Here is a 71,771-nt window from a genome sequence, read left to right on the forward strand (position 1 = left end):
CAATATGCCATGTACATGAACAACACCATACCAACAACCAACATTTCACAATACCAACCAAACACACAACTCCATCCACAATCAATCCGACCCCCGAACTCAATCCGGCATGTCCAACCAGATCACAATAATATGAGTTAGTGTAAAAATATATTTAAATCATAATAGTTCTTTGGAAAAATACTTACAGTGCTATATAGTAATTTCCGAAGGATCATGGAGCTGCAAGAAGTGGCGGCACAGCAACGTAACAGTGCAAAATGCACTGTGGCTGTGGGTCTCAAAAACTCACTTTCGAATGGGGACAAAATAAGACCCGAAATTGATAGGGTAGGGCTTAGGGATGTCGGTGAAGTTAGTGGTGGTGGTGATTGGCCGTGGGTGGCGGCGCAAAGGGTGGTTGAAGACCAAAAATACCCAAATCGGAAATGAGGTTGGTTGTGCTTCACCGGTGACGGATCGAAGCTGGGGTTGGGTGCATTGGGTAGCTGGGAGGTCGAGGATGAAGTGGTGAAGAAATGGTGGCCAGAGGCGGCTCACGGCGGCGCGCGGGCTCAAGGAATGCCACGGCTTCAAGCCATGCGTGGAGGAGAACGCCAATGAGATAGGGGCCGAGCTTGGTGGGGGATGATGGCCGGCAAGAGGGGAACTTGTGCCGGTGGGCAATGTCGGTCACAGGCGGCTCACGGCGGCGGGCTGGGTGGAGGAGAAAAACGCATGGGAAGAGAGAGGGAGAGGGATGTCTGCGCGCGGGAAGCAGGGGAAGAAAGAAAAAAGAAAGAAAGGAAAAGAAAAAAAGAAAAAAGAGAGGAAAGAGAAAATGGAGGAAAAGAAATGTGGTCCAGTCCTCACATCTTGGGTCACAAAAATGATCCAACGGAAACGATTTCAAAACAACAAGTACAATAAAATAATTTAAACATAATGATACAATTAAAATAAAATAATTAAATCCAACAATCAATTAATTTAAAATAAAGAACAATTTACATGCATCACAATAATAAATATTAAGAAAACACAACAAATTAATTTTCACAATTTAAAGATCATAAAATAAACCATTTAAAAATATCCGATAATTTTAAAACAAGAGAATAAATTTTTGAATTAATAAAAATAATCCTTCAATAAAAATACACGAAAATATGGGGTGTTACAATTAAGGATAAGCTGGGGAGTCAAGTCGTAGTGGTTCTTATAGACTTGGGCAGCACCCATAATTTTCTAGACCCTTCAATGGTTAGGAGGGAAAATATTTCAATAATTGAATAGGAAAGGGTGAAGGTTAGGGTGGCCATGGAGAAGAAATTTCAAGTGCAACTGAAGTGCAAGTGCTAGTTCTAGCAGGCTATGATATGGTGTTAGGGGTGCAATGGTTGAGAGAATTGAGACCATTGTAGAATTTTGGTGACTTAACAATGTGCTTCAAACAAGGGGACAAAGAAGTTATGCTAAAAGGGTTATGTCCCTCCATCAGTATTGAAGAGGGGGCCTCTATAAAGATAAGCTGGAAAAAAAAAAAAGGTGTATGGTTACAGTTCATGGAAGCAAAAAATCCTAGGAATCAAAGAAAATTCCATAACATGTTAGAAGATTATTAGGGGAGTTTTCAGATGTGTTTGGAGAGCCTCAAGGTCTAGCACCTGGCAAATACCATGATCACTCTATAACCTTATTACCTAACACTTTACCAGTGTTAGTGAGACCCAATAGATCCCTTTACTTTTAGAAATCCAAGCTGCATCCTGACCTTCTGGTGCCTTTGGAAATCCCGACACAAAATCCATACCAATTTCATCCCACATCCAAACATGTATAGGGAGTGGGTGTACTAACTCGGAATGCCTCTGATGCTCTGCCTTGACCTATTGGCAAGTTAAATACTAAGCCACGTAACTAGCTATCTCGCGCTTCATACCATTACACCATAACTATTGCTTCAAATCTCTATACATCTTAGTGCTACCTGGGTGAACCATATCGATGAGAGATGAGCTTCTCTCAAGATCACATCTCTAATCTCCTTAACATTCAGAACGCATATTCTTCCCTTGAATCTCAGAGTGCCATCCTCCAATACTGTAAATTCGGGCCTTTTGTCTTCATGTACCTCTCCCTTGATCTTCACTTAATTTGAATCACTAGTTTGGGCAGCCTTTATCCGGTTTATTAATGATGAACCCAAAGTCAAGCTACTCAATTGATCCTGTGTATCCATAATCATCTCTATCCCTACACGCTCCATATCCAGTAATATATACCTTTGTGAGGTGTACATAGTAGTAAGGGCACCGAAGGACGATTTCCGACTTGGGGTATCTGCTACTACATTAGCTTTACCCGAATGGTAGGTGATGTTACAGTCATAATCCCTCATAAGTTCTAACCATCTACGCTATCTCATATTCAACTCCTTCTGCGTGAATAAATACTTTAGGCTCTTATGGTCTGTATAGATGTCGCACTTCTCCCTATAGAGATAGTGTCTCCATAATTTCAATGCAAAAACAACTGCAACAAACTCTAAATCATGTGTTTGATAATTCTACTCGTAACTCTTGAGTTATTGAGAAATATAAGCAATAATCCTTCCATGTAGCATTAAAACACAATCCAATCCCTTGAGAGAAGCATTAATCAATTTCAACCATGTTCTTATCATAAGCTTTTTTAATTAACAAACCAAACACAGAAATTTTTTTTTTTTAAAACATAAACTCCCATCCCGTAAGCTTAAATAACACATTGTCCTCAATAGGAAAGAGAAAGAAAAACCAAGGAAGAGAATGAGAAAATGTAAGATTACTCTTTTATTTATGAGAAGTGTCGGTTTTCCTTCCATTCTATTGATTTTAATTTATTTCTATATATTTTTCTTTTTTTTCTTGGATTTGAAGGAATAAGAAGATTTAGTGCGAAATGAGAGTATTTTGGTATAAAAGAAAAGACTACAGATCTAGACCAATGAGAGACAACGAGATCTAAAGAGAGCCGATGAAATTTAGGCGAGAAGACCCGATGGAGACCAGACGTGACAACAAAGCTCCAGGCTATTAGATTTGGTGACCAGTCTAAACGACCAACTTAAAAGACCAACTTGAATGGTATCATGGGCAATAACTAGCAAAGAGTTTGAAAGTAATTTTGATCAAGAAAAAGAGAAAGAAATCACAAAGGGAATCCACAAGAAGTCCAAGTTCGAAATGCTCTAGGAGACAGTCTGGACATATTTTAGTGTTTTAATCATAATTTTCTACTCACATATCCGATTGATGCAATTTTGAAAGCGTTGGAAGCTATCTTAAAGGGTTACAACTTTGTCTCATATAAGGATTTCTAAATTCTGAATCCTGAAGTCTGTACCAAGTTGCCAATTTAAGTCCTAAAAGTTAGGCAAATTCTTTGGTGGGAATCATGAAAACGTTAGGGTTTTTTTTCTACCCTATATAAGCTTAGCATGAAATTAAAGGGCAATCTGAGTTTTAGAGGCCAATAGTTCAGCTGACTCCAACGAAGAACACTAGTTCTATTCTTTTTCTTTATAGTTTCATTATGAACTAATTTTGTTTTCTAGACCTTTGATGTAGTCTAGCCTTGAACACAATTTATATTCTAAGTTATTTTATTTTTAATATTTTCATGATTAAGTATTTATTCCTTGTTCGTAATGCTTGTAATTTTCTAGCTAATTATTGTTCGATCTAATGAATCCCAGTCAAACCGAAAGTTGATTTGTGATTATGAGCTCTAGGATTAAGCAGAAATGAAGTATGCCACTTATGTGCTGGCAGATGAGGCGAGTGAGTGGTTGCAGCTCGAACATGGCGAGCGGGTACCCATCACTTGGGATTGCTTCAAGTGGGCATTTTTGGACTGATTTGTTTTCCCCAACACTCTATAAAACAAAAGCTAGGCAGTTTATTGACATAGCACAAGGAAGCATGACAGTGCAATGCTGCGCCGCGACGTTTGTGGCATTATCGTGGTTTGCAAGTTATCTAGTTCTGGATAAGGAAAAGAAATGCAAAAAGTTTGAACGGGGCTTACATCCAAGAATTCAAAGTCGCCTGATACCCTTGAGGATCCGTAGCTTCACCTATTACGATACACGAACCACTTTGATAGAAGAAGACATGAGGGCGAATGCGGAACTATTCAATCAAAGGAAACGCCAACACCCACTACCTAAGCCTAATAGAAACAAGAAGCCTACCCCTGCTATCGGCTGCAACCGCCTCAGAATATTCCAACGAATCCAGTTTGCAAGAATTGCGGAAAAGACATCCAGGAAACTGCTTAGTGGCCAGAATGCTTGCTTCAGCTACGGGCAACCAAACCATATGGCTAGAAGCTTCCCAAGAAGGAACGCGCCGGCTTCAGCTATACGTAGTGGCTAGAGGGCTACCACACCAGCCAAAGTTTTTGCCCTTACCCCAGGAGACACTGAGACATCTAATGATGTGGTTACAAGTACCCTTTTATTATTTTCTCATTATGCTACCATTTTGCTTGATCTGGGTGCCACACACTCTTTTATAGCTCGTGCCTATGCTTGTTTGGATGTAAGAGTACTAGAGAGTCTTGATTGTTCACTATATGTTGCGACACCTACCGGTGAACACATAATCTACGATACCATACTAAGGAATTGCCACATAGAAATTAGTGGGAGACACCTCCCAACATACCTGGTGATATTTGAGATGTTGGGATTTGATATAATCTTGGGAATGGACTAGTAGTCTCAAAACCATGCATGTGTGTACTGTTTTAAAAAGGAAGTGGTTTTCAAACTCCCCGACAAAGAGGAATTTAGTTTTTGTGTAGAAAGAGGAAATGCTCCACCTCGATTGATCTCGGCCTTGCAAGCGACCAGATTACTAAGACAAGGATGTTCGGGGTTCCTAGCTAGTCTAGTAGTGCCACCTGCAGAGGGACCTAGAATTGAAGATATTCCCATTGTCAGGGAATTTCAGGATGTGTTTCCAGAGGATCTTCTAGGATTGCCTCCAGATCGAGAGATTGACTTCTCGATCGACCTTCTGATAAGGACAGCACCTATTTTGAAGGCACCATATCGTATGGCCCCAATAGAGCTAAAGGAGCATAAGGAGCAATTGCAGGAGCTTTTGAATAAGGGTTTTATTTGCCCTAGTGTGTCGCCATGGGGTGAACCAGTTCTATTTGTGAAAAAGAATGATGGTTTGATGCGACTCTGCATTGATTATTGAGAACTGAATCATGTGACAATTAAAAACAAGTACCCACAACCCAAAGTTGATAATTTATTTGACCAGTTATAGGGGGCCCAAATTTTCTCCAAGATTGATTAACGTTTAAGTTACCATCAGCTTAAGATCAAGTCTGAAGATATATCGAAGACGGCATTTAGAACACTACACGGACATTATGAGTTTCTTGTCATGCCATTCGGGCTAACAAACACGCCAGTAGTTTTCATGGACATGATGAATAGAGCTTTTAGGGAGTATGTCGATCAGTTTGTTGTTATCTTCATCGACAATATCCTTATCTATTCTATAAGCCAAGCTAATCATGAAGGATACTTAAGGATTGTGTTGCTATTATTGACAAAACAACAGTTGTTCACAAAATTTAAGAAGTGTGAGTTTTTGTTACACTTTTTTGGTGCATGTTGTCTCGAAGGAAAGAATTTCAGTAGACGCAACTAAAATTGAGGCAATGGTGAAATGGGCCAAGCCAACCAATGTAAAAGAAGTAAGAAGCTTCTTAGGTCTTGCAGGATACTACAGGAAGTTTGTTGAGAGATTCTCTAGCATAGCAGCCCCGATGACTAAGCTGACGAGGAAGAACGAGAAATTCTTGTGGACTGAAGACTGTGAAAGGAGCTTTCAAGAGCTGAAAAAGAGATTAGTGACAGCACCCATGCTCACCGTTCCATCAGGCAAAACAAGATTTTTTATTTACAGTGATACTTGATAAGTGTAATTTTTATTACTCTCTTATTTATGAAAAGTGTCGGTTTTCCTTTAATTCTATTGATTTTATTTTATTTTTATATATTTTTCTTTATTCTCTTGAATTTGAAGGAATGAGAAGATTTAGTGAAAAATGAGGGCATTTTGGTACAAAAGAAAAAATTACTGATCCAGACAGACGAGAGGCGACGAGATCTGAAGAGAGCCGAGGAGATTTAGGCAAGGAGACCCAATGGCAACCAGACTTGGCGACAAGGCTCTAAGCAGTTAGATTGGACGATCAATCTAAACGACCAACTTAAATGGAATTGTGGGCAACAACTAGCAAAGAGTTTGAGAGTAATTTTGATCAAGAAAAGGAGAAAGAAATCACAGAAGGAATCTAACAAGAAGTCCAAGTTTGAAATGTGTTAGGAGATAGCCTGGACATATTTTATTGTTTGATCATAACTTTCTACTCACATATCAGTTGGAAAGCTATCTTAAAGGGCTATAACTTTGTCTCATATAAGGATTTCTAAATTCTGACTCCTAAAGTGCATACCAGGCTGCCAATATAAGTCTTAAAAGTTAGGAGAATTTTTAGGCAGGAATCATGAAAACATTAGAGTTTCTTTGTTACCCTATATAAGCATATCATTAGCACGAAATTAAAAGAAAGTCTGAGTTTTAGAGGCTAATAGTTCAGAATTTATTCTTTAAGTTTCTTTGAAGGTGACGGATCTGGAAAGCAGAGCCAAGATCATCATGCTTCATCAACCGACTCCAACGAGGAACACTAGTTCTATTCTTTTTCTTTTCAGTTTCATTATGAACTAATTTTATTTTCTAAAGCTTTAATGTAGTCTAACTTTGAACACACAATTTATACTCTAAGTTATTTTATTTTCAATATTTTTCATAATTGAGTGTTTATTCCTTACTCGTAATGCTTCCAATTTTCTAACTAATTATTGTTCAATCTATTGAATCCCGATGAGACCGATAGGTGATTTGTGATTATAAGCTCTAGGATTAAGTACCATTAGTTAAGCAAAAGTAGAGATACTTATTGCAATTAATGTGATTTTCAAAAGAATGGAGAAGATTTTCAGAGATCTTTTTTGTACTAATGAATAGAAAGTGTAGTATGCGACTTATGTGCTTGCATATGAGGCGGATGAGTGGTGGACCTCTACATGGGAACTCTCTGCAGTAGTTCGACCTAGAAAAGTGATACAGTAGTTCCCATGTAGAGCTCCACCACTCCTCCGCCTCATCTACCAGCACATAAGTGTCTTACTCCACTTTCTGCTCATCAGTACAGAAAAGAGTACTAAAAATCTTCTCCAATCTTTTGAAAATCACATTAATTGTAATAAAGTATCTCTACTTTCACTCAACTAATGGTGCTTAATCCTAGAGTTCATAATCACAAATCACCTCTCGGTCTCATTAGGATTCAATAGATCGAATAATAATTTGTTAGAAAATTGCAAGCATTAAGAATAAGGAATAAACACTCAATCATGGAAATATTAAAAATAAAATAACTTAGAATATAAATTGTGTATTCAAATCTAGATTACATCAAAAATCTAGAAAAGGAAATTCGCTCATAATGAAACTAAAAGGAAAAAAAAAAGAATAGAACTAGTGTTCTTCATTGTAGTTGGTTGATGAAGCATGCGGCTCTTGCCTCTACTCTCCAGATTCGCCTCCTTGAAAGAAACTAAAAGAATAAACTCTGCACTATTGCCCTTTAAAACTCAAACTCCCCTTTAATTTCATGCTAATAATATGTTTATATAGGATAGAAAAGAAACCCTAACGTTTTCATGATTCCTGCCTAAAACATCGCTTAACTTTTAGGACTTATATTGGTAGCCTCGTAAGTACTTCAGGAATCAGAACTTGGAAATCCCTATATTAGACAAAGTTGTAGTCCTTTAAGATAGCTTTCCAACCCATGTAGAATCGTGTCAATCGGATATGTGAGTAGAAAGTTATGATCAAAACACTAAAATTTGTCCAAACTGTCTCCTTATGCATTTTGAACTTGGACTTCTTGTGGATTCCTTTTGTGATTTCTTTCTATTTTTCTTGATCAAAATTACTCTCAAACTCTTTGCCAGTTGTTGCCCACTATGTCGTTTAGGTTGGTCTTTTACGTTGGTCGTTTAGACTGGTCGCCCAATCTAACTACCCGAAGCCTTGTCACCAAGTCTGGTTGCCATCATATCTCCTCACCTAAATCTTCTCGACTCTCTTCATATCTCGTCCCTCATTTATGTCTTGATCTGTAGTCTTTTCTTTTGTACTAAAATGCTCTCATTTCGCACTAAATCTTCTCATTCTTTCAAACTAAGAAAATACAGAAAAATATATAGAAATAAAATAAAATCAATAGAATTAAAGGAAAACTGACACTTTTCATAAATAAAAAAGTAATAAAAATCACACTTATCAAACATCACTGTAAATAACAAATCTTGTTTTTCCTGATGGAACGGTGAGCACGGGTGTTGCCACTAATCTCTTTTTCAACTCTTGAAAGCTCCTTTCACAGTCTTTAGTCAACAGGAATTTCTCATTCTTCCTCCTCAGCTTAGTCATAGGGACACCTATGCTAGAGAATCCCTCAACAAACCTCATGTAGTATGCTGCAAGACCTAAGAAACTTCTTACATTATTTACATTGGTTGGCTTGGCCCATTTCACCACTGCTTCAATTTTAGGCGAGTCTTCTAAAATTCTTTCCTTCGACACAACATGCCCCAAAAAGGTGCAACCAAAACTCACACTTCTTGAATTTTGCGAACAACTATTGTTCTCTCAATAACTGCAACAAAGTCCTCAAGTGTCCTTCATGATCAACTTGGCTTCTGGAATAGATAAGGATATCGTCGATGAAGCCAACAACAAACTAATCAATATACTCCCTGAAAACTTTGTTCATCATGTCCATAAAAACTGTTGGGGTGTTTGCCAGCCCGAATGGCATGATAAGAAACTCATAATGTTCGTATCGTGTTCTAAATATCGTCTTCGAGATATCTTCAGACTTGATCTTAAACTGATGGTAACCTGAACGTAGATCAATCTTGTAGAAAATTTGGGACCCTATGACTGGTAAAAGAAATCATCAATTATGGATAGTGGGTACTTGTTTTTAATTGTCACCCAGTTTAGTTCTCAATAATTAATGCAGAGTCGCATCGAACCATCATTCTTTTTCACAAACAGAACTGGTGCACCCCATGGTGACACACTAGGGCAATAAAACCATTATACAAAAGCTCCTGCAATTGCTTCTTAAGCTCTTTTAGCTCTATTGGGGTCATACAATATGATGCCTTCGATATTGGTGCCATCCCTGGTAGACAGTCAATCTATAAGTCAATCTCTCGATTTGGTGGCAATCCTAGAAGATGCTCTTAAAACACATCCTGAAATTCCCTGACAATGGGAATATCTTCAACTCCAAGTCCCTTTACAGGTGGCACTACTAGACTATCTAGGAATCCCGAACATCCTTGTCTTAGTAATCTGGTCACTTGCAAAGCCGAGATCAATCGAGGTGGGGCATTTCCTCTCTCTACGCAAAAACTAAATTCCTCTTTGCCTGAGGGTTTGAAAACTATTTCTTTTTAAAACAGTCAACACAGGCATGGTTTCAAGACAACCAATCCATTCCCAAGATTATATCAAATCCCAACATCTCAAATATCACCAGGTCTGCTGGGAGGTGTCTCTCACTAATTTCTATGGGGCAATTCCTAGGTATGGTGTCACAAATTATGAGGTTATCGGTAGGTGTTGCAATAGATAGTGAACAATCAAGACTCTCTGGTACTCTTATGTCCAAAAAAGCATAAGCACATGCGATAAAAGAGTGTGTGGCACTCGGATCAAACAAAACGTTAGCATAACAAGAAAATAATAAAAGGGTACCTGTAACCACATCATTAGATGTCACAGCGTCTCCTGGGGTAAGGGCAAATTCTTTAGCTAGTGCGGTAGCCCTCTGGTCACTCTCTGTAGCTGAAGCCAGCGCATTCCTTCTTGGGCAGTCTTGAGCCATATGGTTTGGTTGCCCACAGCTAAAACAAGCATTCTGGCCTACTAAGCAATTTCCTGGATGCCTTTTTCTGCAATTCTGCAAACTGGATTCATTGGAATACTCTGAGGCGGTTGAGGCCGATAGGTGGGGGCAGGCTTCTTGTTTCTATTGGGCTCAGGTAGTGGTTGTTGGCGTTTCCTTTGATTGAATAGTTTCGCATTCGCCCTCATGTCTTCTTCTATCAAAGTGGTTTGTGTAACCAAATTGGTGAAGTTACGCATCCTCAAGGATATCAGATGACTTCGAATTATTGGATGTAAGCCCCATTCAAACTTTTTGTATTTCTTTTCATCATCCGGAACTAAATAACTTGCAAACTGCGATAATGCCACAAACGTAGTAGCGTAGCGCTCCACCATCATGCTTCCTTGTGTTGTATCAATAAACTGCCTAACTTTTGCTTCATGGAGTTCTGGGGAAAAAAAGTGGGTCCAAAAACACCCTCTTGAAGCGATCCCAAGTGATGGGTACCCCCTTGCCAAGTTCAAACTGCAATAGTTCCCATGTAGAGGTCCACCACTCATCCGCCTCATCTGCCAACACATAGGTGGCATACTCCACTTTCTGTTCATCAGTATAGAAAAGAGCTCTAAAAATCTTCTCCATTCTTTTGATTCGCCTTTCCGCATCGAGTGCTTCTACCTTGCCGTCAAAAGTTGGAGGATGTTGCTTTTTAAACCAGTTAAGGGTGCAGCCGGCCGTGGGAGTCCTAGCTCCTATGCTTTGACCGTCGGCAAGATACTGGAGAAGTCTGGTCGTAGCAGTAGCCAAAATCTCAAACTCATTCAGTTCTATTCTACAGACCCATCAGGGTGCGCGTTGCTTCTAGTAGTCAGTGCCATTCTAAATAATATAGTTCGTGCAAATGAGCAAATAGTAGTACAACTATTCCATCAATCATGCAATCAATCAAGAATGTGGCAGTAAGCATCAAACATAATAGTAAATAACTTATCTTGAACTTTGAGCTGGCCAAAGTCATCCTAGGTATTTCCTATCCTAGAATTCTTTCCTTTAAAAGTCTACAAAATCTCTCAACCTGACTCTGATACTAATTTGTAACACTCTTTCCTGTAGGTTAAGAACGTTACGAACATTCATAACATGATGTATAGTGAAGAAATTCGAAATCATAAAAAATACCTCATTTATTGAAAAACGTCAACTAAATTGAATATAACTGTGTTTGAATCATGAAACTGAAAACGTAAAATAAAAACATAAACTAAATTAATTTCTTGTGTAAAAAACACTTATTCCTTTGTAAGTCTTTACACTAGATCTAATTTCTAGCCCTCCATCTCTACGTCCTCACAATCATCATCTGTGACAGTTAAACGTATAAGAAAACAGATAAACAAATAAAAATGAGTCGAAGACTCAATAAATAACACATCATACCATAAACATAACTTGACTTAGCACAGACTTAATTTTTGAAAGACTCTTCATAACATACATATATCATTAAAGATTTACATAGCATATCAATTCATCATCATCATGAGCGGAATTATACATAATCATGACATGTAACGTGAATGCATAAGTGACTGACTATATGTGTTTCCTAACAATATTATACATGACTAGTTCATTTTGTCTTTCATTTGTTACATATGGTGAATCACGCTTGAGTCCGTGACACCACATAACTTGTCATATCATGAAATGAAACACGCTTGAGTCCGTATTTCATTTAACATATGGTGAATCATGCTTGAGTTGTAATGTAACGTAGGTAACCATCACATTTTCATACATAATTTTAATATTTACAGTATACATGTAATTATGATCATCCTACGTACCTCGTAGCTTAATTATTATCCATATGTTTGGAAAATTAATCTAATAAATTATTCAGTTGTATGAATAACTTAATAGATAGTAGTAATACATAATGGTTAAAGTACTAGTATCACATCTTAACTTTAAAATTATAATTTAATAGCGTAAAATATGATTAATATAAATCTATTAGATATGCCGAGTAACTCTTAATTTAATATAGAAAGTTTAATCACGAACACTCGTTTTAAATCTAAAATTTAACCCTTTATAAAATTGCTGCTATAAAATGATTTGTAAAATTTATACTCATTAAGAGCATTCTCATTCGATTCCTTCAAAATTTCCTATAATTTAGCTAAAAATCATATTTTTTAAAATTTTTCTCTAAATTTTACTCATATTTCAAAAACCCCATACATCTCATTTCTTATCATTTTTTCTATTCTATTAAAATAATATTTCTCTATTTTTTCTTTGTTAATTTTTTCTCTCACTTCTATTTACAAATTTACTACTCAATATTTTTCTTATATTTTGAATTATTACTCTAGTGAATATTTTAAACAAAAAGTTAATTTTTGCAGGTATGATAATATTTTTAAAATTAATTTTAAATATTTTTGTAATTATTGAAATTATTTTTAAAATTATTATTTAAAACTATAACAAATATGAGTATGACAGAAATTGTAGATAATTGGAAGAAGAATTTATTTTATTTATTAAAATAAAATATTAATAAAAAATTATTTAAGGAATGAATAGTGATTCTTTATATTTAGAAAATTACTGTTCATCTCCTAAAATTTTTCTCAAATTATAGGAAAAAATGAAAAAATCCCTTTTAAAAAACTGGATGGAAATTCTCTAACGTAGGGACTCTTGAGAAATTACTACGTAGATTTCTATTACTCTTAAGACACGGCCCACAGGCAAGTCTAATATTAAACTCAAGCCCAACTTAGAAATACATTTCTGATTAACCCAAGCCCGACCCACATACGGAAATCAGCCCACATGGTTGAAAACAAAAACTCTGACAATCTGTCCTAGAAAGAAAATTTAATTAACTCAGAAAGTTCTTCCATTAGGCACTTTACGGCTAGGCTATGGGCACTGGGTTGAAGGGAATTTGTGTAATAACCAAAACTTGCATGTGCTTTTCAGTAAAGTAAAAGAAATAAAAGGGCATGAAAGAATCATTTGCTGGAAAAGGACGGGTCATGCGACGGGATCTGAGACTCACCAAGCAACGTGCGACACGAGAGAGAGAGAGAGTGAGAGAGAGAGAGAGAGAAGGGTGGCAGACGGCTGTGGGCTAACCGGATAGTGGGGGGTTCGACGGAGTTGGGCTGACCGGCAGTTTCTGGGCACCGTGGTGGTGCTCCTACGTCCTTGTGGTGGCCGACGGTGGCTGGGATAAAATTACAAAGCCTCTGCGATTGTGAGTTCTTTCCTGATTTTTTTTGTGTGTTTAATTTTGAGGTCTCGTGGGGTTTTTATAGATAAGGGGAAGGGAATAACGTGAATCTTCTGGAGATTGGATAGAGTCTGGAGTTGGGAGTTGGTTTCGATTTAGGGATCTTATTTAAACTGGAACCTAAGGGATAACTACAAGGAAATGCTGATAAGGGAAGCAACCTAATGAGATATAAACTCTGTTTAATCTGTTCTGTTAACCGTTTTGAAGATAAAATAAAATAATAGATTTTGAGTCCTATTTGGGTTCGTATGTTACAGAATTTGAGTTTTGATAATATATATTACAAAGGCTAATTTCTCAATTTGAAAATATCAGTGTCTTGGCTTCCCAATCGAATTGCTAGTTTACTATATGTGAAAACTCTTTTTCTATCTGAAATTGGTATTATGTTAAATTCGATTTGTGATATCAAGACTATTTTAAAGTTGTTGCATAGGTTTTTTCTCTTTTTGAAAATGAAAAAAAAAAAATGAAGAAATGAAACATTGGGCATAGTTTTCAGTCGATAAATGGGTCGATGTTCACATTTAAAGGAACAGGGTTTTCCCAATCTTTTGTGCCCCTAAAATATGACGTTTCAGTGTCACATTACTTGATTTCTTGGGGTACTTCAGTCTGCTGACTTTTTTTTTCCCCTCACTTACAGTCTGTTCTTTAGAAAGATTACTCATTTTAAGATCTTACACATTGATAGTAGATCTGTCTTCAATGATGTCAATTCTCTTCTATAAAAATTGGGTGGGTTGCATTATTGTAATTCATTACTGGGTAGGCTCGCTTCTCCTCTTATATAATTTTTGACTTTACTATTATGTAAGATCTTCTATGTCAATGAAGTTTTCTTCTCCTGTTACCAGGAGATCGTGGTTCCGATGACTCACAGGTGATGGCATATTTGATGGCTTTTTTAATGTTGCTGTTTTTTATGTTATGAACTTATGGAGCATTGCTGAGCCTCAATTTATGAGGAAGAACTTTAAAGACTACTGGCTTAAAAACCAACTCATCCGCAAGTGGCCATGAAGGTTATATCTAGAAGCATGCTCAATTGCCTAACATCAATTTCCAAACGATCACTAATTTTCCCAAGACAAAAAATCCAGTCCTTTTCAACCACCGTTGATCCCTCAAACCCAATTCCTTCCAGATTTTCCCAGCCATCTCACTACAGGAAACAGATTTCCCTCGCCAATCTCCTCCAAAGATATGGCTTCCCAGCATCTCAACTCCACAATTTCCTAAACAAAAACAAATTTGTAGAGAAATCCAACTTGCACGAGCTTGATCAGTCTCTGCGTATTCTAACAAAACTGAAAATTCCTCAGAAGTCTTTGGTTTCATTGATATCCGACTGTCCTGGGGTCTTGGAGTTTGAGTTTCTCAAGAAATGGGAAATGGATTTCCTAGGATTGGACTTCTTGAGTGCTTTCCCATTGATCATTTGCAATGTGTTGGAACTTGCTAGGAGATTCCAGTTAGACCCAGATCGGTTTGTTAGGAGTGTGAAGATTTTGAGGAGTTTAGGGTTTTGTGATGATACTGTGAGTAGGGTTTTAGAAGGCTTTCCTAGAATAATTATGATGAATGAGAGGGAAACTCGTGATCGAATTTTATTTTTGATGGGACTTGGGTTTTCAAGGAATGAAATTGATCGTCTTTTTTGTTTGTTTCCAAGTGTATTAAGATTTGGGGTTGAAGATAGGTTGAAGCCTTTGCTTTTTGAGTTTAGAGATTTGGGGTTTAATGAGAATTTGGTTAGGAAAGAGATCGTTAGGGAACCGAGAATTCTCAGTATGGAATTGGGGGAACTTTCGAGGTATTTGGAGCTGCTGAAGACTTTGAAATGTCGGGAACCAATTGAGCGGAAGATTTTTACTGAAGGAGCATTTAGAGCTGGGTTTGATGTGAAACTGAGAATTGACTGCTTATGCAAACATGGGTTGACTCGTAGAGAAGCTTTTAAAGTGTTGTGGAAAGAGCCAAGGCTGATTTTATATGGGATAGAGGATATTGAGAAGAAGATTGAGTTTTTGGTGAATAGGATGAAATTCAATATTGGTTGTTTGGTTGATGTTCCCAATTATTTGGGTGTAAACTTTGAAAAACAGATTGTTCCTCGATACAATGTGATCACGTATTTGAGAGCAAATGGTGGGCTTCGTTTTGAGGTGGGATTGAGAGATTTGATAAAGCCAAGTAGGCTTAGATTTTACAATCTCTATGTCAGGCCATATCCAGAGTGTGAGAAAATGTATGGCAGATTGTCTGGTGATGTGGAACTTAAAAGCCCACATCCAGTTGGTCTGTGGAAGCTCTTCAAACCACAAAGGCATTCAGAATCCAAAGAGGAGGTGAAAAATATGAAGTGCTTCATGGAGTTGTTGGTTTAAAGGGAGGGGGGAGAGAGAGAGAGAGATCTCATTAAGAATCCTTCGTCATTATCTAAACGATTGAGTTTTTAACCTGTAAAACAATTGTTGATGCCATGCTTTTGGTTCTTCTGGTGCCCGACGGTAAAGGAAAATTGCATTTGTGAGACCATATTTTCTAAAAGAGAGGAATTTACAGGCTTGGATTTTGATAGTTTCATTTTGGACACCTGCAAATCTCTTCTTAGAGTATGAAGAATGCAGCCAACCCACTGTTGGGATTGACTGCTTAGAGGAAAATTGATGATATGCTGCTTCATTGAAATGGCTAATATCGTTGGAAGAATAAGGCACTCCATGAAGTAGGCTGTTGTAAGTAAACTGTGGGGGCTAAAACCTGGTTGCCTTTTGAATGTTTTCTGATATAAGAATGCGAGATGAATGCTCCATGTTATTCTGAAGCACGTTCTACCGTTCTGACCTCTACTTTCTTGGTGCAAAGGAGGCTGCTAATCAGCATAAAAATCGATACATGTACCAACAATCATGTATGTTATTCTTGCTTTACCATCTATATTTGTACATAAAAGGGAAATTTGTGTACAACTTTGTCAATATTGTTATGTCTTGTACCAGGGAATATTGCCCGGGAAGATTAAGGTTTGCCCTACATTTCTTTGGATATTGCTAACTGTTACTTAATTTATGCACTGCAATCAATAGTCGCAAATCTGCCTCATGCATGGAAATTTTATAAGGTATTTAATTAAAAATATTATATATATACTTTTTAAAATATTTTTATTTTAAAATATTTTGTAGATAGTATTCATTTTATACCATCTACCGCTAAAAATTAAGAAAAAAGTTGAGACTTGAGAAATTCATCTTTATGAAATCTTTTTGATAAATCATCAGACAATGAAGTTATTCATGTCTATATAATACACCTCAAGACTCTTTTTCTATTTTGGAAACGAGTTTAACTTCAATTTGGTCAAGGTGTAAAGCATTATTCTATCACTTGTATTGAATATGTTTTTCTTTATTTCATTCACGACACCTTAATCTCCTCCTCTCTTTTATGAACATGGCTGTCTATATAATACACCTCAAGACTCTTTTTCTATTTTGGAAACGAGTTTAACTTCAATTTGGTCAAGGTGTAAAGCATTATTCTATCACTTGTATTGAATTTGTTTTTCTTTATTTCATTCACGACACCTTAATCTCCTCCTCTCTTTTATGAACATGGCTGTTTAATATTGTCTCCTTTAATTCTGCTCTCATCTATTTTTATTTGGTAACTCTGTTACTGGGTCAAAATCTTCCTCCTTTTTTTTTTTTTTTTTTTTTTTTTTTTGTATGTAGCAAGTTTTTTCAAATTTTTATTCCAATGTTGATGTATTTTTCAGCTTTGATATATTACAACCATTATTTGGGTTTGTGTCCATTTACACCTTGTTTTCGAAATCAAGAGGGGACCAAGATCGAGTCTCAAAATTCAGAGCTGAGCCAACTGATTCAATGGTATCCCTCTCTCCCTCTATTTCGAACCAATTAACCAAGACAAATCAGATGAAGCGTTTCTTGTGAAAACAAAGGAAAATTAGTCCTCGATGATTTTCTACTTCTGAAAATTTGGGTGGCTTAAGATGCATTGCGGTTGGGTTTTGATTTTTGTTACCATCTGGATTGGAAAGCAATCGATTGTGTGAAATTAGCTGTGGGTTCTTTAGTTTGAGGCTACGTTTGGTTTTCAAACTCAGTTGAGCTAAACTGAGTTCAGTTTAATTTTAAGTTGAGTCTAACATCTAAAAATCTAACTTTCAAATTATAAAATTCATCTTAACTCAAAACCTTCTTATACATGGAACTAATAACTTTAGGCGTTGTTGGTCAATATTGAATTTTTGTCTCTCAAATTTGGTACAAGGAAAATGCGTTGTACTAGAAAGGAATCTCCATTGTACCGATTTTGATTGGAAGTGGTTATTTGGGTATGAGGAAAATGCTGTGTTTGATTGGGAACTTTTTGATATTAGAGTTCACGGATTGTAAATTTACGTGACCAAAGTGGCAAAAATGTGACTGGTTTTGTTTGGCCCAAGGATATGGCATACATAACATAAGGTCATGGTAGTACTATAGGGTACCCTTAAGAGAAAAACTGGAACCTTCTAACTTCAGCACTTGCAGGGACACCCATTAATGCTATAACAAAAGTTAAAATCTCAATACTTTTTATTATAGATAACGAGGAAGGTTTTCACAATAGTGTTATGTGTATTAATATGTATACCAAATTACAAATTTTATTTACTTATTTTTTATAATAATAAAATTGGTGAGTAGATGACACAATTTTATAAGAATAATTTTTATTAAATAACAATATAAGAAGATAGTGGATGTTGTACTTATAAGAGCAAAGTTTCATACTTCATAGTATACACTAGAGATGTAATTGGAAATATTGTATTTTTCTATTAGTTCGACTTAATGACAAATTCTAAATAATTTAATAATAATAATAATATAGTGAAATAGTTGATGATTTAATTTCATGAGGAAAAAGGAACTTTTGACTTTTTATGATCACCAAACAAATTACAAATTATTTTTTGAATAATGTTACATATAGCTGTGGAGTGGTAAATATCATGCAGTTGTTTTGAAAAAGAATAGGCTGTACTCTTAAAAAATTAATTTTTTTTTATTTGGATCTCATATTTATTTACTTTTTCTATTAATGCGACGCTTGTGCACTCATGATAACACAACGCTTGCGCACTCATAATTGTAACTATCATTTTTCTTATTTTCTAGAAGTGGTAGAGAAAGCTAGGGGTGCCTCACCTTTGCTACGTCCTAACCACAGAGCCAATTCAGGCAATGACATGAAGAACAGGCAAAGTATTAAAAAAAAAAAAAATTCCAACACAATTCACAAAAAAATTCATGACAACAACCATGGCATTCACAAAAATTAAAATAATGTCATCAAATGCTTTCAGATGCTGAATTTATCATTAAAAAAAAAATGCTTTAGGTCAAAAGTTTGGTGTTTACTAAAAAGGCCTGGGTCATTTGAGTACAATCTGTTAAAATATGGAGAGTTTGTCAACTTTGTTGAGTATGTAAAAATAAAATTTTAAGCCTGCAAAATGAAAGTGACTTTATACAGATAAAGCGTGTTCATTTAAGTGATGACAAGAAAATCATTCAGTCACGATCGGATAGTGAGGTGAAATAATATGATTTTAGATTAAATTTAAAAATTAAATAAAATATTATTAAAATATTATTTTTTAATATTATTATTATTTTGATATTTAAAAAAGTTAAATTATTTATTATATTTTATGTGAGAATTTAATAAAATTATTAAGATAAAAAAAAATAAAATTATTTCTATATCTAAACGGATCTCAGTCTAATTCCTCTTTTGAAGCAAAGGAAAGGAAAGATGTTTCTTGTTTTATAATCAATAAAACAAATTAATATGTTTTTCGGTAGAATTGGTCCATACATGAAAAAAATGCTTAATAAAAATACAATAAATAAATAATTGAATGAGAATGGTCCCAAACTTGGCGTGAATGGGGCCCAAATGATTGGTCAAATAATAATAATAATATTAGCAATTTGTTTTCCTAATTTTAATTAGTAGAAGACTTGGGGCAGCATGTAAGCTGACATCTCACATATTTTTATATTTGAAAACAAAAAAGTTTAAGAAGTTTTGAAATGAATATTTGGGATTATCCTACGGCCGCCGATCTATTGGGATGGCATGGAGTCACATCAAAAAGGTCTGTGCGTGGCTCTCACGCGCAGCTTGTTTCTGCAAGTGTTCCCCACACTCCGCTACAAAACAACGCTTCCGATGGCTACACGCGCCGTATTAACAATTTCGTCTCTCTGACATCTTCCAGATCGAGGCCACCTAGTCTCCATTCCATCAGCACTTGGTTGCCACTCACCATCACAGGAGCACGAAAATGCAAATGATCAGCAGATCAATTGCTCGATAACAGATTTCTTATTATGTTATCATTTTTCCTAAATCATGATCTCGAAGAAGGGTCTAAAGATCTCTCTAAAAATCATCTCAAGACAACAAGCAACAATATACCTGCCACTCTCATCGCTTTCAGTGGAGAATCCATTGCTACCAATAGTGGTTCTATTGTTCACAATTTTTTATGAATAACTTATTTCTATTTTTTAAGACAGTGTCCTCATTGTAAGACATAGGTGATGACTAAGAAATTGATCGTAAAAATTCATTTTTTTTTTCTTTTTTATCAACCACTTTGCATTGTTGTTATTGTTCTGAAGTGTTTGTTGAGAAACTATACACCTTCCTCTTATATCATCTTTTCTAATGAAATATATTTGCTTGCTTGAAAAAAAAGAAAAGAATATTTGGGATTATCCATCTAATTCTCGACATGTGGATCAGAATTGTCCCACAATGCACCCCTAATTTTTCAATGTAAACTATTTCTTTCAGTTAAACGCACAAGGGTATAGTTGTAATATGATATTGCATGCAAGTGACCAACAACAATGCTTTTGCCGCATTACCAAAACAGTGATTCCAAAGACTTTATAAAGAAGTCCACTGTTTAACCCACAAGCTCCATTCTTTCCATTGGAAACGGACAAGTTCAACCTTTCGCTTCAACGTCTCTCGCTCTGTCTCTCCGTTACCTGAGGTGATCTTGAAAGCTAAGCCAGAGCTTAAGCATCACATTCAATTCCAACATCTGTGCCAAGAAATGAGGTCTCTGTCCTCATCAGCCTTTGAATCCATGGCAGAGCTCAGCAGCTTTGCTGTTCTTCTTGTGTTGTTGCTTTCTTGTTCCCGTTTTAGTTCTACAGGTGGGTGCCACCAAGATGCTGTCTTTCTTGCCCATAATTACCAATTTAGTGTCTTGGAAGCTTTTATTCTTGTTTTCTGTTTCTGGGTATTGGTTAGCTGCCGGAGATGTGCTCCATTTTCCAGGAATTAGTTGACTGGTGATAAAAAAATGAAAAAGGAAATGTTATCTTTGCTATTAAGTAATTGAGGTTGTCCGATTCTCAATTAGTCTTATATATGTATGTATGCATGTATATTTCTCCCTCTTCTCCTTTTTATGAATGCTTTAGTGGCATATTAGGATAATTTTAAATTTCGACAATTTTTCTTTTCGGAAAAAAAAAAAAGTTAGAAACTAAATTCTTTCGGCTTTGGAGAACTTTTTTAGTTGGGTTACTGTAGTTAGTATAGAGGCTGAGAGAGCGAAGTTGATAAATTGAGTTCCTGTTTTCAATATAATCTAGGAATGAGAAAGATTTCTCCAAGCAGTTGTAAGCTAAATACCCTAGGATTGCTATATGAGATGTAGGACTGTAGTAGTTAGTTCTTCTCCTTCCATTTTTATTGTGTTCTGGGTGGAGTGAGGACCTTAAAAACCTAGAATTCCTGTTTCATGGAGTTGAAATTTAGTTCACCCCAAGAAGAGCAGCAGTTCTCATGTATTTGGCCAAATAACTGGGCTAGGAAATCCATCTGTCTTTAATTTCTGGAGGGAAAAAAGCAGAAGTCAATTTCATCTTTAATGCTATGGTTGTATCTCATAAATAACAACAGAGAAATGTAATGATCCACATGAATTGAATTTATGAATTTATTTTGGTATAATTCATGGAAAGGAATTGATTTGGTCTAAATATTAAAGTAATTTTGTGGGTAGGCCAAAGAATTCAAGTTTTAAGGTTTTATCCCCTTGATGTTTCTGCAGAAGCCTATGATGCACTTGATCCAACTGGAAATATCACAATCAAATGGGATGTAATGAGCTGGACACCTGATGGCTATGTTGTAAGTAGTAGCAAGTGTTCAATAATTCTGATACTTTTGGTTTGCTTATATTTGTAATAGTTCTGTATACATACATAAATACATACATACATACATACATATACATAGATACATACATATATATAGATATATATATATAATTGTGGTAGTGCTCCAAGCAATCATATTCATTTCAATGAAGTCTTTTTAAAAAAGTTACATATTTAAGACTTTAAGTTTCCTTCATAGAGTTATATTTGTCATCACAGATACTGTTTTGTTAGCTTTTAGGGCCAGCTGAAGCACACTATATCAACATTAAATTAAACACATGTACGTAGCACATCAAACCTTTATTACAAACACGTTCAAAAACTCTAAACTCTCACAAACCATATGCAATGTACTCTCGTAAACAGAATACACCCAATGGTATTGCCACAGTCAAAAGAGTTACCACTGTATTCATGGGAGGACCGAATATACCCAATGGTGCTCCCACACTCTAGTTACTCCTCCCCCTTCTTTATGAGAGAACCACTACGAGCCAATGGGCTTGAGCGCCCCCCCCCCCCCCCCCCCCCCCCCCCCCCCCCCCCCCCCCCCCCCCCCCCCCAAAAGACTATATAAAGTTCCAACTCCAATTTACTAATTTTGATCGTAGTATTTTCTTTTACTTCTCTTCAGTATGGGATTTACTGGATGTTTTGACACATTATAACAATATCTCTCTTTGGGTTGGGCAGGCTGTTGTTACAATATATAACTTCCAGCAATATCGCCATATTCAAGCACCAGGATGGACATTGGGGTGGACATGGGCAAAAAAAGAAGTAATTTGGGGCATGATGGGGGGCCAAACAACAGAGCAAGGGGATTGTTCAAGATTTAAGGGGAACATTCCACATTGCTGTAAGAAGGATCCTACGGTTGTGGATTTATTGCCAGGAACTCCATACAACCAGCAGATTGCTAATTGCTGCAAAGGGGGAGTAATAAACTCATGGGTCCAGGACCCATCCAATGCAGCAAGTTCGTTCCAGGTCAGTGTGGGTGCTGCTGGAACAACTAACAAGACTGTCAGATTACCTAAGAACTTCACTCTGAAAGCTCCTGGACCTGGATATACTTGCGGGCCTGCAAAGATTGTGAGGCCAAGTAAATTTGTGACAGCAGATAAACGGAGAGTCACTCAAGCTTTGAGTAAGTTAGCTGTTAAAGGGTTCGGTAATGTTTATTAGGTGCATAAGCGCATGCATCTCTTTCTGGATTGTTGTAAGCAAGCCTGTACCATGATATCCCATCTTAAGCCAATATGTAAATGTGGTATCCTTTTTTTTTTTTTTTAAATAATTCTAGGCATTTTTTCGGGGCATGATTCCCCCTGGCTGTGGTGGATTGAAACCCACATAAGGGCACCTACCACCCCTATTGATGGAGGGAAGTGCCACCAACTTCACCAATTGACCAAAAGTTTTCTTTTTAATCAAAACACCAATTGACCAAAAGTTGAGTTAAGATACAATTACAATTATCTCAGTTGTTTGTTGTGGATTAAAAATTCTGAGTACAGCAAAAAATTAATCAAGGTTTACCTTACCTTGCTCATCTCTCGTGGCAGTGACCTGGAATATTACTTGTACATATTCACAATTCCTCGCTCAGAAGACACCTACTTGTTGTGTTTCTCTCTCCTCCTTTTATAATGAGACAATAGTGAATTGCCCCATGTGCACCTGTGGCTGTCAAGACAATGTAACAGAACCTGGGAGCTGCGTAAAGTAAGTCTCTCATTTTATCTTTTTGTTGGATATCTCTCTCTCTCTCTCTCTCTCTCTCTCTCTCTGTCCTTGTTCTATCTCTTTGTTTTGCTCAACTTGTTGAGATATATATTTTCTTTTTGGTGATGCATACAGTCCAGAATCTCCTTATTTAGCCTCAGCAGTATCAGGTCCAGGAAAATTGAGTAACACACCTCTGGTTCAGTGCACCAGCCATATGTGTCCTATCCGAGTCCATTGGCATGTGAAGCTAAATTATAAGGAGTATTGGAGGGTGAAGGTCACAATCACAAATTTCAATTATAGAATGAACTACACACAATGGAATCTTGTTGTGCAACACCCGAACTTTGATAATCTTACCAAGATTTTCAGCTTTAATTACAAGTCCTTAACTCCTTATGCAGGCTTAAGTAAGTTATAACTTTGCCAAATTTAGTTGTAAAGTAGCAACTTCATCATTTTATAAACTATTACTAATGTTTCTTCGAGAATATGGCTTTTGGTTTTGCAGACGATACTGCCATGTTGTGGGGAGTCAAGTTTTACAATGATCTGCTTATGCAAGCTGGCCCTCTCGGGAATGTGCAATCAGAGCTTCTTTTCCGCAAGGACAAATCAACTTTTACTTTTGAAAAGGGATGGGCTTTCCCTCGGAGGATTTATTTCAATGGTGATAACTGTGTCATGCCACCTCCAGATGCATACCCATGGTTGCCAAATGCTGGTTCTCGACCTATTGTCTCTTTACTTTATCCAGCCTTTACCATCGTGTCTTTGTTGGTATTCTTATTGGCTTTTGCACAGTGAGTTACGCCTGGGGCAAACTAAAAAAGACTATATGTTGTTCTAGAACAATCTAGAATTTGTCATATGGTTTGGATCGCCGCAAAGCTTATGGTAGTCAAGCTGATGGGGTTGGATGTGTTAGTGCTACAAGTTTCGGCATGGTGGGGTTGGGTTCAGATGTATTATTGCATCTTCACTGCAAAATTCCGCTCTGTTACTTGTTTTATGTATTGGGGAATACATTTTGCTGCCATTTTTGTATAGATTTAGCTCTTGTATTGTAAAAATATATTCTCAATACAATAAGGAAAATGACATAGATATGACAGTCGATGTATAATACATATACATATACATACATATATATATATATATATATATATATATATATATATATATATACTTTGAGTTTTATCTCGGAGGTATTTCCAACATTCATTACCGACTTCCAAACACGATCAAATTTTATGCTACATGGAAGAAAAGGAAACAGCAGTTAAAATGGTGAACCACTGTCACAACTCAAAAATCAGGGGACATTTTTGCAGGGAGTTCCAACTGAAGTTTTCATCGAATCTAAACAGTCTACTTCATTATTGCACTTCAAAGCATATCTTCTTGTACTGATATTTATGGTGTATGTACCTCTTCACAGTGATGGTCCAGCCACACAAGTCACAACCATCTTGGTTCATCCGCCTTCAAAATTTCTGGACTGTCTCTATATATATCCCTTATAGGAGTGTGGTCACCACAAAGACAACCCTAGCAAGAAAATAGAGGCTGCCACTGTAGAAATTGCAATTGGATTTGCAAAAGCAGAGTTTGAGAGAAATGGATACGAGTCAGGTGGGGGAAGCATGCATTCATCGCCATTAAAGTAAACTTTCCGAGGAAATGCCCATCCGTGCTTGAATGTAAATGTGTTCTTATCTTTCTGCAGCAGCACTTCAGACTGGACATTTCCTAGTGGCCCAGCTTCCATTAACAGGTCATTATAAAACTTCATGCCGTAGAACATACCAGTATCATCTGCACAAAAGTGGATTATATCTTTATATAATTTCTTGAACTCCAAATACTCTAAAACTAAACGAGGATTATATTTTTCTTTTATGGTTGTAAGCAGACTCACTTATGGATTCATAGGGGAGAAGAGGCTTGTACTCAAAGCTGAAGACTTGGGTGACATTGTTGAGATTGGGATGTTGCGCCACGAGAGTCCACTGAGTGTAGTTCAACCGGTAATTAAAGTTAGTGATGGAAATCTTCACGCGCCAATAATCCTTGTAGTTGAGCTTCACATGCCAGTGCACACGTATCGGGCACATATGATGCGTGCACTGCAGCAATGGTGTATTATCCTTCTTAGGAGTGTTTATCCCTGCCTGGTGTAGTAGTTTTGAGTCGCTCCTGTATTTCCAGAATTCAATAATGAAAGTGTGACACACCATCATGTGTGAACAGAGATGATAGGATTTATGATGAAGAGTAGCATTGCTCGTGACTATGTATGCATGATGATCAAGTGATGGGGGACCTTACATGATACAATTTTTCTTGTTCTGACAACCACAAGCACAAGATGGACAAGGGGTGATTGTGTTATTGTAGAAGGATGAAAAGGAAACACAACAGCTGGGATTCTTATAGGCAAGGAACTGAGAATATGTGCATGTCACATTCCATGTCACTGCATACAAAGAGATCATTACAAAACAAAATCAGGTAATTGTCCCAGAAAATTAACCTCCATAGGTAAATAGATACAAACAAACTCACTAAGTGCTTGAGTTCTCCGCCTCCGATCGGCCGTGAGGAAGAGTGTCGATGGCACCTTCTTGGCAGGGCCACAAGTGTAGCCTGGTCCAGGACCAAGCAAAGTGAAGTTCTTTGGCAGCTTCACTGTTTTGTTAGATGTACCAGCAAGTCCCACACTCACCTGGAAGGCAGAGACTGAAGTTGTGGGATCCTGTCCCCATGATGCCAACACACCTCCTTTGCAACAATTTGAGAACTGTTGATTGTAAGGAACTCCGGGGAGAAAGTCAGAAATTTTGGGATTCCTCTTACAGCAGTGGGGTACAATTCCTTTGAACTTGGAGCAGTCTCCTTGCTCTGTGGCTTGAGCCCCTACCATCGACCAGATTATCTCTTTCTTTGCCCAATTCCATCCTAGAATCCACCCGGGACTGGCAATGCCTCGGTACAGTTGAAAGTTGTTTATTGTCACCGTAGCCTGGTATAATGTTTTTCTTTTTAAGATAAAAACATATGATGATAATAATTATGGCCGAAAAAGGAAGATTTGTCTTCTTGAGTCTTTCTCCTTGTATTGATTTCATTCTCTCTTTTCAGCTCTCTCTGGTTTTGGCATATATGTGAAAAGGAAATGAGCTTTTTTTGTCTCCTCTTCAATCTATTGCTATATATCTGCTACAGCAGTAATTAATTCTCATGCTGGCTTAAACTGAATTGTTTTTGTGTGAATTACTACTTTGATATCTCTTCTTTTTCTAGGAAAAAGTGGGACTGTTTTGGTAAAAGTTGGATAAATCAGCCGGATGTTAAAACTCAGAAATTTACTCTGCACCTGCATTTTAAGCAAGTTTTACAGGAAAAAGAGAAAAATTCCCCAGGAAAGTTGTACTTCGAGTAGCACTGGGATCAGCAATCGTAGGGAATTCTATTTAATGAAGAAAACAATTATCAAGTGGATGGGATATACTCACCACATAACCATCTGCCGTCCAAGACATTATATCCCATTTGATTGTTATGTTTCCAGTAGGATCCAACGGATCATATGCCTCTACAATGACAGAAACAGAAGCATAAATGCAACTAATATATAAATCAGGCCATACACCGAGTGTGGAGGCTCAATGTTCCTTGGCTTACTTCCATGTGGATATATAAGTATGTACTTTGTCTTAGTAGCTAAGGTGCTACTATGGTCATAAGAGAGGTTAGCTCCGGTTGCCACTCTTATCTTTTATTATTCAGAATATATATCTATATATATATATATATATATAGATATATAAACGACGCCATTAAAAGAAAAGGAGGAGTATTTTTTCCAACTTTGGAATGTCAGCAAGAATTTACCTGCATGGGAGAACATCAAGACAAACAAAGCAGCCAAGAGTCTGAACTTCAGCTCTGGAACCAAGTAGCATTGCCATCTTTGGTAATGATCTTTGGCCACATAACGAGTATCCCGAACCCGACAGTAGGCATGTTTGATGAATTCCATGGTCTGAATTAAGGTCTCCGATCACAAGATTCCTCAGGATAACTCACAGAAGTATCTTGTGGTGCCCATGTTTTAAAAGGTTAAAAAAAAGATTCTAATTGAAAGTGAGTGCCTCAAGATGTCTCACCTACTGGTTGTTAGGTACTTACATATGATTATTTCATCCCATCTTATATCTTTTGGATTCCCCTTTTCACTCAAATGCAGACACAGCCTATCTATTTAGAGAGAGAGAGAGAGAGAGAGAGAGAGAGAGAGATTTTTGAGACATTTGAACACAACCGCTCATGGGTCAGTTATCTGTCACACAGGTTATCAGAGATGCATGCATGATCAACCCAAGTTTAATTTCTTTCCATTCATATTAATTGATAACCCAATAATATTTTGCTAAAAGATGACAGCCAATCTGGTATTAGGTTACCATCTGCTGTATTGATGATCATGATGAATAGAAACACAGGCTGCCCAAGAATTAGTTTCATATGGAATCAGAGTTTCTGAAACCAATCTGGTATTAGGTTACTATCTGCTGTATTGATGATCATGGTGAATAGAAACACAAGCTGCCCAAGAATTAGTTTCATATGGAATCAGAGTTTCTGTAACATGTTAATTTATAATGCATTTACTTCATCTGAAATTGTCCACCATCTCAATAGTTTCAACTGTTGGTCATATGAAATCTCTTTGCATTGAGAGATCAGGTTTTGAGCACAGAGAATTCTGCAAACTGTAATTTTATTTAATTTAATTTTTCCTTGCTTAGAGAAGTTCTTTTTATTCAATTTTTTTTTTTTTTTTTTTTTTCCATGGCTCCCAAAAACCATGCAGGCTGCAGCATGCAATTACCATTTTTTTTCTTTTTTCTTTTTTTTTTTTTCCAGTTCATGGGATTTTGGTTTCAGGAATTGGATATAATGAGAGAGAGAGAGAGAGGGGTGAGGAATTGGACCTTCTAGTTTGAGGTTCTAGGACAAGTTAATTGTCCGTCTCCATCTGATAGATTTTCCTTACCATTTACCTAATACATATACAGAAAGAAAGTGGCTGATATGCAACTGCATGTCTTAATTATCGGGGCCACTCGATCTTATCACAAGACAAATGGTTCAATCAGCATGTTAATGTCAGACTCATGATTATTCTCGTAATCAGCCCCAAGGGGTTGGCCAAGTGGTGAAGGTTATGGTCTTGAAATATCACTTCTTTTAAAATTCAGGATTCAACATCTCATGAGTACAAACAATCCTTTGAGGTCACACCTCCCGATAAAAAATCAGGATTTAACTAGCTACTTATAGGGAAACTTTCTAGAGTGCAGTGCACAAGACTGAGGTTTACTCTGCAAAGGTGGGTCCGAAAGACCTTGCCTTGGAGAGGTTCCCGACATAAAAAATATATATATATTCTCATAATCAATATATTTACTTTTCATAATTTAGAAAATATTTTCATTTTCGATTAAGTCTATCTCAATATAATTTTTTTTTTATGGATTATATATATTTCGTATTCAATTTACTAAGAAATTTACCTTCGCTTATTTTCTTTCTTCTAGTTTAATAACTTTAAAAAAAAAAAAAAAAAACAGTAAAGTAAGCACAGGAAACTTTTTTCTAAGTATATATTCTTCAATGATGATCTAAACCAACTCATGTTGAAGAACATAAATGTTGTGTTTTTAGGGGTAAGATGTCAGTACAACCTAAAGCTTCATGGTATTCATAGTAAATTGGGGCGGGCCGGTGAGATTAGGAAATATTAAAGCTTCATGGTCACGACTCAAGAGGAATAATCAATGAAAACACATAAATAATCATTTGTAACGATTCTGAGTGTTAATTACATATGGGCGACTAGTAAATATTATGATTGGAGCTCAAAGAAATCATACAAAACTCAATTTCATCTAATGTTGGATGTTGTGGATGTGTTTCGTAACACTGAACAATTTTTGGCAACCTACAATCAGAATGTAGATGGGATTGGATGTGTCTAAAGACATTTTTTATACCTAAGTCAGTATATAATAATTTAGGGAATATTTCGAATTTCAGAGCTCAAAAGTTATCTTTAAGTGTGTCATTTGACCTATATTTATACGGGTTGAATGTGTGATAAGAAGGCTTATCTCTTGCCTTGACCTTCTCTGATCCTTGATGAATTGCGGATTGTCTGGACCCTGAATCAACTATTATGTTGGGAGGAATTGATATCTTGGGTGAGTGTCATGGTGAGAGATCACACTAGGAAGCCTGTTATATCATTGAATAATTCTACATACAACCGTAAAGTGCGTAAACGTCGCGTAATTACTTTAAAAAAGAATGGAGTCTACTATTAAAAAATTAATTTTTTTTCATGAAGGTCCTATATTTTATTTATTTTTTTTTAAAATAATTACGTGATGATTATATAATTTACAGTTACAAATATATTTTATCTGTATCATTAATTCTCGATTAATGATGATGGGATTTGAATGTTGTGTTGGCGCGCAATGGCTCTGGCTTCTAATTACTGATTCGTGAGCCTCTAACCTCTAGTCGATGGGCCTTCATGTCAGTGGGCTTAGCCCATTCTTTATGTGGGTCTACTTGGCCCTCCATTGGACATAGCTCATCCACTCATCCACTCAGTGTACAAGTCAACCAAATCTAGGATGTTAAAATCTCCCTCATTAAAATCCCTAATTACGTGCCTCCAATAAAAAATAGGTGTCTTGGCAATCTTTAGTTCATGTATTTTTTTTATTTTTTCTGGTACCTTTCTTCGTTCATCTGAGGTCGGGAAAAAACATATAATTCAACCCGACAACTTGATCCTTAGGTCTCGGTTATACAATTCAGATGAGATGAGATGTTTTGTTAAAAGTTAAATAAAATATTATTTTTTTAAGATAAGATAAGATAGTTTGGTTTTGTATAAACTGTAATATATTTTTTTTGTTCAAAAAATGTATTTAAATAATCCAAAATTATTCATAATGTGTAAATAAATTATGTTCGACGTGATGGCTGCAAAATGGTGTGTGTAGTAGTGTTGTTTAGAGAGGATCAGATATTTGTTTGATAAAGACATAGGAAACAACCCGATCGATGGTCTTGATTTCAAATAAGCTGGTCAATGGAATGGTGCTAGTTTGGTTGGAGTCAATTTAGGAAACAAGCACGGGCACATGTGGGTTATTTCCATAGATCTTCCCTTTTTTATATTGCGCTCAATATCTCATTGGCCTAAAGACACGACGACCACGGCTGGTGAATTAGGTCCATAATAAGTTGAAATCCAACTCACATTCACCAATATGCTTTTCTTTCCAATATAGGTTTCTTGCACAAACAATGTTCTTCACGCGTTGATTTCTCCTTCCTTCTATGCAAAAAGAAGCTTGATCTCACATACATTCTCCATCTCGAACTAAGTCAAGACTTATGGCTCATTTATTTTCAGAGATAAAATGAGATGAATTAAGACTAAAGTTAAAAAATTGAATAAAATATTGTTAGAATATATTTTTTAGTATTATTTTTGTTTTGAGATTTGAAAAAGTTGAATTGTTTATTTTATTTTGTATAGAAATTTGAGAAAGTTGTAATGATGAGATGAGATGAGATGAGATGAGATGAAATATTTTTTGAAAACAAACGAGGCCTTAGTCCCGTTTAGATACAGAAATGATATCATCTCATCTCATCTCATCATTATAATTTTTTAAAATTTTCACACAAAATATAATAAAAAATTTAATTTTTTTAAATCTCAAAATAATAATAATATTAAAAAATAATATTCTAATAATATTTTATTTAACTTTTATTTAAAATAATCTTATCTTATCTTACTATCCAAACAAGATCCCTTGTCCCCATTTAAAAAGAAAAGAAAAAAAAACGGTGATAAATGCGTGGGGTAAGGAAGTTCGAGGAAGAAGAAGACTGGAGCCCAAAAAATAGCAAATGTTCATGCATTGTTCACATCTATTCTGGCCCGTACCTTCTGTCTGCTACAACTTTTGATGAACACCATTGATTTGAGGTAAAACATTGGATAAAAATTTTCATATCAATGAATGATTATTAGTGAAAACAATAGCGGTTATAACTTATGTTTAATGCATTTTCATCATTCGATTTGGTTTGTTTTTAAGACTAAAACTTTAAACTTAAAAAATTTTAAAAACATTTCATCTCATCTCATTATTACAAATTTTTTAAATTTTCACACAAAATAAAATAAATAATTCAATTTTTTCAAATCTCAAAACAAAAATAATATTAAAAAATATATTCTAACAATATTTTATTCAACTTTTTAACTTTAATCTCAACTCATCTCATCTCATCTCATATTTGAAAACAAACTAGGCAAAGTTCGACCACCCTATAAAATGTAAATCCAGAGTATCATTGCGACCGCTAAATTGAAAATATAAATGATATTTTCAGTTGTTGAGTGTGTAAGCATAATATAATTTTTTTAAAAAAATAAATAAATAAGATATTCACATAAAATAAATAAATAAATAAATTTTTAATAATAAACTTCACATTTTTTTCAAAAAAGTTGTTGCGACTATATCTAAGTATATGGTACTTATCGGGAAAAACAAATTTGGTAACCAACCAGACCTTAGAGTTTCTATTTACTGCCAGTGAAGAACTTTGTTTCCTTAATACTCGTAAAAGTCTGATTGACCAATGACCGACAAATGAATTCAACAGACGGACGAAACGGAGCTGGATCTAGTCAACACGCCTAGTCCAACGGTTAGAAAGTACAGTCGGGTGTCGGTGGGAAACGCGGAACAGGTGGGACCCATGAGGAAATCATAGAAAAAAATTGGGTTGGAGCCGGGCCAGCTAGGTCCATAGATCTGAGGCAGGCAGCAGCATTGAAGGGGTCGCCCCCCCACACCTCCACACAAAGACGAGAGTCACGAGCCTCACCATCTCCACACCACACGTACAGACGTCGCTCTCTCCCCATCTCCTCAATTCACGCCGTGATCCCGTGTTCTATTGGCTTTTTCCCTATAGTATTGCCTGTTGATCTAAAGGACTAACCCACACTATTTTCACATCTTATTTTCACTTCATTATTATTTATTTTTTTAAAAGATAAACTCAAATATTGATAAAACAAATTGTCACTTCAGCATAATCACTAGAGGCTCCACTAGTTGATTTTGGTTTTTTTTTAATTAAAAAATACTTACTTAATTATTAAATAAAAAAATAAAAAATATCCCACGGTAGCTCCAACTGGGATGATTAGTATTTTCCATCACTAGAATGGAAGTGAGATAAAAATGTGATTTGTAAGAAAAATTCTATACACCACACTGCTATCCCATTATTATCTTATTATATAAGATGTGATATATTTATTATTATTAAATGATCATTTATTAGATGATTCTTTATTATTAAATAGTAATAAATATGTCACATCTTACATAATAAGATGAAAATAAAATAGTAGTATAGAGTATATTTGTAAAATATTTCATTTTCAAAAATAATTTGTACAAACTTTCATGGAATATTGTGCCAAGTATTTTGAAAAAAAAAAGTAAAACTCACTTCTTCTTTTTTTATTAGTGAGTTCCAATTTTTTGAAGTTTTTTTTTTTTTATGAATTTGTATGCTCTCAACTTTTATCTAATATTACTCATAATTTTTTTATCGATATTTTTTACAATTTACAAAGTTTGTGAATTTTATAATATGAAATATTATTCATGAATAGCGTGGACCCAACATTAATTATAATGAGATATGTTTAAATTTATAGATGGTTTAGAGAAAATTCAAATTCAAATTCAAATTCAAATGATATTATGGAAAGTATTTATGGGAATTATATAGTTAGAAGCAAGAAGTTTTCCTTTAATTTTTTGGGTTATTCTTAATAGGTAAGAATTTAAAAGCATATGAAAAAGAGCAATAACCTTATGAGTTGAACAAAATCATCAGGATATTCTCTTCATCATTTGCAAAATATAAATTTATATCCTATTTTTGCCAATAAATTTATATATTGGCAATCCTCTTTGTGAATGAAGATTTTATGGAAATTAAAATATGGAATAGAGCCTAAAATTAATTATGATTTGTATAGATTGTGTATGAATATATTGCTTATTTTGAAATATAAAAATCAAGATATTAATTAATATGATAAACCTCTATTTTTGAGAAAAATTTATTAGCAATCTAATCAAAATAGTATTTGTGTCATGACAAACAACATACAAAAAAAAAAAAAAAAAAATTACTTGAGAAATATTTAGTGTTCAGAAAATTTTTATAAAAATAAATTTGGACACTAATCAAAATATAAATATCCTTTTATTATAAATTTAATTTGAATAGACCCAAAAGGCCTGTCAGTCAAAATGCCTTCCTAGCCAGGCTGTGTTTGGTAACATATAACTTCACGATTATTTGTTATTATTTATAAATAATTTATTATTAATTCAAAAATTATTCATTATTTTTTTATAGTTAAATTGAGATGATAAAATATTATTAAAATATTAATTTTTAATATTATTATCATTTTAAAATTTAAAAAAATTAAATTATTTATTATATTTTATATTGAAATTTAAAAAAATTATAATAATAAATTAAAATTGAGATAAATTTAAGATGCAAACAAACCTAACTGTTTTTTTACGATTATTTACATTATTTTACACATATTCTTTATTAACAGTAAAAGTTTTCACTCCTCTGCTGCTTTAACGGATTTTTCTTCAGTTTCCACACAAAGAGCACGTGAAACGCACGCACCACAGGTTCTCAAATTTTCCTTATTTAAACCGTAAATGCAATACCTTTGTCTTTCAATTTTCAAAACCCTCTCTCTCTCTCTCCCTCTCTCCCCATTTCAATTTTCAACTCTCCTCCCTTTGACGATGGCTGGATCGAAGGTTTCTCCGACGCCTCTACTGAAGGATGAGCTCGACATCGTGATCCCCACGATTCGGAACCTGGACTTCCTCGAGATGTGGAGGCCGTTCTTCGAGCAGTACCACCTGATCATAGTCCAGGACGGTGACCCGTCGAAGACCATCAAGGTCCCCGAAGGCTTCGACTACGAGCTCTACAACCGCAACGATATCAACAAGATCCTGGGTCCAAAAGCATCATGCATTTCTTTCAAGGACTCCGCCTGCCGTTGCTTCGGTTACATGGTCTCCAAGAAGAAGTACATCTATACCATCGATGATGATTGCTTTGTAAGTATTTGTTTTGGTTTTTCTTTTTCTTTTTTGTTCGAATTTTAATTTCTGTGATGATTTTTTCTTTTGGGAGTGTTTTGGATGTGGGTTTCGGATCTTAGGGATGGGAAGTTTGGATCTTCTTCTGAATATATTGGTTGAATTTTTGGGTTTTGGCCCTGTTCTGAAAAGTTGAATTATGATTTGACCAGTGGATTGGTTATGGGTTTTGACAATAATTGAGTGTTTGCTCGGTTTGGGTTTGGTGGTGATGTTTCTCCTGCCTTAATTACATGAGGTACAAGATATAATTGATATTTATTTTGGTTGGGGGGTACGGATCCGCTAGGGGGTGGACTATAAATCTGCCACAGTCTGAAATGAGATTTACCTTTTGTTGTATTTTGATTTTGATTACATACCTATGATGAAATATCTTGTGACAGGATCAAGGCGGCCTTTATTGTTTCGTATTTTCATCTTTTTCTTTTTCTTTTTATTTATTTATTGCTTTTTAATTTTATTTTCGTGCGGTGCCGGATCGAGAATGAATGTCCGCAAATAGCGGCATACGCCAATTTTTTAAAGGAGTTCCTCTCTACTTATGAAAAAACAAAAGTTTTTTTTTCTGATCTATTGTTTCGTATTTTCTAGTAGTGATATTGACGGATCTGTTTGTTAAAAAGAGTTCTAGATCGTTAATGACATTCTACAAGTTATGTTTCGTCCAAACACCTTTCTAGATCGTTTGTTCCTTACTATCTATTATATATTCGTTTCTTTCTATTAGAATTACTTTCTAATTTAATCATTTTAGATTGTTTGATTTAAGTTGAACCGTGAATGAGATGTAGCGAATTTGAGATAGTGTTTGTTTGTCTTCTAACTGCCTCCGGATCTACTTTATATCCACCCGTTTTTTACTTGATGCAACATTTTTCTGTCTACTTGGGGCTCAAATTTTGAATCTTTCCAGTAGGCATTACCTATTGAGATCTTTGTTGCATGTTATCCATGGATTTGCAATCACAGTGTGTTTTAGATTTGTTCCTTGTTATCCTAGAAGCTACAATGTTTGTTTATTATTCTAGGTTATTATGATTCTATTGTTTTCCAGTTTCATTCGACATCACTTGGTTCTCGAGCTTAAATTCTGTATGATTTTCAGGTTGCTAAAAACCCATCTGGCAAGGACATTAATGCACTTGAGCAGCACATAAAGAACCTTCTGACTCCATCAACACCATTTTTCTTCAACACCCTGTATGACCCATACAGAGAAGGTGCCGATTTTGTCCGGGGATATCCATTTAGTCTCCGTGAAGGTGCCCCAACAGCTGTTTCACACGGTCTCTGGCTTAACATCCCAGATTATGATGCTCCAACCCAGCTTGTCAAGCCACTTGAGAGAAACACGAGGTATAAAAGATCCTTTTCGCATTAAGAAATATATGTGTTGCCTGTTCACAGAACTCTTTATCTGAAGCCTTTCTTTGTTAGGTATGTGGATGCAGTCATGACAATACCAAAGGGAACCCTATTCCCCATGTGTGGTATGAATCTGGCATTCAATCGCGAGTTGATTGGCCCTGCAATGTACTTCGGACTCATGGGTGATGGCCAGCCAATCGGTCGCTACGATGATATGTGGGCTGGCTGGTGCATGAAGGTATCTATGTACCTTTTATTAATATTGCCTCTATCTTCATTGATTCCATCCTTGTTCATATATTATGCTTTTTGAATGTTCTTCTTTGCCATTGGAGCTTCACTCTTCCTTACGCTCAGCTGCTCAAAACAAGTTGATTTAATGATGTGTAGGTTATATGCGATCATTTAGGATATGGAGTCAAGACTGGTCTACCTTATATTTGGCACAGCAAAGCAAGCAACCCTTTTGTGAACCTTAAGAAGGAATACAAAGGAATCTACTGGCAAGAAGAGCTGATTCCATTCTTCCAATCTGTTACCCTTTCAAAGGATTGCACCACTGTGCAGAAATGCTACATTGAAATCTCCAAGCAAGTCAAGGCTAAACTTGGTAAGGTGGATGAATACTTTAACAAGCTGGCTGATGCCATGGTCACATGGATTGAAGCATGGGATGAGCAGAACTCATCTGGAGGACAATCTGCTGATGCAACTAATGGTCCTGCAAAATAGATTTTTGATTGAGACTCATCCCTTTTGATTACCCTGGGCTTCTATCTTATCCAAGCTTTTTGCATTCCAGATAGTATTTATTTAGCTGGGCAGAGGATACTTCTATTCAGCATATCAGAATATGACCTTAGAACAATAAAAGATTATGGATTTTGTATTATTACTGATTGAATCAGTTATTTATTTGAGAGAAATTGAGATTATAGTCTTCGGAAATGTTTAGCTTCAAATTTGGTTGGTTTATGTTAATTATTTTGTGGATTGGATTTTTAATTGTGGAGGTGACAAAACTTAACATCTTACTATGAATCAATATATTGCCTGAAATTTCCTTTGCAAAGGAGTAGTTCCAATTAAGATGATGGTAAATGGGTCTTCACAAGGTAGTATTATCTAATAGAACGTTATAGCTATAAAGAGATTTTATAAAAATAATTTCACAAACTGATATATGACATGAGGAGACATATTTAAAGTTACAAAAAATATAAAATATAAATCTCTTTTAGATTTGAAATTTACAAAAATGTCATCCTAGCTGAAAAAAATTACAAAATTGCAATTAAAACAATTCGGAACGGAATGTAATCTAGAATTGGCTGAAATGGGTCGGAGTGGGCCGGAATTTGGTACGAAACAGAATGAGAATGTATAGTGTACTAGGTACTACACCGGAATGGAACAAAATTCAAAACTATTCGAGGGCGAGGACTTTGCTTGGTTTGATCAAAAGTCCTCACAGGGTGAGTGAAACGGTTAAAGAAGTGCTTGCACCCTTGGCCAAGAAAAATTATCTAAGGCCACTCAAAAGTGCTCACCGCCACAACCAAGCAACAACATCTCAAATGCGGGGCTGAGCACATTGCTCGCATTACATGCTCGGGCAACTTATAACAACAAAGAGTGCTCACACACCAGAATGAGCAAAGAGTGCTTGTACCCATGGGCCGAGCAAAGACGTCTCGACCTCAAGGGTGAGTGGAATTTCTTGTCACTCTAGAGAGGGAAAAATGGAGCAAGCAAAGATTGTGCCAACATTGGAGGGCGAGTAGAAGAGCTCTCACCCCAAGAAAGTGCTCGCCATCCACATGGGCGAGTAACAATTTTCGCACCATGGAAGCGAATAACAACATCTTGCACTCCGGAGGTGAGCAACATAATCTCATACCTAGTAACGTGCTCTAACACTAGGGTGAGTGTCAATAGCTAACCACTCGGTGAGTCAGATGCTTATTCTAGGGACAAGCAAAGAATGCTCACAGCTTGAGGTGAGCAATAAGTGGTCGCCCTGGAGACGAGCACCAAGTGGTCGACACATTGGGGCAAGAGAAGCGCTCCTTTCCTAGGCGATCAATAATGCTCCTCTTTGGGTTCTCAATCAAAGACTATAATGGACTGCAATACTCAGATGATGGAAGAGACCACAACATGAAGGCAATGAATGATGGACAAGCTGCTAGTTAATTCTGTTAGCATTCTATTGCAAGTGTCGTTTGTAAGTAAATAGAAGTAGTAAGTGCGACATGGTTGTTTAGTTCATAAGTGAATAAGTGAAACGTGTGTTTTGATATAATTGTAAAATGATGTTGTGCTATACATTCTGTAACTATAAAAGCATATTCAATGCAGAAGGAATTACAAAATATTATTCATACAGAAAACTCTCTCTCTCAATCTCTCTCTCCTTCTTCCTTACTCTTTACATCATCTTCTTTATCTTCTTACTTCTTTCCCTCCACAAGTTTGGTTGATAAATTGGGTCCATTACATTTGGTATCCAGAGACATGGCAGAAGGCACACGTTCTTATGCTTAAGTGGTTGATTCATTGAACCAGCTTCGACAACAGCATGATCGTCAACAAAAAAAAAATCGAGGACACCATTACTGTCTTGGTTCAACAGCAAGAAACGACAAGACTTGACCGAGAGCACCAAGATAAATGGTTTACCAAAATTTTACAATAGATTTCAAAAATTTCCCTCAATGGTTCAGTCGATCATGAGGAGGCTGCAAGGAATGTGAATGGCATGCCAACTTTTGACAGGAACAATGACACACACGATAGTAGGGATGAGGCACCCTTTCGAGAACCAGTTGACAAAACCATTCTAAGGGGGATCAAGATTGAGTTTCCAAGATTTTTTGGTAAGGAACCTTCGACTTGGGTGTATAGGGCTAATCAATATTTCCTATACCACCAAGTGCCACAAGGCTAAGGATCTTTATTGCCTCTTTCCATATGGATGATGAAGCATTGGTATGGTTTCAAGATGCCAGTGAAGCAGGACTATTTCATTCTTGGGAGGATTTGACCCAAGCAATTCAAGGTTTGACTCATTTCTTTATGATGATCCAATGGAATCTCTTACAAGGTTGAAGCAAGTGGGATCTGTCACAGCTTACAAAACAGAATTTGAGTTAATCTCAAATAGAGTGGGAGGCAAAAAGAATAAATTGAGCTAATTTTTAAGTGGCTTAAAGGATGAAGTAAGGCTGTCTGTGAGGATGTTAAGTCCCAAACGTTTGAATGATGCCTTTGGGCTTGCCAAGATTCAGGAGCAATATGTTCTGAGTACAAGAAGACCATGGAGAAACAACTCCTTTGACTCAGCAGTTCAGGCATAGAGGCCAACTCAGACTCCTTCCATTTTGGGGCGTCCTCCAATTCATTCCAAGGTGCAGTTTGCCCCTAAACTTTCCTATCAAAGGTTATCAAACACTCAGATGCAAGATCGAAGGAAAAATGGGCTTTGCTTCTTTTGTGATGACAAATGGCAACAAGACCATAAATGTTATAAGCCAAGATTGTATATATTGGAGAGCATGGATCTGTCTCAATTAGAGCCATTGGATCCAGAGGAAGATTCTGACCAACCTTTAACCATAGCTGATAAAGATATGCAGGATATGGCCACAGTTGCTTCCATCTCTGTGCAGGCAATGCTGGGAACACCTAGCTTAAAAACCATGAGGGTTTTTGGTCAGTTAAAGAAGCGAAGGGTCACCATTTTGATAGATACTGGCAGTACCCACAACTTTGTGGATACTATAGTGGCAAAGAAATGTGGTTTGCTGATTCAAGATTCTGTCCCTATGCAAGTCAGGATTGCAAATGGTGACATGATCCATAGTGTGGGCAGATGTGAGGGGGTGGCTTTACATGTTCAAGGCACAACTTTCGAAACTGAGTTGCTAACTTTGGACCTGGGTGGCTGTGATGTGGTTTTGGGGATCCAATAGTTATTGTCTTTAGGTCCCATTTTATGGGATTTTGGTAAGCTTCATATCTCAGACCCCGAGGAGGCAAGTAATGCACTTCGGGGCAAGCAATAACAACTCGCACTGCAAGCGAAGAAAGAGTGCTTGCACCCAAGTGTGAGCATCATTGCTTAGCCAAGGGACAACAAAGAGGGCATGAACCCCGGAGTGAGGAACAACATACCGACCTCGGGGAGATAGCTCGCACCTTCGAAGAGTATGGAGTGCTCAAACTCTGGTTATAGCAACACCAGAGTAGAGAACAGTGCTTGCCCGATTGGTCAAGGGCTAGGTGCTTGGGTCAGACAAAGACGACGTTGATCAAAAGTGCCTATTGCCCTCTTATGGCACTTTTGATTGCTCGACCAAACCGAGTAAAGATTGCTCGACGTTGGTTATGGCAAGTAAAGATTGCTCAACCAAACCGAGTAAAAGTGCTTGTAGTTGGGGTGAGCAAAATTGCTCGAACCAAGTCAACCCAAAATTGAACTCGCCCCCAAACATGCTCCTCTCAGAGGTGAGCATTCAAGCAAATAAATGAAGTGATATCGCACCAGTGAGGCGAGCACTTTGCTCGCATTACATGCTCGGGAATCGTGCCCAATCAAATTACTTGGATTACATGGGAGCTCGACTCTCAAGCATGTAAATTGTACCAATATCCAATTAAGTTCATATCAGATCATGTTGACACGATCATCCATCTCTATTGTGGTTTGCGCCATGGTCGATTTGGCCGTATGACAGCACCATGGTTCATCCCTTGGTCGATCTAGACCGACAGAGGTGTCGTGGGTCTATTCGTGGTCTATCATTGGGTAGAGTTAGACCCATGGAGGTGTTGTGGATCTATCAGTAAATTGATATCGACACACGGCGCTGCATTGTTGTAGGATTCTGCACTAGAGATCCACGACGCTGTTGTTGGTTTGGTTTGGTTTGGTTTGATTGTACTGACCCTGGTTCATATAACGACGACAATATTAACTATAGCACCATGGGTTTGATCTTGATGGTTCTCATATGGAAGATACCAACAAGGGTGTTCTTTTCTAATTTGATAGAGTATTTTAGTATGTTCGGATATGTAGCAGGGGCATTTTCACTCTAACCGGGGATCTATAGAGGGGCATTTTGATCCAAATTATCACATGAGTTCCTACACCCTAATCCCTAAACTCGCTTTTATATTGTAGATCGATAGGAGTGTTATAGCACTTTTGTATGACATTTTAAATAAACAAATATTGAACAGAATTTGACAGTAATTTCATCGACAATGACAGACTTTTCCAAATGTTTTTTTTTTGAAATCTTTCCAAGTGTCTTCTTGTCATGCATTGATGATAATCACAAGTCATGTCTTGTGTTTTCAAGTGCATGTCACCATGTGCTCCCCAACTTCCATGTTAGGCTGTTTCTATCTTTCTCTTCCTTGTTTTCTTCTTTGTTTTTGTCAGATCAAAACTGTTGTAGGTTAGAGAAACATTATTTACAAGCATCATCCGGCAGATACAGTTGGATGCCAGATATCTCTCTCTTTCTTTTGGGTTGTTTACAAGAATAAAATGTACACTTGGGATGCAACTGTGTTTTCTTTTTTCTTTCGATCGAGGAATATATAACTAGAAAACTTGAGAAGTGAAGAAGAAGAATACTATATTTTGTAAGGGTTATACATCAACAGTATTATTGAATTGCAGCGTATGATTAGCATGTTAGCTGCTGAAAGCGCTGGCTCCTATGGGGTCCGTGACAACATTTGGAAGTAAAGCACAATGCCAAAAAGAGAGGACAAAGGAGTAATTATCAATAGAAAAAACACCATTTGAAAGATGCCCATGATGGAGAGCCCAAAGGTGCATAAATATATGAATAAATTTATGCAGACAAAACAGTTTTTGTGGGTTTGCTTCTTTCAAGCCTAGTCATCTGCATAAGTATCTCAAAACTACCTCCATCACCTAAAAGAAAAAAAAAAAAAATGAATTGAGATTTGGATAGTAAGTTGAGATGAGACGAGCTAAGATGAAAGTTAAAAGTTAAATAAAATATTATTAGAATATTATTATTATTTTGAAATTTTAAAAAATTGAATTGTTTATTATATTTTATGTGTGAATTTAAGAAAATTATAATAATTAGATGAGATGAGTTGATGCCATCTTTATATCCAAACCCAGGGTGGCATGCATGGTCGATAGCTTTTTCAATTTCCATCATTTGAACCAAATTTGAGAAAGAAAAAGAAGTTAAAAGCCATTTGAGTTCAGTAGAAGTTGGCTTCATAGCCTGCAGAATCCAGCACATATGTAACAGTACTCCTGCTTAGCTAAAAGTTGTTAGAACAAACAATATTGTGAGACATCTGGCTTTTAATTTCCTATATACATATATTCAGTAGCTTTACTCACAAAATTAATATAGATTGTTTCGACTCATCTCAAAATTTTTCATCTCATTTCCTTTCCAAACACAATACTTTTCAATTTTAAATTTTTAACTTTTTCATATAATCATTATCCAATTATTATAATTTCTTCAAACTTTCAAACAAAACACAAAAAACAATTTAACTTTTCAAATCCACAAAACAAAAATAATATGTTAACTGTATAGTATTTTTATTCAACTTTTTTTTCTATCATTTCTCAAAATCTAATAAAACATCTTAACTCAAACCATTTCATTATTATTCACAAATTTCTTGTCTCGTTACCCAAAATCTCTCTCAGTAATGGATAGGAGGTATGAGTAACAACAATTAAGACAAACCTTTGATGCAGATAACTTGCTCGTTATAGCCATGTTGGTGTCGGAGGGTCACACACACACACAAGTGAAAGTATAAAGCTAATCCATTGATCATGAGGCTGGATGTGGAAATATTAAATAGGTATGTTTTGGCTTTTGCAGATATCATTTAGAGTCCATGGCAGGACCTGAATGGAAAGGTTACCAAGATACCAGAAACAAGGTTACCAACTTGACGAGGATGTCAAGTACTATCGATTTAAATTTAAAACCCATTAATGCAATGGCAAAGAGCTAAATTAAATTATATGGATACTTTGAAAACCTCTTTTCAAGGAAACCACTGAGAAGAGTCCTAAACCATCGGATAAAAGATAAAAAAATAAAAGGTTAACAAAAGAAACGCCGTTGCCGGGGATCGAACCCGGGTCACCCGCGTGACAGGCGGGAATACTTACCACTATACTACAACGACATTTTTTGAACAATGCATGGAAACGTTAATATATTAATACAAAAAGGGCTAGGCTTCTATTTTCTTTTCTTCTTATATATTTACTTGTTTTTAAGAAGAAAAATTCTTCTCATCAGCCACTATTCTATCCCACATCCCACACCCTATAAAAAAAAAAACAACTGTCATAGAGTGTGAAGGTGAATAATGACTGATATATAACATTCATCTTTTAAAAATATTATTTGAAAGGCGTTTACGTCTAGCTTATAATAAATGGTTAAATATTTTTCCGCTGAACTAAGCTCAGGTCTTGAATCTACCAATAAGAAAGTGGGATTTTTTTCCTTAATTTTCCTACTATTTTAAACTTGTTATCATCTTTGAAGAGTTATAAGAGGTTTTCATAATCTAGTTAAGGTTCTTTAAAGAAAAATAAAAATAATTTTTCGATCAATGTTCTTCAAATTAATGTTATGTATTGCCTTTGAAACCTTCAAACCACATAAATACTATTCATTTGTGAATTCGAGAGCATCATCTTCTAACATCTTTGGTATCTTTTATTAATGTGGTTGACTAATGGTGCTTTCAAGCACGATATCGATGAAGGATGCAAAGGTAGCTACCTTCAATGGCTGAGAGATTATGTGAATGTAGAAAGAAATTGTCTCATAGTTATGACTTATAAATTAGTAACATTAATTATGATGTTTACAAACACAACAACGACTCTGCGACGAGCTATGATCATCGCCTCAACGCTTATCTTTTCACTAGTCTGTTGCCAAAAGAATGTCCAGAGGCAAAAGAGTTTAGTCTTTAAACCTTCACTTCCATCTCCAAAAGACAATACATTTTAGGAAGCCAACAAAGTCAACCGTAGTCATTCTGCTGTCCCTTGTTGTGTGGCATAAATGCAACTTATCCATATTGTAGACTGGTGAAATTTCTGGCTAGTGCAGTTCCCATTGCATTACAGTGAGATCTGCTTTTTCAATTGAATACTAAAACCCTTCGCTTGGTATTATACATAATCATCATTCTGATGGGGTATATCACAGGTTGTATAATCTGAAAGAAAAGCACAACAAAATTATGAGATACTTTGTGATTCTCATAAATCTAAAAGCAACACGATATAGTTTAACAAATACAGTTTGGAAGTGACATAGTGGCTTCCTTCCTACGTGGTATACTTTCATCGGCAAATCACCAGTTATCCTAAAAACTTAAACTGATGGGAAGAGGTAGATTTTATTATTTACTTTATATCTTAACTCTCTCCCTCACTCGTGGGCTAGACTAGTCCCCCTCAATGGGTGGCCCAACATGTGGAATATTTAATTAAATGGAGTAGAGTGTAGAGTCAAATTCAAACTAAGAATCTCTACTTTAATACCATGTGAAATCACTAAGAGTGTGATCGGTCCGGTTCGATCCGGTTTTGGACATATTTTATAACCGAACTAGTACACACCGGTTTTGAGATTTGAAGAACCGATACCGCACCGATTATATTTTTAAATCGGTACTTCCGGTTTTACTGGTTCTGGTCCGGTTTTTTCGGTTTTAGTATAGTATTAGTGGATTATATAATTAGTATAACTATACTATAGTGATATAGTATAAGTATTATTACTATAGTGATTTATATAGTTATTTATATATAAAGGATTACTAATAGTATTAGTATTACTATATATATATATATATAATAGTATAATATAGTGATATAGTACTGTTAGTGATAATATGCTTGTGATAATATGTTAGTGTCTAACTTAATGATCAAATGTTTATGTTTAAGATTACAATTTTATGTTAGATTAATTTTATGTTATATCAAACATTATATTAATTTTATGTTATTAGATTACTATTATACATGAATAGTATGATTTTAAAACTTCATGTTATATTAATTAGCAATTTAACATATAATATAAAATTATTTTATATATAATTATCTAATATATAAAAATTATATATAATACAAAAAATCATATTAAAAATATTTTATATAATATTAAAAATTAATATATAAATATCAACCGGTTCGGTCCGCTTTTAGAAAAAAGAAAACCGGAACTGGGCCGCTTTCAACCGGTTTTGAGAAAAATGAAACCGATACTGGACCAACTAGTTCAGTCCGGCTCACCGGTTTTTTTTTTACCCCTAGAAATCACCACTTGTTCCAAAATTTTAAACTGATAAGAAGATGTAGATTTTATTATTTATTTTATATCTTAACATACCTGAAAGTAAAGCCATCTTCTTGAACCAATATAATCATTCCGTTTACAGTTCAAATTATGTGCTTATTCTTATGTTTATCAAGGTTAGGCTTAAATGCAGTGTTACGACTTTCATTCTCTCAAAAAAAAAAAAAAAGTGTTACGACTTTCATTAGTTAGATGTATTAAGGTTTAATGCGGTAGGGTCAAGAACCACCTTCTATCAATGTAAGGATATATAATGTTGGGTGAACAGTGAAAATCATTTAAAGTATATTTCTAAGGAAACCCTTAAGTTGCTAGGTCATATAGAAGCACCGAAATTAAATTTCCAAGGAAGATATTTATATACCTTGTTTGCTGAGGAGTTTATGTGATTCGGAGGCAGAAGAAAGCATCACTTTCCTGCTGTTTCATTTGCATGGACTGCCTCTGATGCTCTACTCGCTGGAGCTGTGATGACAGCTGAAGCAAGTCAATGGTAGGCCTATTTTCACAGAAATGGCGATCGTTGGAATTCAAAATAACAGACCCTTGAAAAGTCCCATCTGCTATTCCAAAGTTGACAGCACCACTACCATCAGATAGCATTATTGGACAAAGGCAATTATCTTCTGCAGAATTAATTTCAGACGAAGGGAACTTATTCAACACTCCACCTGAGGAAGGCTGTGAACTTATTCCTATGAATCTCTGAGAAACTTGACCCATGCTGTCATGGGGATTGCAACTTGGCATGATCAGTGGACAAGCCATGGGAATCCCATTCAAATGGCTTGAAGACTTCTGTGAATGAGATGACAGAAGAGAGAGAGCACAACCGGAGTCTAAAATTCTCGATAATCCTTGAGCGGTTGATGCTGCATCAGAAAAATTGAACTCTTCACTTCCGAATGATGTGTTCTGGAGAAGAAGAGAATGCGAACTAGAAGTTGGGCCTCCTATATCATGTGTATATTGACTTATATTTGCTGAAAAAATGTTTCTGGTTGCAGTATTAGCTCCATTTTCATGAAAAGTGGGGGACTGCTTTTCAATAGCCCGAGGGAAGGGGAATTTTGAATGCAGATGCTCATTTGTTGACAGTGGCCCATATTTCTCAGGATGCAAGAGGTCACTAGGGAGAATCTCTGGGCAAATAAAGGGAGTCGTTGATATAGAACTTCCCTGAAATCTGTTGCCACCTACAAGGCCTTCAGAGAGTTACACAAACACTACAAACATAATTCTAAGAATAAAGAGTCAAACTGTAAAAATGGAGACTCAAGAATCGGTCTTCACAAGAAATAAATTTACAGTAAGAAACAAGGCATTCTCATGAGCAATTGAAAGGAACCAAAATCAACAGCCAGAAAAATTTGAGAACAGAAGGCGTTCTCTAGATTCTAGAGCTTACAGGGGTCTGGAAATTGTTTGGAACAGTACAGATGCCCCAACTATTGGAACTTTCTTTTTACATAGGAAATACCCCAATTATTGTATTAAAGTGCCTGATGACCATTTAATGCAGTTACTTGGAGTCTTAACATATGATACGCATAATGAATAGCTGAGCTTGAAGAGAATCGACAAGATATAAAATAAAAAGTAAGTTTAAATGGAATTTGATAAGATCTAAAATAAAAGGCATGTAAATAGTCTGGAAGAAGGAAAACATAGGAGTTAATATAATTTAGTGAAGAGGCCTTATCCACATCCTATAAAATTCAAAGGATAAATCTATATGACTAACTTTATATGTTGTGTATTATAAGACCAGTTATATAAGAAATAACCTGTAAGACAGTAGGTGTGCCATGTGAAGCAATGGTGAAGTAAAGAGAGTTTAGTCCTCTAACATCTTCCAAATTTGGACATCAGACTGTGGTGGCATAACTGTACATATGCTTGTGTCAAAAGGATATGCATTTATTTTAAAATCTGATTGGTTCGAGTCAATCCAAGCACGCATGTCAGGTTGGATTGTTTGTAAAGGTCGGATTGTGTGAAATAGGTTGAGACGACATGGTCAACTGGAATGGTGGGGCTGAGTAGGAAATGGGTCAAATTAGATACCAAGCCTAGCACGAGGTTTGTCAAACTGTTGGGGGCAAGCATGGCTAGTCGTGCATGGGAGTACACACCTGCTTATGGCATGTGTAGTGAGTTTTTCTGATTAGTTGCACATGCCTAGCACACCTAGCACAGGAACATTTGGTCCGTGTGGTGCACAGGGCACATTAGACAGATAATGGCAAAGTACAGATGATGCATAAGGGCACATATCTTTAGATTCCAATGCAGTCGATATTTTTTGATAAGTAGATTCCAATGCAGATGATATTAGGTAAATTTGATACATCATTAATTGAGTTAGCAACACCCAGATGCCATTTGAGGATGTTCAAGTCATTTGAAGAGACAATCAATGAAATTGTAGATAGATATATTACGATTTGATGACATGGTAGTCTATATGCACAATATCTTAAAAGATAATTCATTGTTAGGATTCCCTTGTAATTGCTTGTCTCACCTAGTTCCACCTGGTATACACCTAAGATGTGAATAACACTTACTATGCAAGGTCTTCACAATCTACACAAATCAGGGTATGACGACCCTTACTCTTAACTGTTCAAGTCCTCGTCAACACGATGCAGCTAGGTGACTTCAAAGCATTTGTCACACTAGAGAATGCACTAACCACATATGTGCAATTCCCCAAAAAGGCGAATCAATATTAGGGCTCCCTACAGTTGTTTATTTAACCCAATTCTACCTAATATAGACCCAATATAGGATCTAACATCTACTTTTCCACACCATCCACAAAATCTAAGGCATCACTACCACCGTAGTTGAACTTGGCATGACCATCCGCATGACAAGCGTGAAGGCAGTAGAGACAACAGTTTTTAAGTGTGAGTGATCTATGAACGACATGGAGAGAGAAGGGAGAGACATCTCAATGCTGTAGGGAGTCTCGTGGTTAGATCTAGCGGCTACGGATGGTGTGATGCACTGATCTCAAACCCTTGTAGATTGGAAGTTTCTTAACACAGCCTGTTTGTGATTTGTGTGGAACTATCTTGAAAGTTTTGTGCCAATTAAATTTTAGTGCTATTTGTGATGTTTGGAAGACAAAAGGTTGTCATTGATGGCAATTTCTGATCTTTCACACCAAACTTTAGGAGCCAATCCTGCTTGGAATTTGGTGGGTTTCAGGTAGAATCAGACGGAAAATTTTCAACTCTGAAATCTATTGGGCCGGATGTTGGAAGGGCTGTATTCCAACCCAACAGGGTCAGAATTACACCGCTAAGTGAAACAACAACCTGTCAACCAATTTTGAGGTTAAGAGAAGGAGCTGCCAAGAAACTTCGATTCCATTCAAGTTTTTGGCCGGTCTAGGAGCTTACTCATCCACATTAAGTTTTCCCTTTGAGAGTACAACATAATTCAAATAAATGGTATTAATAATCTACAGACACTAACAAATTTTGTCAAGTTATATAAATAATCTAAAGAGACTAGTAAAATCAGAAACAAACAACAATGTTTGAACAAACAATCGTGCATATGGATTCAACCTATGTACAAAAACATATCAGGAATTACAGAACAAAAGATTATGAAATCCTGCACTCCACTACAGTAATCATACACAATGGAAGCAGTCAAAGACCTTAAATTAGAAACCAAAGAGTAATATCAAGTTTTCTAATTAAGCACAGGAAATTCAGTCATATGGTGGACAACAAAAAGCATCCCTGAAGAAAACTAAAGGAGTGGTAAAGCCATGTTAATAACTTATGGTTTGGGACCAATTAAGCGCAAGGTATAGAGAATTTATTTTGTTTTGGGGGGGGGGGGGGGGGGGGGGGGGGGGGGTTGGGTTGGAAGGAGTTGGGGGAAGAGTTTAATACCATCATATGATTGAAGCAATCTCCCATCCCGGCGGAATTGACTACCCACTTGAGGCTTTCTGCGTCTCTCATTATGGCCTGCAAGGCGTTTACGGCAGCTACGCTTACAATCATCAAATTCAGCCAACAAATGAAACCTGGATGGTGTGCATATCATAGCAGCAAAAGAATTACTACAAGAGAAATGAGTCAAGGTAATGGCTTACAGAATTAAAATGTTCAAAAATGTTGGTTTAACTTCTCCAAAATCATGTCCTGAGTTAAAAATTACAAGTGATCAACAGGAGAAAAAAAGACAGATCTATTCCATAAAATCTCAAGTTTAGGACACAGTAACTTAAAACAATGACTATTGGGACCAGAGAGCATACGATAGACAAATTAATATCTTCTCATGCAAAATAAATAAGAAATACTAGATGATAATAGATGATACGAAATACAAGATGGTGAAAGGCAATGCGAGGGAATCCAATTTTAAGGAATCCAGTACTCAGAAGCAAGGAACGACATACAGTTGAACAAACTGTTAGACATATCAGCTTCGAGATATCAGGACCTCATCAAGATCAATCTGTTACGATGGTTACCTAGTTGTTGATGTAGTTATCTAGTAAATCACTGCAGATTTCATCAGTATTCTGTTAGTGTTCTATAGTTATCTAGTTCTGTTAGTAGATGTTTAAATATTTGAATTGTTGTATCTATCTAGATAACATAATTTGAACTACTTTGTACTCATCTATATATATATGAATACACTCAAGTAACTGGTATTCAATTGGAGCCAGACTTCATTTTATTTTGGTATTCTGACTTGGTATCAGAGCATTAAATTGCTCACGCAACTCGATCCAATATGGCCTCATCCAATCCCTCTTTTGTTATCCCAAACATTACCTCTCTGGTTTCTGTCAAACTAGATGGAACCAATTATCTGAATTGGATTACCCAATTCATTCCTGTGCTTAGAAGCCATGACTTACTAAGCATTGTTGATGGATCAGAAATCTGTCCATCTCAATATCTTATTGATTCCACTGGGAAATCTACTTCTGATCTCAATCCAGATTTACTTGGTTTGGCAGAAGAAAGATCAATATATTTTGGCCTGGTTAAACGCCACTCTCAGTGAGAAGATCCTATCCACAGTGTATGGATTGACAACATCTAAAATGGTATGGAATACATTGGCTAGCAGATTTGCTCCTCAGTCCAGATCTCGCATTTCCCATCTCAAAAGACAGCTTCAAACATTGCAGCAGGGCACTAAAACCTGCTCTGATTACTTGATCCTTGCCAAAAACTGGTCTAACCAGCTCACAGCAGCAGGTAAACCTGTTGATGAGGAAGACTTGATCTCCTATGTCATCGGGGGTCTTAATTCCATTTATAATCCTTTCATCACATCTCTTGATTTTGCCACTCGAGACAAATCAATTTCATTTGATGATTTTCAAACTGAATTGCTCAATTATGAGCAATTACTTGAATCTCAAAACAAGACCCTTCCCAATGATGGCACTCAGTTTGCTTTCTTCACAAACAAACCAAAGTTTACCCATGGCAAGAAATCCAAATACCCCACCCAGCAAGGCAAGTCTTGCAACTATAATCGACCTCCTGCCAGTTCACATCCTAGCAACTTCTCCCTAAAGCCACCATCATCCAGCAGCCCTTTCACCTCCACCAAATTCCCACCATGCCAAATCTGTGGCAAAAATAACCATCAAGCCCTTGATTGCTATCACAGGATGGACTTTACTTACCAAGGTCGACATCCACCAGCTCAGTTGGCAGCTATGGCTGCCCACACTCATGGCACACAAGAAGTTGAACAACCTTGGTATCTTGACAGTGGTGCCAACAACCACATTACTTCTGAATTGGACAACTTGACTCTACAACAACAGCCTTATCAGGGCAAAGATCAGGTCACAGAGGGCAATGGAGGAGGCTTGCTCATCACCAACACTGGTTCTTCTATGCTCCTTAACTCCAAAAACAAGTTTCTTTTACACAATATCTTACATTGCCCTAATGCATCTTCTAATCTTTTATCCATCCAGAAATTTTGCAATGACAATGATTGTTACTTTGAGCTCACATCATCTCATTTCTTTGTGAAGGACCTACAAACCAAGGAAATACTTCTTCAAGGGCAGAGTGAAGCTGGACTGTATCCCATATATCTTAAGCAGCTGAAACTCAAGAAATCTAATCCTAAAGCTACTCATATTTCCTCTTTCACTGCATTACAAGGTGTCAAAGCTCCAATAAACATCTGGCATTCAAGATTAGCTCATGCCTCTGAGTCCACAGTTGCTAGGGTCATTCGAGAAGTTTTGCTTCCTATTTTTGGTCCTGTAAAACAGAATAATCTGTGTGAGTCTTGTCAAGTTGCTAAGAGTCACAAACTTCCATTTTTCGAGTCCAATAACAGATCCACACATCCTCTTGAGTTAATACACTCAGATGTTTGGATCTCTCCAGTTGCTTCTCTCAGTGGATGTAAACTCTATGTTATATTTATTGATGATTTTTCCAGATTTACCTGGTTGTTTCCTTTGAAATTTAAATCTGATGTATTCTCTTATTTTCTTCAGTTTAAACAACTTGTTGAAACTCAATTTTTTGGAAAAATCAAACAACTTATGACTGACAATGGTGGAGAATACCTCTCTACTAATTTCAAAAATTTCCTCTCTGTCAATGGAATTTTACATAAGCTCACTTGTCCTCATACTTCTGAGCAAAATGGGATTTCAGAGAGAAAACATAGGCATATTACTGAGACAGGTTTATCACTCGTAGCTCAGTCCCATCTTCCATCATGCTACTGGGTTGATGCTTTTCTCACTGCCATATATGTCATCAATAGGCTTCCTACACCTGTCCTTAACAATCAGTCACCATTCTTCACCTTATTTAACAAACCACCAGATTACTCCTACCTAAAGACATTTGGTTGTACATGTTACCCTTTGCTTAGACCTTACAACACCCACAAATTAGCCTTTAGAAGTACCAAGTGTGTCTTTCTCGGGTATAGCTCAAATCAGAAGGGATATCGATGCTTGGATTTAAATTCTCAGAAAGTCTACATCTCCAGACATGTCATCTTTGATGAATTGAATTTTCCTGCTTCTGATACAAGGGCTCCAGCTGCTGTGTCCTCACCCTTGCAGGATATTTTTCCCTCCTCTGTCAGTGCCTCACAATCAGGTTCTTTCTCTAATCCCTTGCCTCCTAATTCAGTTTCTTCTTTTCCTATTATTACACCTCCTACATTCACTGTCACAACCTCTTCCTTTGATACATCACCCTCATCTATCTCACCTGAACTTATTTTTCCCAATGACACAAGCCCACCTACTCCACATAATGCTCCCATATCAGAAACAACCTGCTCTTTCTCCACCTGCTCTTCATAATGATCTTATCTCTGAAACCCCACCTGTTTCCTCCTCACCTGATCTCCCACTTCCTTCACCTAATTCCACGCCTCTCACCACCATAAATCTGCCTGCCTCCTCCTCCACTCAAATCATTACACGATCCATGACCAACTCCTCCAAACCTAAACAATTTCCAGACTACCATCTCTACTACTCCACCAAATATCATCTCCAAGCTCTCTCTACCATCACCTTACCTTCTGAACCCCAAACCTATAAGGAAGCAGTGAAGAACCAGCATTGGCTTGATGCTATGCAGGCTGAATATAATGCCCTCATAGCCAACAAAACATGGACTTTGTGTCCACGACCTTGCCATAAGAAAGTTGTCAGGAATAAGTGGGTGTTTAAGCTCAAACAAAAATTAGATGGGAGTATTGATCGTTACAAGGCCAGATTAGTGGCTAAAGGATTTGATCAAATTGATGGGGTGGACTTTAATGAGACATTTAGTCCTGTTATTAAACCAGCCACAATTCGATTGGTACTAGCATTAGCTGTTCATCATGATTGGTTTATCAAACAACTTGACATCTCCAATGCCTTTTTACATGGTTTTCTTGAAGAGGAGGTTTACATGGAACAACCTAAAGGGTTTGAGGATCCTCATCTCTCTGATCATGTATGCAAATTACATAAGTCCATCTATGGACTCAAACAAGCTCCTAGAGCTTGGTTCTTGAGACTGTCACAAGCTTTACTTGCTCTCGGGTTCAATGGCTCCACAGTTGATACATCTCTTTTTACATTCCATTTGAACCACATTTCTGTTTATGTGCTTATTTATGTTGATGACATAATAATTGCAAGTAATTCCTCCTCGTCCATTGATCATCTTATTACTCATCTTAGTGCTGAGTTTGCTGTCAAAGATCTTGGTTCCCTCTCTTATTTTCTGGGAATTCAAGTCACAAAAACATCAGAAGGTCTCCATCTCAATCAAGGAAAGTATGCTACTGATCTATTGAATCGCACAAGGATGGCTGGTGCTAAATCAGCTTCCACACCATGCACCTTAGGTTCCAAACTTTCCAAATTTTCAGGGGATCCACTCAATGATCCTACTGAATATAGAACTTTGGTGGGAGCTTTACAGTATTTCACACTTACCAGACCTGATCTATCCTTCAGTGTGAACCAACTATGTCAATTCTTACATTGCCCAACCACTGACCATCTAGTAGCAGCTAAGAGAGTGTTACGGTATCTAAAGGGCACCTTACAGTTTGGTCTCAACTTCAGCAAGGGCTCCCTGCAACTTAATGGTTTTTGTAATTCTGATTGGGCAGGGTCTCCTGATGACAAGAAATCCACATCTGGCTATTGTATATATCTTGGTCCCTGCCTTATTTCTTGGTTAGCCAAGAAGCAACCCGTTGTAGCAAGATCAAGCACAGAAGCAGAATACAGGTCTATGGCATTCACTGTGGCTGAACTCTATTGGCTTCGCATGCTCTTGAAGGAGCTGCACATACCACTAACTAGTGCTCCATGTCTATGGGTAGATAATCTTGGTGCTTTGGCTCTATCTTCTAATCCAGTATTTCATGCACGTACCAAACATATTGAGGTCGATTATCATTTTATCAGAGAGAAGATCTTTAACAAAGACATACAAGCAGGTTACATCTCTACAGCAGCTCAACCTTCAGACATTTTTACGAAGGGTCTCACTTCAGCCAGATTTTTGTTCCTTCGGGACAAGCTGATGGTTCGAGATCTTCCCATCACCTTGAAGGGGGATGTTAGACATATCAGCTCCGAGATATCAGGACCTCATCAAGATCAATTTGTTACGATGGTTACCTAGTTGTTGATGTAGTTATCTAGTAAATCACTGCAGATTTCATCAGTATTCTGTTAGTGTTCTATAGTTATCTAGTTATCTAGTTTTGTTAGTAGATGTTTAAATATTTGAATTGTTGTATCTATCTAGATAACATAATTTGAACTACTTTGTGCTCATCTATATATATATAAATACACTCAAGTAACTGGTATTCAATTGGAGCCAGACTTCATTTTATTTTGGTATTCTAACTCAAACTTTAAGTTCTTCAATGGCTCCTTCTGACTGCCGAAAGGACATGAAAATTAAAAATAAAAAAATAAATTCTTTGGGCGTACCTACATGTTCGGGATTTGAAGTGAAGGTAATAAAAACATAACTGACCTGCTGCACTGTTGGCAAAACCTCTGTTCCATGCCATTCACAATGACTTTGGAAGTCTTGGAGTGGACCTCACAAACTTTATGCTTCCTGTTGTAGTCTTTAAAAGAGCTGAGATCCTTGTTACAACCATAAACTTGGCAGAATGCAGTCTGCGAATGTAACCCTGATGATGTCCGTGTTCTTTTCGCTGGAGGTACAGATGACTCTGACGAAGATAAGTTCGGAATTCCTTTTGCAAATTTAGAATTACAGGCATCTCTGTGATCAGGAAGCCGTCCAAGCTTCAAATCAAAGAAGGACGAATCCCGACTGTTTGAATCCACCACAGAGCTTGAGAGCTTAGAAGTGGAGTCATCTTCTGCAATTGCATTTGACATAGCCATGGTTGGATTAACAACTCTTCCACCCCCAACGTGACCGCTCAGAACTTCGCCAAACGAATCGTAGGCTAACTGTTTACCAATTATCTCTGGAAAACCCAATTCCTCAAAACCTTGATTCTCAACAGCTTCTTGCTGACCAGAGACTGACTGGTTGCCATAACTAAATGGCGTTCTGAATTCCAAACCCAACCAAGTTTTCTTGTTTCTCAAGGGCGAATTACTAGGCAAAACTATTCCATCAGGCTCAAGCCCCTTCCCTTCACCAACATAATTCCAAGGCTCCATATCAAGCAACTGGGTCACAGTTTAAGAGATCACACAAACCCACTACAGTTCATGCACAACAACAACCAAAAAAGTAGAGAATTTTCTTAGGACATTTCAGCCCAGAAACCAAGTTGAATTTTAACCTCCAAATCCACTAATGCGCCTAAGCACTAGATACTGGTAACCATTGGATAATCAGAAAAGAACTGTTCACAACCGACAGAGCCAACCTATATATACAAAGAGAGAGACCTCAAAAATTCTCCTTGAAGCTTCATATCATGGGAATCTCAATTCCTGATAAGCCAATTGGATTGAAAAAAAGAACCCTTCATAAAAAATTCCGAACCCACGTAACTGAACAGTACAAAAATGTCTGAAACCACGTGAATCCAATCAAGAAACAGGTAATAATTCTCAATGCAAGGACTTAATCAGAAGAAACAAAGAACAAATACAATAAGCAAGAACACCCGTCAGATAATAAATGATATGACAGAGAGAGAGAGAGAAGGGGGGGGGGGGGGGGGGGGGGAGAGAGAGAGAGAGGGGTTTACTTTACCGATGTAGTGTAGATATAGCGGTATTGTAACGTGGGGCTGAAGCAGACAGGACTCAAAGTGAATGAGAGAGATATCACTCACATCAGTGCGTCCCAAAGTCCATGGAAGATGATGTGGTTACTATTTTTAGAGGGAGATGGTGATTGAGTGAGCGAGACGGTGAACTAACATGAACAGTTGTTTAACTTCTTGAGCAAGTATGAAAGTCTCCTCAGTCCCTACCCACATCATAGAATCATTGCTACTCTACTGTAATCTAGTTTTGTCATCTTCGTTGTCTGAATATATTTTAAAGAAAATTGCTAAATGTAGTTTAAAAAATTTATAAAAAAAACTACTTTCCCAAATTTTAGTTATTGATATATTAAAATAATAAAATTAAATTAAAAAAAAATGATAAAATAAATCTTATAAATAAAATTATAATATATAACACTACTTTATTTTAAATAATTTATTAAATTTGTTAATTAAATAAATAATCAAAGAAAAAGAGTTTAAAATATGAATTTATGAAAAGCACTGTTTTTTAGATACAGAGTTACTTAAATATCTCGACATATCTATAAATAATAGTGAAATGATTTGAGTTAAAATATTTTATTATATTTTGAGAATTGAGAGAGAAAATATTGAATAAAAATATTATAAAATTAAAAAATTATTTGAATATAATTTTTAATATTATCTTTGTTTTAAAATTTAAAAGTAGTATTATTTTTTATATTTTATTTGGGAGCTTGAAAAAATTGTAATATTTAGAGGAAAAAGTTAAAAACTTGAAATTAAAAAATATTTTATATTTGAGAAGGAAATATCTCAGAATATCTAAGAATATTTGAAAACAATTATTTCGCCAAACGGTCCTAGTGTAAAACTATGAAAAGGATTTTTTTTCCTTTTTTAATTCTATGTTAAAGAAGAAAACAATTGAATTATTATGCCTATCAATTATAACGATTTTATTGAATTCTTAAAGAATTTCACAGTTTATGTCAAATTATTTATACCTTTCATTTCGAATAATTAATCGAGGAGAAATGGAATAAAAGAAAATTCTTTTATAACTTGTGCAAAATATGAAGCATGAGGAATGAAAGCAACCAACAACCAATAATAGGAAGAGTAATGTTACATATAGTCGTAGAGTGCACAAATGTCAGGCAGTCACTTTGAAAAAGAGTGGGATCTAGTATTATTAATTTTTTTTTTATGCGGGTCCTGTATTTATTTAATTTTTTCAAAGTGATTGCACGACAATTGCAACTATCATTTCTTAAAAGCATGCAAGATGAGCAGTCTAAAACAGTAGTGACAGTTCATGCACAATAAAATAACAAACTCTTTTGTTGATGTAAATTAATGAAATTTATGTTGTGTTGAGACTTATCTCATCTCATCTCATAATTACAACTTTTTAAAATTCTTACACAAAATAAAATAAACAATTCAACTTTTTTAAATTCTAAAATAAGAATAATATTAAAAAATATATTTTAACTTTAACTTCAATTCAATTCATCTCATGTTATCTCATCTACGAAAACAAACGAGGTCTTAGAAGACAGGCCCCACATTGGAATAATGAGGAAACAAAATTGGCTTAGCTCACCCATCTTTGACAAGTCTTCTACTTACTCTTCTTTTTCTTCTTCAATCTTGTGTTTGGTGCTTTTTATAACAACAAGGTAGGAGCCTGCGTTGCTTTAATTCCCAAAGTTAAGTCTCCTGAATTTGTGAATGAATATAGGCCAATTAGCTTGTGTAATGTGATCTACAAGATAATAGCTAAAGTCCTAGCTAATAGATTAAAGAGAATTCTTCCAGATATAATTTCTCAACAGCAGAGTGCCTTTATTCTGAGGAGACTGATTACTGACAATATATTAGTAGCTTTTGAGTTGCTACACTCGATGAAAAATAGGCAAAAAAGGAAGATAGGGAGTATGGCCTTAAAACTTGACATATCAAAAACCTATGATTGTGTGGAGTGGACTTACTTGGAAGCAGTGATGAGAAAGATGGATTTTGATAAAAAAAATAAATAAATGGATCAGTCTTACTATGAACTGTGTATCTACTGTATCTTATTCAGTTCTGGTGAATGGTAGGCTAGGTGAGAAATTTTTTCCTTCAAGGGGCTTAAGGCAGGGTGACCCTTTGTCCCCTTACTTATTCCTATTTTGTACAGAAGGTTTGAGCAACCTTCTTAATCTGGTAGAAAGTAAAGCGGACATCATAGGTATAAATATGGCTAGAGGTGGACAAGCGTTAACCATCTAATGTTTGCAGATGATTGCATTCTTTTTGATAAAGCCACCTTGGAGGATTGGAAACAGGTCAAAGAGGCCTTGAAACTTTATGAAAGTGCCTCCAGTTAATTTCTTAACAAATAGAAGTCTTTTTTAGTGGTAATTCAAAAGAGTAGATGAAGAAGTAGATACTGGAAATAGCTAGGGCTAGATTGAGTAGTTCTTGTGAAAAATACATGGGTTTCCCATCCAGGGTCAGAAGATCCAAGTATAACACTTTTAGAGGGATAAAAGAGAGGGCTTGACAGTGATTGAATAATTGGAAAAATCAGTTTTTATCTTAGTTTGGGAAGGAAGTGTTACTGAAGGTTGTGATCCAAACTATTCCAACTTATCACATGAGTGTATTTAGGTTGCCAAAGAAGCTGTGTTATGAGATATTTGCATTGATGACAAAATTTTGGTGGGGGCAGAAGAAAGATGAAAAGAAAATCTAATGGAAGAGTTGGGAGAAGATAGGAGCATCAAAAGAAGCTGGAGGAATGAGATTTAGAGATATAAATAGCTTTAATAAAGCTATGCTTGCAAAGCAATGTGGAGGTTTTTAACTAACACCAATTCTTTATCTGCAATCTTGTTAAAGGAAAAGTATTTCAAGAATCAGGACTTGTTGAACACAAAACTGGGTTACTGTCCATCTATGATGCAGAGAAATTTGTGGGGCTCTTTGAATTTGTTGAGAGAGGGACTAATATGGAGAGTTGGAAATGGTAGAAGTATAAAGTTTTGGGAGGACAGATGGGTGTTGTCCTATTCTTTTTGTAACACCCCGTATTTTAGTGTATTTTCACTGAAGGATTACTTTTAATAATTCAAAAATTTATTCTCTTATTTTATAATTATCAGATATTTTAAATGGGTTATTTTATGATCTTTAAATTGTGAAAATTAAATTGTTATGTTTTCTTAATATTTATTTATTGTTATACATTTAAATTGTTCTTCTTTTAAATTAATTGATTGTAGGATTTAATTATTTTATTTTCATTGTATCATTACGTTTAATTTAATTTAATTGATTTGCTGTTTTAAAATCATTTTCGTTGGATCATTTTCTGTGACCTAAGATGTGAGGATTTGACCTCATTTCTTTCCATTCATTTTTCTTTTTCTCCTTTTTCTTTTCTTTCTTTTTCTTTTTCCCCAGTTTCTCCCCCATCCCGCGCGACACACACTCTCTCTCTCTCTCTCTCTCTCCCCGTTCGATTTCTCTTCAACCAGCCCGCCGCCGTGAGCCGCCGGTGACCGACACCGCCCCCTACGTCCACCTCCTTATTGGCCGGCGACACCACCTCGTCAATCCCAGCCCCTATCTCGCCGGCGTTCTCCTCCACGCAAGGCTTGAAGCCGCGGCCTTCTCTTCCTTCGCGCACTGCCGTCGCGCCACCTCCGGCCACCATCTCTTCACCACTTCATCCTTGCCCTCTTGGCAACCCAATGGACCCAACCCCGGCTCCGATCCGTCACCGGTGAAGCACAACCAAGCTCATTTCCGTTTCAGACTTTTTAGCCTTAAAACCACCCTTTGCGCAGCCACCCACGGCAAACCACCACCACCATTGGCTTCACCGACCTCTCTAGGCCCTACCCTATCAATTTCGGGTCTTAGTTTGTCCCCATTCAAAAGTGGGTATTTGAGACCCACGACCACAGTGTATTTTACATTGTTACGTTGCTGAGTCACCACTTCTTGCACCTCCGTGATCCTTCGAATTATAGTGCTGTAAGTATTTTTCTAAAGAACTTTCGTGATTTAAATGTATTTTTGCACTAACACATATTACTGTGAACTGGTTGGTTATGCCGGATTGAGTCCGAGGAGTTCGGGGGTCGGATGGATTGCGGACGGAGTTGATTGTATGTTTGGTTTGTGATTGGATTGTGTTGACATTGTTGGTTGTTGGATATTGGTGTCGTGTTTTGTTCACTGCATTTGCACACATGTTCATGTTTGTAACTGAAAACTGGTTTTCGCATGATTGCATACATGTTCATGTGTTTATTTGAAAACTGGGTTTTCATGTGAGAAATGATTTTTGAGTGTGTTTGAAACAACTGGATTGACTGGTTTGAGAAAAAAGAAAAGAGACTGTAGGGATGGTGGTAAGCAAGGACGGTGGTAGAGTCCCGTCTGCGATTTCCGCCTACGGTGCACGCGGTAGGGATGGTGGTAAGCAGGGACGGTGGTAGAGTCCCGCCTGTGACTCCCACCTACAGTGCTTTGATATGTATTCATGGTGTGTGATATGTATTCATTTTGTGTGATAAGTATTTATTGTGCGGAAAGGAACTGTAGGGATGGTGGTAAGCAGGAATGATGGTAGAGTCCCGCCTGTGATTCCCGCCTACGGTGTACGCGGTAGGGATGGTGGTAAGCAGAGATGGTAGTTGTGTCCCGCATGTGATTCCGGCCTACGGTGCACGCGGTAGGGATGGTAGTAAGCAAGGACGGTGGTAGAGTCCCGCCTGCGATTCCTGCCTACAGTGTCCGATAATTGTTTTGTTTGTGTGAATCATTTTCTGGAAAAATGATAGACTATGTTTTTGGGTCAAAATGAGATTTTGGCGTGTATTGGAAATATTCATTTTTGGGGAAAAATGATATTTTATGGATAAGTGGATTTTGTCGTATGAATGCATGTTGGTTGCATTAATATGTTTTTATCCCGAAAGTTGTTTGGTTTATATTTACCTGTGGTACCATTTTATGGTATCGCAGATTTTGATGCAGATGAGGATGACGAGCCTTAGCTTGGCTCCGTTGGTGGAGTGATCTCGGATTGCTCCTGTTTATCGAGTTTCGTTTCTATCAATTTATGTATTGCCTTTGTAATATATTTGGGATGACTGTATAACTCTTTAAAGGTAATTTGTTTTGAATATTTGTATTTAAATTTCTGGTACTTAGATGACTTATTTATATTATCCGCTGCGATTTTATTGTGCACTCTTGCATGTTGCACACACTTGAGCACATTTCGTTGGGATGTGTGACTCGTGTTGTCATCATCCTGATGTCACGATTCCCTTATTTTTGTACGTGGGAGTTGGGGCGTCACACTTTTTGTTGAAAAATATAAGCTTCAGTTAACACTCTCAATAGAAGCTCAAGGGTGGAGGATTTCATTGATGCTTATAAGGGTGAGTGGAGGGAAGATATGTTAAACGTAGTGCTAGGAGAAAACGAAGCAGGCATAGTAAAAATCATCCCTCTTAGTAGACTGGGACTTAGTGATAAGCAGATATAAGGTTATACAAAATTAGGCAATTTCTCAGTGAAGAGTCCATATCATCTGGAGATGAGTTTAAAGAGAAAGGTAAAACCCTCTAACACAAACAGTGAAGGCATCATATGGAAGGAAATTTGGAAGTTAAATGTACTTGTTGTAGTAAAAGACTTTTTGTGGATAGCAGTAAACAATTGTTCCCCTACAAAGGAGAATTTCTTAAAGTGGAAAATTGTTAAAACACTTATCTGTCCTATTTGTAATAGAGAAGTGGAGTTAGTAACTCATTCACTTTGGAGTTGTGCAGCTTCTACAAATATGTGGGCAAAACTTGTTAGTCTCGTCAAAAAATGGCCAAGCAAAGAATTGGACTTTTTTCATCTCTGAAAATTGTTAGTTTAGAAGTTAAATCAAGAGGAACTAGAGAAAGTGGCTGCTATCATGAGAAATATATGGTTGAGAAGAAATGAGTTTGTCTTTGAAGAGAAGTTTTCTAGTCCAAATAGAACTATAAGAACAACTTTGGAAAATTTGGAAGAGTTTCAAAGGGCACAGAAGGACCTGATAAGCAATCACAATGCTGCAGGGACTGGTCGAAGTGTAGAAAAGTGGAAGAGGCCAGGAGAGGAAATGGTGAAAGTAAACTGGGATGCTTCTTTTGACTCTAGGCACTTGAAGATGGGTGCAGGTATTGTCCTGAGGGATGGAGAGTGTCAGGTTTTAGTAGCCTTATGCATGAGTAAAATGAATGTCAATAATTGGATACTTGCTGTAATTCATGCACTATGGAGAGCTGTGGAGTTATGCATAGAACTGAACATGAAAAATATAGTTTTTGAAGGTGATGCTTTGGTAGTGATAAGAGTTGTAAATAGTAAATAAGAGGTCTGGGTGTGGTATGGTCAACTAATAGAGGACTTAAGAATAATCTTTAGTAGTAGAACAAATTGGAAGCTACAACATACTTATAGGGAAAGCAATAAAGTGGCGTACCAACTAGCAAAAATAGCAATGGGAATTAAGAAGGAGGCAGTATGGATTGAGAATGGTCCATCTGAGATCTTTACACTTGCATTACAAGATAAATTTTGTATTCCTTGACACTAGATGAAATGAAATTATACATGTTTACTTAAAAGAAAAAAAGGGCAAGAGTGCAACATATTCCATATTGAAAGTGCTACTGAATTTTTAATGTGGTAAATATAAATTTTTAGATACACATAATTTAGAACAATAAGTATGATAAATATAAAAGTAGTCATAATTTATAAATATATGCAATAAATTTTACAAATGATTATAATTATACTTAAAAAAAAATGAAAGAAACAAAAAATGTAAAATTATTGATCACATAACAAATAAAAAGTTTAGAACTCATTATATTGAAATCAATAGGACATGCATTCCTCCACTCGTTATAATAAGACCAATTAGACATGTAGAAAATAATCATAATAATAATAATTCTCTTATAAATGAAAAAATAAAATAATATTATTTTTAATTTTTTTAGAAAACTACATGGATATGATTGTTATTGGAATGATAAAATGTAAAAATAAACTATTAATTTGAAATTTTAAAAAATTAATATATTTTTTTACAAATAAAAATAATATTAATTTAAAAATTGTTATTCAGTATGATTCATTATTATGAGAAATAATATGAAGAAAATTGTTTTTTTAAGCAATGCCTTATAGTAATAAAATATTGTTTTTAAATTATTCTCATTTTTTAATTTAAACATAGTATTATTATTATTTTCAAATTTAGAGTTGCAATATCCATCTTAGAAAATAAAAAGACGCTTCTATCCAAAAAAATTCTAATGGGTAAAAAATATTATTAATCCTTTTAATAATAGTTTAAGATGAAAATAATATTAGTTCCATGACTATGATTTACTTTTATGAGTTACTATGAAAAATAATACGAAGATAATTGTTATTTTATGAAATCTAAATAATGTTCGATCTCAAATCTTAGATCTCAAATTGTAATTATATGTAATTAAGCTAGGAACTTATACACTTTTTTGACATCTCCTAGCCTATTTTGTAACCTCCCCATAAACAGGAACCCTCCTCTCATGCTATAAATATCATGACACAAATTGATACATCTTAATACACATTTGGTTGAAATGATTTTCTCTTTTGGGTCCTAAAATATTAGCAGTTCTTGATCTCAGGTATTATCAGAATATCTCACTATTATTTATTATTTCTTTACCTACTTTTTATAAATATTATTCTATATTTTTTTATTATTTTTTTACTATTATTTATAAAATATTTAAAAATACTTCACTCCCCCAAAACTCATAATCTTCCAAAGAGTTGCGTGAAGGCCTTTTAAAATCTCACCTCTCATCCGTCTCACGTCATGACGTCATTGAATGCCTTGCTTTTTGGACATCCATCCCTTTCTATCCCCTTGCTTTCTTCACTCGACATTTGTTTCATCCAAGGGCGCTATCTTTTTCATTATTTTCTCCACCTGTTTTCCCACTTATAAACGTACAACCTAATGATCTAGGGGGCGATCGAAACTATGAAGTTAAACGTGGTCATGAGCGAAATTATTAAATGAATTTTTTTTAAAGGTATGAAATAATTAAATTGTATAGAATTTTCTTTAGGGAATGAAGTACGTACTTCAAAAAAATTAATTAATATGATATATATGCAAGTCAATGCATCATGTCACCATCGACTCCTACCAGAACCATTTTTATGGCCACCCTTAGGGTTCATATTGAAAACGTGCATGCATGCATGGTCCCCACGTACGCCTTGCCTAGCGACAGTCGGCCTTTTGTTTCAGATTACTTTTTCCTCCACTCCCTTGATCATTTGATGTTTATGGCTCAACCAACAATAATGGAAACACATACAAAGCTTCAATGTCATATTAATTCATTGTCTATATTGCTCTTTGCATCAGCTAGCTAGCATGCATTAATGCGTCCTACACATATAGTTGTCATGATTCATCCGAGAGTCATTTGCATGCCCTAGCTCTAGCTTGAATTTTATCAAAGAATAATATATAATTTATATACAAAAATCGATGATGCATAACTCAAAATCTTAATTCTCAACATCTTGTTGATTACTAAAAAGTTGCCCAAATTAAACGATGTTCAGAATTATGTTTTGAATACCGTACCGAACGTCATACCGATCAAGGTACTGGAATGAAATATTTTGATACCGGTACCGTTTCAGAATAGTCGATATATGAATAAATTATATATATATATAAATATATATAAATTATATTCCAAAATACTAGTTTATATATGAATAAATTATATATAAATATATATATATAAATTATAAATAGCCTATCCTGAATTGGGGGTAAAAAAATAAGTTTATAGTTTGAAAAAATGAAAAAAAAAAATATTAAAGGTCGAAATATCGGCCGGTACGGGCCGAAATACAGGCTGGTACAAACCAAAATATAGGCCGGTATTTAGGTCGGTATGAAATATATGCAATACTTGTACTGGACCAGTGGCTTGTACGGCATATTTCAGCCGTATCGATTGATACGGTACGGTATTTGAAATATTGGTTCAGAATTCCGAGCCTGTGCAACAAGCTGGTATTTTTGTTTCTCAAAGAAGTTTATTAGGCAAAACTATTCTATTGGATTCAAGCCACTTCAGAAACATAATTTCGAGGCTCCATTTCATGTAATAGGGTTGTAATTGTTTACATGATTACACAAACCCACTTATATTAATGCAAAAACAAAAACAATAACAACAATATTATTAGTAAAAAAAAAAAAAAACTTTCTCTGTAAGGTGACTTCCCTCCCCTCCCTCCCCTCCTCCTTCCAAGGCCCCCCCAAAGCCCAGGAAGCCCAGCCAAGCCCTGCCCAGGATGAAAGGTCACAAATTCGGCCCACTAGGAGAATTCCCTATGCATTGCTTGTAGGATGAATGGTGTAGCAGAGGATGAGACTCGTCGGGGCTCATTGATCTAAGGTCCCTCAGATAATGTCCAGTCATCGAGTGCTCGTCCACACAGCAGGCGTGACATGTGGAGGATCGTCAATCTATTGACAGGGAAAGCACGAACGGACCAGAGGAAATGTAGACTGAGAGGAAAAGGTTGGAGAACCACGCCACATTTAATGGCTCTGCCGTCGGGACGACACGCCACATTAATGATGCCGTTGCAGAGCCACGCCACATTAATGGGACCGTCGTAGAGCCATGCCGCATTTAAAGGTTTTGACAAAATGAACAGTATGAGGACTTCGAACCTCATAGTGACAGACATGATCTACTATTCGAATTGATAATATAATAGCTGATCCATGTACGAGAAAACTTTCTCTGATCCCTAGATTTTTTTACTTATTTACTACACTTTAAGAACAGTTATTGACTTTGGCATCGGAGGCTCCCTAGCCCCTAGGCCACCCTCTCAAAGCTACATACATTCTTCTCTTTGTAGGGCCCGTTGTGAAGACCTGATTTGTTAAAATCTGGCCCAAGGGTGTGCGAAATATGATATCAACAGTGGCGCCATCTGTGGGATCGTAATAGATCTTACATATCCTTCTCATGCCTGTGACAACTCGTTCCGAACAACTTAGAAGAAACGTGGGGGATGCCATGGAAGCAAGGCTAAAAGCCATGGAAGAGTGGGTGACAAAACTAACTAGCGAGGTGGAAACACTCCACAAGGAGAATGTGGAACTCAAGAAACCCCGAGATGATCAAGAAGGAGGGAGAACAGTGACACTGAGCAAATGGGGTTGAGAAATATGCAAGCGGGGCCCAAGAAAGAAGAGGAGCAAAAACACATGTAGGACGAGCTCCGCAACCTCAAAAGGAAATACGAGGAGATAGCATGGAAGGTGGGTACGTCATCAACGGTAGACCAACTGCGCATTGGCATAGGTCTACCCTATACTGAAGAGGTGATGACATTCCCTTTACCACCAAAGTTCAGAATCCCCATCATGGAGATGTATGATGGGAGCAGGGACCCTCTCTAGCACCCGGAAACCTTCAGGGCTCACATGACGCTGCATGGCTTCCTGAGGAAAATCGCTCGTAAGGCATTCCCTCTGACCTTGAAGGGGCCAACAAGTGCGTGGTTTGGGTTACTGGCACCTAAGTCAGTGGACAACTTTGGTGAGTTAGCCAGGTTGTTCCTAACCCAACTCATGTCCAGTCGGAGGAGGCAACACTCTGCTGCATACCTCCTCAATATCAAACAAACTGAGGACGAGAGCCTGAAATCCTACTTGGTAGAACTAGCCAGGCGGACTCCCGTGACGCTGCGAGAATTCATGGATCAGGCCGACAACTTCATTAATGCAGAGGACATTCTCCGAGCGTTAACCGAATTGCGAAGGAAGGAGATAGAGTGCATGGAAAGGAAGGGGAAAGCCCCAGTTAAGGCCAAACCCCATGAGAAAGGGAAAAGGGACTCCTAGGAGAAGCGACGGGAGGAAGTTCCGACGAAAGGGCCCAGGCTGTGATACGACTGGCCCACATTCACCATTCAAGGGGAGGACGACCGGGGAGCAATGTGCCAATACTACACATACCATCGGTCCACCTCGCATAAAGATGCCACCACTCCCCGGTCAAGAGACAAGCGCAAGAGCTGAGTAGAAGATCGAGAGAAAGGAGCTGGGATCGGGATGACCAACATTGACAAGAAAACAACCCTTGAAGGTTGGAAATAGGGGGCACTGTCAGATCCCCCTGGATTTCCACCAAGGTAGTAGCCCCCTCTAGGGGAGATTTGAACCATAATAGGAGGGTTTGCGAGCTGGGGCATCACCTCGTCAGGAAGAAAGGCTCATGTTAGGCGGGCCCTATACTATGAGGTGTTATTGGCTGAGTATCACCCCGCCAAGCAACGAAGGGGCGACCCCACTTCGGTGATCTCGTTCATGGAGGCTGATGAAGAAGGGGTCCTGTACCCCCACGAAAAGGCCCTGGTGGTAACCGTGCACATTTTCAACTTCACCACCCGTAGAATCCTCATCGACAATGGGAGGTCCATGGACATACTGTTCTGGAAAACTTTCGTCAAGATGGGTATCGAAGCCTCTCGGTTGTTGCCCCCCCCCATACCCTTGAAAGGCTTCTCCAGAAGTATCATCTGGCTAGTAGGGACCATCACATTGTCGGTCCTGGTGGGAAGCAGTCCCTGCATGGCCCTTGCTATGGTCAACTTCCTGGGGGTAAAAACTCTGTCGGCATACAATGCCATCATAGGAAGGCCCACCCTCAACTGCTTAAGGGCCATCACGTCGACCTACCAACTCAAAATGAAGTTTCCAACTCCCCGAGGAGTGGGAGAAGTCCAAGGGGAGCAAGTGTCAGCAAGAGAATGCTACGTGTAGGAGCTGAGGCAGAAAGATGAAGAGCTTGCTTCGGTTTGCGCAGAGGGGACAAAATAGGTCGGGCGTTGCTCAAAAGACAATGGCAGGCCCCTACTTGCAATCTACCTTGCTTAGTTTTTAGGAGGGAAGGGATGGCGTGAGGCTGTGGCGAAGAGGATGGGCTACCACTTCCCCAGAACGGGAATCTAGGCCTTTTAAATTTTGTAATGTCTCTGCACTTAACTTGTACATTCCTTTTAACTTAATAAGATAACTTTTCAGGGCAACACAGAACATCTACTTCGCGCCTTACCATTACAAGCACAACACCAAAAAAACAAAAGGGGGAAACGCGACCAACAAGACACACTACGACAAAGTCATCAACAACTTGCTTCCTTATGAGGCACCATAAGGAAAGTTAGGCCAAAGTGTTGCCTTATTCCTCCCGTGATGGAGAGTGGGTCAGTCGTTGGCAGCTAGAAGAGTGGGATCAGCACCAGCTTGACCTAACACCTACGTTTCCTATGATATCAACGAGCGAGAGCTAGTCCAATAACAAACTGCCTTAAAACTTACCTCCCCGCGAGATACTATAGGGAAAGGTCGGCCCAATAATGGCCTTATCCCTCCCGTAGAGGAGAACGAGACCGGTACACGACCCTCCCGAATAAATTACCCCGACTCTTATAATGGTGAAGAGTGGTCAGCCAACTGAATTCCGAAGTTACCTCTCCTTGGGGGCGTATAAGGAAATGTAGGCTTTAAGGTTGCCTTATCCCTCCTGTGACAGAGTGTGGGTTAGTCCTCAACTACCCGACATCAGAAATTTTACCTTTTTTGTAAGTGTCAATAGGCAAGAACGGGTACAATAAAAACTGTCCGAAAAACTTACCTCCCTGTGGGATATTATAAGGAAATGTCAGCTTAAGAGTGGCCTTATCCCTCACACAGAGGAGAGTGGGCTGTGCCCTCACGACGGCCTGAAAGGTTACCCCGACCTCCACTACAAATGAAGAGTGAGCTTAACGCCAGCCTGGCTCAAAGTGTTACCTTTCCTTGTGATACCAATGAGCGGGAGTGGGTCCACTAACAGACTGCTCAAACAACTTATCTTCCTGTGGAATCAAGAAGGGGAAGGTAGGCTTAAGGGCGATCTTGCCCTTCCCACAAAGGAGAGCGGGCTCCGTCCCCTGAGCGACTCGAGAAACTTATCCTGACTTCTATCATGGTGAAAGAGCGGACTACCCCACTAGCAACTCGAAGAAATTACCTCTTTGGGGGATCAAAAAGGGGCAGGCTAGCTCGTGGTAGTCCGATCCCTCCCCAATGGAGTGCGGGCCTAAGTCTTACGATTACCCAAAGAAATAAAGGTCTACAGAAAAGAAGCAAAGTGCCAAGAAAAGAAGCTGAACAAAGCGTCAGCGAGTATGGAAAATACGGAGAAGGTACAACCGGATATAAAAACTTACTTTATTACTTATCCAGGATTACAAAAAAGGGAAAAAAAGTAGCGGGAAGTGCGAGAAGAAATACGACAAGGAAAATGCAAAAATAGCGCGACAAGAAAAATACCGAAACAATACAGTAAGGAAAACACAGAAATGATATGCAAGGAAAGCTGGAAACAATATGCAAAAAATACACAATCGGATGCACAAACTCATTTTATTAACTGTGCCACAATACAAAAGGCAAATTACATCATGAAGTCGGATTATAAGGAAAAAGTCGCGTCGTAAAGCCGCGTGAAACCAATGAACTACAAAGAATAATCCACGCCGGGAAGTTCATACATTTCGTGAAACCACTTGCAGTACCATCTACTCCACACATATACGTATGGGAGAAAAGTCCTTAGAAGGATCTGGGACCATGAACCTTAACGAGACCTACATAGCGGCCATGAGCGACGATCAGATAATCATAAAACCGCACCACGACAACCAAGTCCGATGGAGTCAACCTTACGGGTGCCACATGGGTCGAAGACCACAGCCATTACGACGTGTCGATAATGACTAAGAAAGTAAGTAGAATACAAAAGACAAATTACACCGTATGGCCGCATGCTGTTGTATGGGCCCAAGAAGGAGAAGTGTTCCAGTGGAAAGGTGCTCTCGGGCGCAAGGAAACCAGAAGATAAATTGCATTCGCTCGTATTGTAAATAGTGGTGAAGGTGGTGCCAAGAATGGGAACATATTGGAATGGCTTACGGAGCAAAGGATTTCGGCCGAATTGAAGAGATCCTAGTATCAAGAGAAGCAAAATTGAAGAGAGAAGTGGCCACCATGACGACTAAGCCATTTACCACTACAACAAAAGCACTTCTTCACTACGAACAACTACGCAGCGATTTCAGTTGCAGAAAAGCTTTTGAAGTGGAACTCCGTAAGCAAAATGGTGAGAACGAGGATGCACAATAAGTAAATGGGCAGGAATGAGAACAAAGGATCCAGGACCCCACCAACAAAAGATAGGTGGCTCCACCTTCCGACACAAGGGTCTTCACAACGGGCAGCGGCATGAGTGCCACCAGGGATATGCTGCCCATTAGGATGTGAAGAATACATAAGAGCAACGGGGGATAGAAATATGAACCAACGAACTTCGGAAGAAAAGAAAGACAGACGTAAGTAGGGTGAAAATTCTAACTGGGAAAAAGGTCCTTATTTAGGTGGGGTGGGCACTTGACCTACTCAAACTTCATGACTCTGCAAGTCACCATCAGATGCCACGTGTCCCCTCCTCAGAGAACCTGAATCCCTTGATTATCACAACCGTCGTAGTGTGTATCTGTTGATATAACAAGTGGAGTTAAAGCCAGTAAAAAATGGAGCCATAACGCATAAATTGAAAGGATACCATTTAATGTGGAAATGTAATTGGCACGGTATCGGCACGTATGTAAAATACGAACTGTCGCCCGGCATGTGACTGAACAGGCCGGAAAGGGTATAAGAAGAATTCCTTCCAGACTCGTCCATGAAGAATTGGTGGGGTAACCATACTATAAAGGATTTTACTCCTACTATCTAGGTACTATCCGGCTTGGGGACACAGAATAGCCAACAAGGCATATCGTCCCAGAAGTGAATCTAACAACGCATGTCAGCCCTAAACACTCCAGTTTGTTTCCCTAAAAACTTGTATGAATTTTATTTCACTAACGCAATTATCTTCTGGGGGCAAAAGTTAATTGGTTTCAATCAATAAAATCAACTTCACCTAGTGGGAATTCCGTCAACAACTCGCACCCCCTCCACGAAGTGAAAAGGAAGGCAGGCCCAGAAGGTTGCCTTGTCTCGATCGTGGGAAAATGCGAACTAGCCCTTGGCCACCTGAATGACAAAACCTCCATCAGTGAAATCTTCACCAAAAAAACAAAAGATGCCAGAGAGGTAGGCTGGAAGAAAAACAAAGGTATGATAGGCACAACCACCATAATGAAGACCGTGACAATAGCCACATTCGAGGAATTACTATCCATAGAGGGTAAACGAGCCCAGTGTGACCAGCTAGCAGGGTAGGCCGGGGCACTGTGGACCCCTTTACCCATGAGGCCGCACAACAACAAGGAAAAAAAGGGAAAAGAGTCAAATGTGTGA

The 71,771-nt window shown here is 37.1% G+C and overlaps 5 protein-coding genes, 1 non-coding gene and 1 pseudogene across 9 annotated transcripts; 4 read left to right on the top strand and 3 right to left on the bottom strand.

Moving 5' to 3' along the window:
* Positions 1-13,121: 13,121 nt before the first annotated feature.
* Positions 13,122-16,393, top strand: LOC121234870 (transcription termination factor MTERF15, mitochondrial). Of its 2 annotated transcripts, XR_005934462.1 has the most exons (3): positions 13,122-13,303; positions 14,200-16,259; positions 16,348-16,393. XR_005934462.1 is itself a non-coding variant. In XM_041131001.1 (2 exons), exon 2 carries the CDS (start codon positions 14,362-14,364, stop codon positions 15,730-15,732), a length of 1,371 nt encoding a protein of 456 aa, XP_040986935.1. In that variant the 5' UTR covers positions 13,122-13,303; positions 14,200-14,361; the 3' UTR covers positions 15,733-16,393. The 2 variants fall into 2 exon arrangements, 1 of the variants encoding a protein (XP_040986935.1); XM_041131001.1 differs by having other exon boundaries at positions 14,200-16,393.
* A 3,914-nt stretch (positions 16,394-20,307) lies between these two features.
* LOC121234200 (protein COBRA-like) lies at positions 20,308-24,388 on the top strand. Its single transcript, XM_041130044.1, has 6 exons — positions 20,308-20,601; positions 21,507-21,586; positions 22,312-22,768; positions 23,187-23,346; positions 23,482-23,759; positions 23,861-24,388. Exons 1-6 carry the CDS (start codon positions 20,499-20,501, stop codon positions 24,154-24,156), a joined length of 1,374 nt encoding a protein of 457 aa, XP_040985978.1. The 5' UTR covers positions 20,308-20,498; the 3' UTR covers positions 24,157-24,388.
* A 495-nt stretch (positions 24,389-24,883) lies between these two features.
* On the bottom strand, positions 24,884-27,448 carry LOC121234199 (COBRA-like protein 4). The gene is made up of 6 exons (XM_041130042.1): positions 27,247-27,448; positions 26,868-26,947; positions 25,918-26,374; positions 25,681-25,828; positions 25,271-25,548; positions 24,884-25,167 (listed from the first exon to the last, which is right to left on the bottom strand). The coding sequence occupies exons 1-6, from the start codon at positions 27,392-27,394 to the stop codon at positions 24,884-24,886; spliced, it is 1,395 nt and encodes a 464-aa protein (XP_040985976.1). The 5' UTR covers positions 27,395-27,448.
* A 6,794-nt stretch (positions 27,449-34,242) lies between these two features.
* LOC121234201 (probable UDP-arabinopyranose mutase 1) lies at positions 34,243-37,007 on the top strand. Its single transcript, XM_041130045.1, has 4 exons — positions 34,243-34,646; positions 35,797-36,047; positions 36,129-36,297; positions 36,450-37,007. Exons 1-4 carry the CDS (start codon positions 34,323-34,325, stop codon positions 36,789-36,791), a joined length of 1,086 nt encoding a protein of 361 aa, XP_040985979.1. The 5' UTR covers positions 34,243-34,322; the 3' UTR covers positions 36,792-37,007.
* A 6,201-nt stretch (positions 37,008-43,208) lies between these two features.
* Positions 43,209-43,280, bottom strand: TRNAD-GUC. Its single transcript has one exon. It is a non-coding gene; the product is annotated as a tRNA-Asp (tRNA).
* Positions 43,281-44,192: 912 nt separating this feature from the next.
* LOC121235779 (squamosa promoter-binding-like protein 6) lies at positions 44,193-56,468 on the bottom strand. 3 transcript variants are annotated; one of them, XM_041132184.1, is made up of 5 exons: positions 56,248-56,468; positions 55,036-55,982; positions 49,405-49,541; positions 45,849-46,689; positions 44,193-44,333 (listed from the first exon to the last, which is right to left on the bottom strand). In XM_041132184.1, exons 2-4 carry the CDS (start codon positions 55,701-55,703, stop codon positions 45,866-45,868), a joined length of 1,629 nt encoding a protein of 542 aa, XP_040988118.1. In that variant the 5' UTR covers positions 55,704-55,982; positions 56,248-56,468; the 3' UTR covers positions 44,193-44,333; positions 45,849-45,865. The 3 variants fall into 3 exon arrangements, with proteins under 3 accessions (XP_040988118.1, XP_040988117.1, XP_040988119.1); XM_041132183.1 differs by lacking the exon at positions 56,248-56,468 and having other exon boundaries at positions 55,036-56,185; XM_041132185.1 differs by lacking the exon at positions 56,248-56,468 and having other exon boundaries at positions 45,849-46,680; positions 55,036-56,184.
* On the top strand, positions 50,742-50,866 carry LOC121236271 (annotated as a pseudogene).
* Positions 56,469-71,771: the final 15,303 nt, after the last annotated feature.

Source organism: Juglans microcarpa x Juglans regia, chromosome 6D (genome assembly GCF_004785595.1).
Source record: "Juglans microcarpa x Juglans regia isolate MS1-56 chromosome 6D, Jm3101_v1.0, whole genome shotgun sequence".
NCBI lineage: Eukaryota > Viridiplantae > Streptophyta > Magnoliopsida > Fagales > Juglandaceae > Juglans > Juglans microcarpa x Juglans regia.

Coding starts and splice junctions, on each gene's coding strand:
- LOC121234199 (XM_041130042.1), bottom strand. CDS start 27,394: ATGGAATTCATCAAACATGCCTACTGTCGGGTTCGGGATACTCGTTAT. Junction 25,829..25,917: donor GCGGAGAACTCAAGCACTTA/GTGAGTTTGTTT, acceptor CTTTGTATGCAG/TGACATGGAATGTGACATGC. Junction 25,549..25,680: donor AACAAGAAAAATTGTATCAT/GTAAGGTCCCCC, acceptor CTGGAAATACAG/GAGCGACTCAAAACTACTAC.
- LOC121234201 (XM_041130045.1), top strand. CDS start 34,323: ATGGCTGGATCGAAGGTTTCTCCGACGCCTCTACTGAAGGATGAGCTC. Junction 34,647..35,796: donor CCATCGATGATGATTGCTTT/GTAAGTATTTGT, acceptor TATGATTTTCAG/GTTGCTAAAAACCCATCTGG. Junction 36,298..36,449: donor GGGCTGGCTGGTGCATGAAG/GTATCTATGTAC, acceptor AATGATGTGTAG/GTTATATGCGATCATTTAGG.
- LOC121234870 (XM_041131001.1), top strand. CDS start 14,362: ATGAAGGTTATATCTAGAAGCATGCTCAATTGCCTAACATCAATTTCC.
- LOC121234200 (XM_041130044.1), top strand. CDS start 20,499: ATGAGGTCTCTGTCCTCATCAGCCTTTGAATCCATGGCAGAGCTCAGC. Junction 20,602..21,506: donor TTCCCGTTTTAGTTCTACAG/GTGGGTGCCACC, acceptor ATGTTTCTGCAG/AAGCCTATGATGCACTTGAT. Junction 22,769..23,186: donor GAGAGTCACTCAAGCTTTGA/GTAAGTTAGCTG, acceptor CTCTCGTGGCAG/TGACCTGGAATATTACTTGT.
- LOC121235779 (XM_041132184.1), bottom strand. CDS start 55,703: ATGGAGCCTTGGAATTATGTTGGTGAAGGGAAGGGGCTTGAGCCTGAT. Junction 49,542..55,035: donor TTTTGCCAACAGTGCAGCAG/GTCAGTTATGTT, acceptor CACACCATCCAG/GTTTCATTTGTTGGCTGAAT. Junction 46,690..49,404: donor ATTGCTTCAATCATATGATG/GTATTAAACTCT, acceptor AACTCTCTGAAG/GCCTTGTAGGTGGCAACAGA.